Source organism: Pistacia vera, unplaced genomic scaffold, assembly GCF_008641045.1.
Source record: "Pistacia vera cultivar Batoury unplaced genomic scaffold, PisVer_v2 Contig461, whole genome shotgun sequence".
Classification (NCBI taxonomy): domain Eukaryota; kingdom Viridiplantae; phylum Streptophyta; class Magnoliopsida; order Sapindales; family Anacardiaceae; genus Pistacia; species Pistacia vera.
Genome location: NW_022196292.1, coordinates 1 through 63,009, shown reverse-complemented (window position 1 = coordinate 63,009; position 63,009 = coordinate 1). Strand labels below are relative to the sequence as shown.

Here is a 63,009-nt window from a genome sequence, read left to right as displayed (position 1 = left end):
CAAGAAAGAAATTCAACAATTCTTGGGAATTGCCAATTACATGCACAGTTTCATTCCCAACATTTCGTTTCACTTCCACTTTCCCAGATGCTTAAGAAGAATCCTCAAGAGTGGTCTGAAAAGCAGACAAATGCAGTCAAGAGTCTCAAGCGCGCATCCTCCATACACAGCGTTTGAAGATTCCTTCTTCAGGAAACGCATTCTTCAGCGGATGCTAGTGACACCATTGGGGTGCAGTGCTTTTTGAACAAGATGAGGACAAGGTACGACATTTGTGCAGATACCAGAGAGGACAATTCAAACCACACCAGTAGCATTATCATTCACTTTCAAGGAAGTATTAGCAGTAAAAAGTGCCATTGAAAGGTTTGAATTCTTCTTGTTGGACATCATCTTTGTTGAAACGAATATAAAGTCTTTTGATCAAATGCTACGTTTCCACAAGAAAAGGTGGTCGCATCAGCAGTTACTTCGCTGGGCAGAATGGTTAAGTAAATATTCCTTCACCATCCAGCATATCCAAGGTCGCACCAACACCATTGCAGATTATTTATCCAGACCTAAATCGAAGCAAGTTGGTTTCATGAAACCTAGATCCAAACCTCTTCCATGTTTCATGTTCCAACCATTAATCCAGTCTAGTTCTGTTCATCATCCTCTTTACTAAACCATACTCCAGACGTCCCTCCTGAATTCGATGACCTTGTTCGAACTCGTACCATTGATGAAAATGCTACCACCCTCATGTTTTCTTACCAACTTTAATGCATTGAAAAATGTAGTCAATCCATGTATGATATGTTAGGGGTCCATCCAGATTCTCCCTTTTCAAAAATCTTTTGTTTACCTCCAGGTTTGATATCATTTCCAGAAGAATTATATGGTCTTTTGGTTTATGTTACACCAATACCACATTGCCATTCAATTCCCGATCCACATATGTTGAAAATAATTTCGCAATACCAGTCAACTTAACCCCTGAATTACGCTTTTGATGACTTTCTCCGATGGTTCAAAACCCTAGACAAATGGAAATCTGTGTTTGCTCACCAATTACCTGGTACAAAGGTCCTATGTCTATCAAATAGGCATGGTCTATAATGTTTTTTCACAGACATCACTCATTAGTCTGTGGCGTATATTTTTCACAGCATCAAGTCACATCAGATGATGGAGTGATGTCTGTGAAAAGGTGGAAGTGAATTTGTGCAATTGAGTCCTTGGTGATGTAGGAAAATTATGGTTAAATTATGATTCCCGTTGTTTCCCTTTCTTAGTTATTGGGTTTCATTTTAGGAATTTAAGTAGTTTCTTCATTTCGTTGGAGTTTGTTTATATAGGAAGTTTCAATTTAGTTAACACTTATTTATTATATAATTCCTTGTTCTAATGATACATAATATAAGGATTTTCTTATTCTTGTTCTAGTAACATTAGGATTAGTTTAGCATAAATGGGCTTGTTATTCTACAAACAATGATGAATGATTTTTTTTAATAAAATTTCTTGATGATTCCTTTGTGAATTGTTTCGTCGTGAATTCGACATCTTCTCGTGCATTCTGATTCATTGTTCGTGGATTCGAGCCACTTGCTAGAGCATCTCATGCCTATCCAATTTCTATTATGCAAGTGCTTTAAAGCAGTTTTATATTTGATTCAAATCCATTTTAGTGATAATCTTTTGTTTCTTTGGCATCTGAGAAAAATACTAAATACTTGAGAGATATGTGTACATATGAGTCAATGAATGTCAAGCATTTCCGGTTCTTAGATGTTGGTTGGACCTTATCAAGTTCAACATAACTATAACTCTTGCTTTTGGTGCTTCTATTGGTAGAGTGGAGAACAAAAACTGGACGCATTCTTCAAGTACGTATAGTATAAATTATTTAGCCTATTTTCCCAATTATGATGAGTAGAATCAATAACATGGAATTTATGTTCTCACTGTATCACTTGTTCATCAGCCTATACTTTGCCTAGCATGAACTTTTTTTCCTTTCAAAAAAAAAAATAACAATGAAGTTTTAATTAAACAAAAAGTGGTCTTCCTTATGAGGAGGGCCTAGCTCTTCCAAGTATGCTAAATAGTATAAACAGTATAATCTTCAAGGCTTAGGTAGAGTGACAAGTATGTTTGATATTTAAAAATACAGGACAAAAAGATGAAGAATCACGTAGGACAGTTTGATTCTTGTAGTTATTGGAGAATCCAGTGGACAATTTGGTAGGGCAGTTGAAGGAATTTGAGTGCGAATTAGCACGTAGGCTTATTAGAGCCACTGTTAGCCTTATTGGAACCGCTGTTTGGTTTCTATCTTGACATTGAAAGAGGTTTTGTCTATCTGGGTAATATTATGTTTGGTGTCTCGTTCTCTATTTTCTGTTGCTTGATAGATATTGTAATGTTTGAAAGTGAGTTCTAGGGTATTGCAAAGGAAATCATATTACCAAGATCGAGTCTTTGAGGAGACTTGTGTGTTTTGGCAGTTTCGGCGGTGAAGAAAGACTAAAAAGTAGTTGGAATTTCAGTTTGATTTCACGACAAATTGGTGTGTCACAAGAAAAGTGTTGGGGCAAGTTCAGTTTCTCAACTGCTTGAGTGATTGCAAAGCCCTCTTTTTAATATTTCAAGCTCACAATTAGGCCAAAACATTTCCTCTTTTGGCATGACTATACTTCATGAGTGCTGCTGCAGGAAAGTTCTCTTCTTTTAGAGCTTTCCAATTTTGCAGGTTGATCGGGTTTATCTTAGTTCTAATGAGTGATTGCAACTTTGATCATGAAAGAAAAGGACATTTATTATACGCAAAGAAGGACTCCCAGATGCCGATAAGCTCTGATAGTTTTTGCATGCAAACGAAAGAGAAAAACAGAAAACGAAGAGAAAACTCAAGACTGCAATAATGCTCTGTTTTTTATTCAAAAAACAAGGGTAAAATATATACACGCCAACGTTACGGTTTCAACTAAAACAATTCAAAATTCAAATTTAAACTAACTCACCCTACTAATACACATACAGCAAGTGAGAAACTACACTTAAACAAACTTAATACACCTAAACAAGTCACTGAACAAATCAAACACAGTGACCAAAAAAAACTGCTTCTGCATGAATTACGGAGATCAACAGGCTGTAAACTTCGTTCAAAAAATCTGCCACTTCTGCATTTCCAGCATGAATCACTTTTCAACACTCCTCCTTGATGTCATTGTGGGAAACACCAAGTTTGAACTGAAGATATTCAAACTTGGTTTTGGACAACGGCTTAGTCAGAATATCAGGACCTGTTTCTTCTCCGGCAGTGTATCAACTCAACTTCATGATCTTGCACAGCTTCTCTTACTGCATGGTATTTTATTTAATATGTTTGGTACGGCCATGATTAATGGATTTTTGCATAGAAATTATAGACAAATTGTCACAGAAAATTACCATAGGCTGTCTCTGAGTTTGGTTAGATCATTCAAAATCTTTCTGAGCCAAATGGCTTGGTTCACGACAGCAGCAGCAGAGATATTCGCTTCTCTATGACTGAGCTACCGTTGCTTGCCTTTTGGATAGCCAACACACAGCACCAGTATTTAAGAAAAATACAAGCGGGATGTACTCTTCATGTCATCTATTGATCCAGCCCAGTCACTGGCCGAATATCCCACAAGTTGAAAACTTTCAGATTTCCTGAACCACACACCAAGTCCAGGATTACCTTTAATATATGAGCACCCTCTTAGCTGCCCTAAAAATGATACATGGATTAGTCATAAAACTGGAGAGGAGATTGTAGCATACATTAAGTCAGGCCTGGTTGTGTTAGATACAGCAAACAACCTATTAAGCTTATGTACAAACTCTCATCCACCCTGACAGCCCCGTCTCTTTGCTCAATTTCTGAGTAGCAACCAAGGTGTATTGACTGGCTTGCATTTATCCATGCCAAACCGTTTAAGAACCTCCACAGCATACCTCCTCTGTATGACAAATATCCCATTGAAGTTTGATTAATTCCATACCAGAAAATAAGACATTATCCTGAGATCTGTCATTTCAAACTCACAATTCATTGCTTCCTTAAATTCATCCACCTTACTTGGACTACTGCCGATGATGAGAAGGTCATCAACATACACGAAACAATGATCAATTCACCTCTACATTTCTTACATATAGTGTTGTTCATTGGGACTTCTCAAGTAACCCAAGCCACTCAAGTATTCATTGATCTGTGTACCAGGTCTAGGAGCCTGTTTTAAGCCATACAAGGCCTTCATCAAAGATACACTTTATCTCCTGACTTGAACTTGGTACCCATCGGTGCCTAACATAGATCTCTTCATTGAGCCATCCATTTAAAAATGCAAACTTGACATCCAGTGGATATTTTCCAGGAATTGAGCCGAAAGACAAGTAACAACCTGATTGTGTCAACGCTTGCTACCAATGCGAATGTATCATGAAAGCAATTCCTATCGTTGAGCAAACCCCTGACAACCAACCTTGCTTGCTTATGTACTGAACCATCAGGACTATATTCTTCTTGAAGATCCACTTGACTTGAATCACATTTCTATCCCTTGGTGTCCACAAGCTTCCAGGTCTGATTTTTTCTATCATTGCCAAATTCTCCTGCATAGCAACTCTCCAAACTTCAGATTTTGCTGCTTCAGTGAAGTTAGTTGGTTCAAGTGTGGCCAATTACACCTCTCATAAACCTCAGCCAATGAACGGGTACCTCTAACCGGGAGCTCTTCTTCAGTTTCCCTTGCATCTTCTTCAGCAGCTTCATCAACAACCACATCAATCTGCCGTGGACTTTCTTCTTTATTAACTTTGTTTCTTCCCAATTCCAAACACCTTTCTCATCAACCCTTATATCTCTAGCGACATGTATCTTTTGGTTTCTGGAATACACTCTACAAGCCTTGGAATTATTACTATATCCAATGAAGATGCCTATAGTGCTTTGTCATCCAGCTCTTCCTCTAGTAGTTGGAACAATCATAACAGGTGTTGCCAAAGACCTTAAATGATCCACAGCAGGTTTGATCCCATACCAAGCTTCATAGGGAGTTTGGTTGATCAAGGCTTTTGTGGGAAGCCTATTTAATAAATAAACTGCAGTGTTCACAGCCTACCCAAAAACTTTTAAGTAGTTTCTTCTCAGCAACATGCATTTCCTATCTCCACAACGGTTCTATTCCTCCTCTCACTTACTCCATTCTGCTGTGGAGTATAAGGACGTTGAATTGGTGCTTGATTCCTGCCTCTATGCAGATTGTTTCAAACTCTTTGATGTGTACTCACTCCATTGTCACTCCTCACCTTTTGATACTCAAACCAGTTTGGTTTTCAACCAACTGCTTAAACCTTCCAAAAACTCCAGCTACTTCATTTTTTTGCTTCAAGAATACACCCAACACATTTAGTTTTATCGTCAATGAACAATCAAAATAACAACTCCCATTCAAGGAAGGCATTTGCATAGGGCAAATACGTCTGTGTGAATGAGTTGGAGTTTTTCTGAAGCCTCCTAGCTTGGTTCATGGGAAGGATGGTGCTCAGCTTGCCAAGATGACATGCATGACATCAGGTGTTAACTTCATCCATTTCAGGCAGGTTCAGAACCATCTGTTGGTCTGAGCTTGCTTGAGACCGTGATAGTGATAATGGCCAAAACGTTTGTGCCATATTTCAGACTTATCAGTTAGCACTATGAGCTCTGAATTCTGAATTTTTCCAGTCAATGGGAAAGCTTTTCCCATCATTCTAACTCTCATGAGTTCACTACCCTATATCTAATATTACAAGATTGATCCTGAAAATGTAGGACATATTCTCTCTAACATTGTCCTACACTAAGTAAACTTTGATTTAACGGAAACTAAAGCACATAAGAAATCAGTTATTACCTGATTGAGTTTGCACAGCCACACACCTCTCCCTTTAACATCCACCAATTCTCCATTCCTTATCTTGACTTTGGATTGAAATGCCATGTCCAAGCGATGAAGCTTTGCAAATTTGGGTCATATGACTTGTGCATCCACTGTCAATCAACCAGGTTTCATTGCATAAGAGTCAGACCCGCGGATGCCACAAATAACTGCTCAGCTTCCTGCCCTTGCAGCAAATTTTCAACAATCTGTGCTTCTGCTGAGAGGATTCCCTTTATTTTACAAAACTTTCTCTATATGGCCAAATGTTTTCAAGCTCTACACTGAATTCCTGGTCTGAACCAACACCGTTTTTCTGAGTGTCCCTTCTTCTTACAGTGGGAACATGGTGGATACTCTCTTTATCCCACCATGTTTATTCCACGGCATAACTTCTTTTTCCCTTCTTTCTCTTGCATTTCTTTTATTTCCAGCATGCACAGACTTTCCTATGTGTTGCAACCATAGCACCTTCACTGCGTCTCAACCTTAAAAGCCTCCTTTGTTCTTGAGCTTGTAAAGAATGGACCAGCTCAGTTAGAGTTATTTGAGGCAGGTCTTTAGAATCCTCAAGAGAGGAGATTAGCCTCAAACCTTTCAGGTAGGCGTACTAACACTTTCTCCACAATTCTTATCCGTCATCCACCCCAAGCCATCTGATTTTATAAAACACTCATTAATCTATCAACATACTCCCTTACCTTCTCAGTTTCTTGCATTTTCGCAACTCAAATTCTCTTCTCAGGTTCAACACCTGCATGCCCCGTTGTATCACTACGTATACTCTTCTCTCAACTTATCCATGCTTCTTTGGTGTTTTCATACGCCATGATCCTGTGAATACAAGGGTCAGTTACTGCTGGATGAATGTGAGAGAGAGCTCTTGGTGCTTTGGCAGCCTTCTTCATGCATCCTGATTTGATTCAGGGTGGGATTTGGTCCCAATGGAGGCAGTTGACGGTTCTCTTCCACGTACTGCCACAGACCTGTCCACGAAGGAATGCTTCATCTTGATGCCTACATTGGTATTGATCGCCATTAAAGACTGGAGGGTGTGAGAGAGACTGGAGGTTGTGCCATTGAAACTGAATATTTTGAGTTTAACAAAAAGAGTAACGAAACTGGGGTTGAAAGTGCGAAGAAAGAGGATTAATTATCAGGCTCTCTAAGATCACTTAAAGCTTTGATACCAATTGATAGTTTTTGCATGCAAACGAAAGAGAAAAAACAGAAAACGAAAGAGAAACTCAAGATGCAATAATGCTCTGTTTTTATTCAAAAACAGGGGTAAAAATATAACACGCCAACGTACTGTTTCAACTAAAACAATTCAAAATTCAAATTTAAACTAACTCCACCTACTAAACATGTACAAGCAAGTGAGAAACTACATTAACCAAACTTAAACACCTAAACAAGTCACTGAACAAATCAAACACAGTGACCAAAAAAAACTGCTTGCATGAAACGAGAGATCAACAGGCATTAAACTTCGTTCAAAAAATCTGCACCTTTCTGCATTTCCAACATGATATCACTTTTCAACACTTTCAAACTATATTAGTAGTCATTAATAGCTTATAGTACCCAGCCAAGAGAAGCATATGACATTCTATCAATTTAATTGGTAATACTTAACCTCACTTTATCCCACCCAACCCAAACTGAAAAAGATTCAAACAAGATACTAGTTTCCAGTTTTTATGATAATTGAGGATAAGCAGCATGACAAACATGACTCATTCTTTGGATTTTACTCAATGGTTAGGAATCAGGGGAGAAGAAATCAAAATCCATGGTGGATTTTGGAGATGAAGATACAAAACAGATGCTTTGCGTTGATGGGGCAGCAATTGAAAAACCAATCACTTTGAAGCCAGGTGAAGAATAGACAGGGCGGTTGGAACTTTCTGTAGTCCCTCAAGTGATCAAGGGTCCTATTGCAAGTTCCTCGAAGATTAAACACAAATGATACGAATAAATTACTCGAAATCTGGCATTGATGTTGGTATAATTTCAGTATTTTGATGAGAAACAAATAAGAGACCATTAATCTGATAAATTACTGTCATGATGACAAAAAGATAGTTCCTGTAAGGGAAGTGGAGATAACTGTTTTATTGTATCTCCTTTGTAACAAAACTTCAAATGTATACGCATTATTTTTGGTTTAATTCATCCATGATAAAAGTGATTGCACATGTTGAAGCAGGACCTGTTTTTTCTCTTTTTTTTTTTTTTTTTTCAGTAAATCCTTTTTAATAAACTGATAGGTCTAACTCATTATATAGAAGAGGAATCTCATATTCCTCAGACCACCGTCAACAAATCATGCAGAACTGAAAAAAAAATAAAAAAATAAATAATAATAATGGACAGGAAAGCTACTCTTTTATCAGAGCCAGGTTTCGATCCTGGGACCTGTGGGTTATGGGCCCACCACGCTTCCGCTGCGCACTCTGATTTGTTGTTAGTTTGTGCATCAGCAATATATCGAACCGACAGTTTTGCAAGGTTGGTTGTATTAAGTATATAGTTCAATTTAGAATCATCACATGCAGAACATAATTATCATAGTTGTTGGGTCTATGATTAAATTGAATTGAATTGATTCTTTCATTATTAACTTGGTAATAAAATCATAGCAGGAAGTAAATTTTATGCCAAAACCACATTGAATCAATCCCTTCCTGACCACACAAAAATTTGTCTTGGAAATCAAACCATTACAAACCTCTACACTAAATAACCCAAAAAAGGAAGAAAAATTATATTCCATAAATACAACATAATATATCCAAAATTGACCAAATGTTGAGGATAATGTCCATGTCAATGCTATATCAATATTCCCCATCTAAAATGGAAGAGACCAAATTTGATAATTCAAATGACAATAATAGTTGTTGAGCTAATGGTAGAACTAATGGGAGACACTTGCATATGATATTCTACCTAATTGGTCTGCTCCCATAGATGTCAAATTGCTCAAACTTATCCTTATACCTCCTGAACAAACAAATTTCATCAGTCACCGACATTCAAGTACTTGCAACACTTTGGTAGGGTTTTAAGAAAAACCACTAAAGGAAAGTAGGTGTACAAAAACTGGACATAGGTTTTTTGACACTTGTCATAATATCAGCTAATGGCTTCCCTTCCATTAGCTACTACTTGTCCATATCTTTTCAATCTTCGACCAATCTTCTTAGACAGCAAGGTCCACTGCCTTTAAGTCAATTTTGTATAGAGCCATCAAAGTGAAAATGTTAGTTAAAAGTTGGTTGAGCATGATTTGGACTTTGCATTATAGCTTCGAGGCTTAGAATTTATAAAACATTCATCGACCTTAATCAAGTTATCAAACCTCCTTTAATTCAAGGATCAAATATTCTAAAGACCATTATTTTCCCTTTTTTCAAAGATTGTAAGTTTCAAATAAAGTGGGGAACTTCTGGATTTTTAAGAGGTTTCAATTTTGAATTAGGGTTTGCAAAGTAGAGTGAGAAAGTTTTGGATGATAAAAAAAGAAAAGAAAAAACATAAGCTGTTACATATAATGTTTGTATTTGTATTGCAAAAGGTTGACAACGGGAGAGGACAAAAGGTTGTTTGCTAGCATATCCAATCCAACGGCCTAACTCTCTCACTGAAATTTCAAACCCCAGAATTAACGGCCACAGATAGCCCATCACAGGTAGATTCCTGAGAAAACAAAACCAAGCCCCACCACTGCTTTGTAGGCATCGTAAAGTAACAACCGAACAGAATAAAAGCGATCCAAAAAAGCCCACGACCATAACTATATAAGTCTATGAGCCCATGTTCAATTTTACATAGAATTTAATGATAGCCCCCACATGTCAATCTCAGGATCATGCCCCGTCACACAACAATCTCACTCTAATCCCAACACTACCACTAGTTACGTGGTTTTCCCGTTCCCTACTTGCTACTCTCTTGCTAAAGCCTAGCTTTTTTCAGTTACTGTAAACCAAGAAAAATAGCCGTTAATTGGCGTTAATTATTGAGTGAAAATAAAGAAGGGATACCCATCACATTATTTTCAATTGTTTGGTTAGGTACTGAAAGTTTTCCTGAGAAATTATTAGTGTTTTCTTGCTTTTTTGAGCACTTTTTGAACGAGAACTATTTAAGTTGGATGCCGTTTTACTTTTTTAGGCAGAGAAATCATAACTTGTACGTGTTCACATCTCTTTTTGAGTGACTATTTTGTTCACATTTTAGTATATTGAGTTGGGTTTTTTTCGTTTTTCTGAATTGAAGCAGTGGTGAAGCCTTGAAGAAAGCAAAAGGAGTGTTTGTTTTTGTTCAGATCTGGTGCACAGTGAGTGGTTAATTAATATTTTACTAGTTAATTCTTGGCTTCACCGCTTCAAATTTCAACTAAAATGTTTAAGAAACAACTACAAATAACCAAAAAGAAGCTCGATTTCAGGTTTTGCTTTTATAATAATTTAAATTTGTGAGGACACTTTTTGACTAAAAATATTCAAAGCCTGCAAGCTCTTTTTTTAATGTAAAAATGTACAGTCTCACCTCAATTTTAATCGACAATGATCTAGGAATCTGCTTTTCTCTTTTCCTTACATTCTGTTTTCTCTTTTTTTTTTGTTTAGTTATTTCAAATTTGTTTTTTATTTTTATTATTATTTAATTATTTGCTTTTGTCTCTATTTCTTCAGCTTAAACCCACAAATGTGTTGTGAACGCCTGAAACTGGCAAAAACAGCTCGTTTTTAGCTTGTTATCAGAGAGCAGGTGAAGAAAAATGGAAGCTTTATACATTTTCACTTGGATTTTGCATCTGGTTTTGATTGTCTCTCAAGTAAGTTCAGAGCCATTTGAAGATAAGCAGGCTCTGCTAGATTTTGTTAACAATTTGCCACACTTTCGTTCGCTAAACTGGAACGAGAGCTCTCCAGTGTGTAATAACTGGACCGGAGTGAAATGTAGCGGAGATGGATCGCGTATATTAGCCGTTAGATTGCCTGGTGTTGGATTTAGCGGTCAGATTCCACCTAACACCATCAGTCGTTTATCAGCTTTGAAGATTTTGAGTCTCAGATCGAATATTATTAGTGGGTATTTCCCTTCTGATTTTGTTAACTTGAGAAGCTTGTGTTATCTTTATCTACAGTTTAATAATTTCTCTGGTCCATTGCCGGATTTTTCCGTTTGGAAGAATCTCACCATTGTTAATTTGTCTAACAATGGGTTTAATGGAACCATTCCTCATTCATTGTTGAATTTGACTCAACTTCAAGCTTTATATCTTGCAAACAATTCGTTATCTGGTGAAATTCCTGATCTTAAATTGCCCAGCTTGCAGCAGCTGAATTTGTCTAACAACAATCTCAGTGGTTCTATCCCAGAATCACTTAAAAAGTTCCCAACTTCTGTCTTTGGTGGGAACAACATTACTTTTGATGAAAGTTCAGCTCCTAGAGCTTCACCTGATGTTGCACCGTCCAGTGAATCTAATTTGAGGCCTAAGAATGGCAGGAGAATTGGTGAAACTGCTTTGTTAGGAATTATAATCGCAGCTGCTGTTTTAGGGCTTTTGGCATTTGTGTTTCTGATAATTGCTTGTCGTGTAAGAAGAAAGAGGGAGGATGGATTTGTGGGCACATTACAAAAGAGAGAAATGTCACCAGAGAAAATGGTTTCCAGGAATCAAGATGCAAGTAATAGGCTATTTTTCTTTGAGGGTTGTAATTATGCATTTGATTTGGAGGATTTGTTGAGGGCTTCTGCTGAGGTTTTGGGGAAGGGAACCTTTGGCATGGCTTATAAAGCGATTCTGGAGGATGCAACCACAGTGGTAGTGAAGAGATTGAAAGAAGTTAATGTTGGGAAACGAGATTTCGAGCAGCAGATGGAGATTGTTGGAAATATTAGGCATGAGAATGTGGTTGAGCTGAAGGCCTATTACTATTCCAAAGATGAGAAGCTGATGGTGTATGATTATTTCAGTCAGGGAAGCGTCTCTTCTATGCTACATGGTATGCCACTCTGCTCAATCTCTGCCTTTTCTATATGATGCATAATTAGTTTCAGTTCTATTTTTCCTCTTCTTTTCAAGTCCTTGAAAAAGTACAATTTTTAGCTGATAGTTGTAATTTGGTCCTGGAAGCTAAATTCACATAGATGACCAAAATGTGGTATCATTTCCGCAAAAGAAGGTTTTACTGGAGTTTGCTTATAGCTGTGATCTTCTATGTGAACACATTTGATTCCTTAACTGTGGATAAATTAACTAGAAGTGGTGTTGGTTTAATTTTGCATAATATGTTGCAGTTATGTATAATATATAATGTGCTAATTCCAGACTTGTCCATAGTTCTAGCGAAAGGAAAAGTAGCTATATCTCTTTTGACTGGCGTATGGTCTTAAGTTGATTGAAGCATGATTTTCTTGGCTCTGCTTGACTTTGGCATATGTTTAAGTTTTCATAGAAAAAATTAAATGAAGTTCAATACTTTTTTACTATGACAGATATTAGAATTTACTTCCTAATGAGGCTTTAGTTGATACCTGTGCAGCTTTCAAAATGTTTAAATTTAAATGCTTGCTACTGAATTGTGGTACTAACCTTGGTATTGGGTGTTTAAAGTGCAAAGATTGGGCCCGAGTGTGAATGCTAACCCTTTCCTACAACCTCTTATTAGTTGGTTTTGTATGTTCAGTTCTAGACACTTACAACAATGTATTTGTTGAAAGTGAGAGTTAAAAGAGTTGCAAATAGGGTTCTAAAAAATGATAGCTGGATTTGTGAAGTTACTGTTTTTAAGTGCTATTTTACTAGTTTCTAACATTTGTATGATGTAATTCAATTTATTTATCAACAACAGTATCTGTGATATTTGAATTAGTAGTTGTTTGATGGTGAGACATTCAAACTTGGTTCCTTATATTCCCAATAAAGTAAAAGGTTCATCTTTATTTTTCAGGCTACATTCTACATGTGTGTGTGTGTGTGTGTGTGTGTGTTATTATTTGTTTTGTCAAAAGAGATACAGACTATTGAAAGCCTTTAACCAACCATATAACTATTGCTATGGGAAACATGACCAAGCAAGTATAGACTCACTTTGCTGACTTTAAGATGAACTCTTGAACTAGGTCTGCGACTCAATCTAACTGCACTTCTCCTTCTGCAAACCTTCATGAGTTACAATTAGTCCTTTAATTCCATATTTTCAAGTTGCAATGCAAACATTATTTCGATGAAAGAGAAAGAGTTCTCTGATGCGGAATGTCAATTTTACTTTGATTTCTCATCTAGAAATGTAATACCCTGCTCTTCTGTACCTCATATATAAGTTATAACCCTATTTTTCTTCCCTGACATCTTTACCTATGGACAAACTATGCAATGGTTGCTTAGTCTTTTAACTCCATAATCTCTAACCTTATAGTTTGGATTTCTAAAAATGATCAAACACTGTTGAGTTTATTCATCCTCTAATACTTCTATAAATTTTCAGGTAAGAGAGGAGAAGGTAAGATCCCTCTAGATTGGGATACTCGAATAAGAATAGCTATAGGTACAGCAAGAGGCATTGCCCGTATCCACGCAGAAACTGGTGGTAAGCTTGTACATGGCAACATCAAGTCCTCAAACATCTTTCTCAACTCCCAACAGTATGGTTGTGTGTCTGATCTTGGTCTGACAACTATTACAAACTCACTAGCCCCAGTTATTTCCCGTGCTGCCGGTTATCGAGCCCCTGAAGTGACAGATACTCGTAAAGCAGCACAGCCTTCTGATGTCTACAGCTTTGGTGTAGTGTTGCTAGAGCTCCTCACAGGAAAATCCCCAATACATACTACTGGTGGAGATGAACTTGTCCATTTGGTCAGATGGGTTCATTCTGTAGTTAGGGAGGAGTGGACAGCAGAAGTGTTCGATGTAGAGCTGTTGAGGTATCCTAATATAGAGGAAGAGATGGTTGAGATGTTACAGATAGCGCTAGCTTGTGTGGTAAGGATGCCTGATCAAAGACCAAAAATGCCAGAAGTCGTCAAAATGATAGAAAATGTGAGGCGGATTGATGCTGAGAATCGGCCTTCTTCTGAAAACAAATCTGAAAGTTCAACACCACCTCCACCGGTTGTTGCTGAGAACTAACTCTAATTCTAGAGTGAGTGAGTGAACCATTAGACTATCTTTTCTTTTCTTTTCTTTTCTTTTCTTTTTTAATTTTTTGCCAGTTCTGGTGGTATATTTTCATTTCATTGATGGTGTATTGTCATTTCAATTCATCTTAAATTATTGTTTTGCCCATTTCATTGAACAAATTCTGATAGATCTTTTAGCAACCTGATCCAAGGTAGAGTTAGTTCAAGTTATGGACAGACATAATCTTATATTATAATTTATAAACATTAGTTTAAGCATTGGTTACACATTAAATTTATGATCCTCAAATTGTAATAAAGAGAATGCATCTTATCATATCATTATCTTCTAATAGAGAAAAAGCTAGCCAATGCCAGCCTTGGATTGCAGGGGCCCCCAACAGGCCCACCAACTTTATTGGGTCATTATTGTAATTTTGTCTAAAATCCAAAATTTATTTAGTTAGAATATTTGTATCTTTTTTTAAATTCGGATTCCCTTATAATACTGGTAGCTTTTTTTTTTCATAACTGGGTGTCAACAGACTCAACACCAGTTTATGCAGTCCGATTTAATAGTGGTGGTGGTTAGTTAGATAACGACAATTATTTAGGGTTTAAAAATATAATTATTTCATAAAAGCAACAAAAAGGGGTTTCTATAATTATATTAATTTTTAATAGTAAATAATTGAATGATGACAAGAAGTCAAAGATAATTACTGGATGATGGCTGCCTTAATTATAACTGAAATATAAATAAATATTTATTTTAAAAGAGGGAATCTAATGATGAGAAATGTCACGTGCCCCACCACAGTCCACTCTCCGAAAAATTAGTTAGTCAAGCACGTCATAGATGACCACTCTTCTACCAAAGTAAAAATATAAAGGGCGCGTTTGGTTGGGGGGTTTGTTAGGATAATCAGGTTAAACTATCTAATATTATTTGATTATTATGTTTAATTATTAAGTAATATAAGATTTTGATAATCTTTAAATATTAATAGTGATTATTGATAATAATATTGAAAATAATTTAATTATTAATTCTTATATCAATTATTGTTTAATTCTAGAGTGAGTGAGTGAACCATTAGACTATCTTCTCTTTTTCTTTTTTAATTTTTTGCCAGTTCTAGTAGTATATTTTCATTGATGGTGTATTGTCATTTCAATTCATCTTAAATTATTGTTTAAACGACTTTTTCTCACCCAAGGTTTGCCTTAATTCCCACCCGAAAAGTTTTAAAATACCACATTTTTACTCAAAGTTTATATCCCGTTATTACCCAAAGTCGATTCTAACAGTAAAAATTATCTTCGTCACAATCATTTGAACTTGCGGTCTCCTCTCTACAAAAATCATCTCACTCTTGCATCTGATTTTTCATTGATTGTCGGGCATCGTGAAACTAGGGTTTCCTATTCTTAGCTGATTTTGTTAGCAAATATTCAATCAATTACCACCATTCAATCCATCGACCTCCACTTTACAAAACCCCTTTCACCTTGACTCCTAGTAACTCACCGAACATTGGTTAAGAAAGTAAGGAGTATTTTAGGTATTAGCAAGATATGAACTTTGGGTGAAAAAGTGATATTTTGAAACTTTTTGGGTGGAAAAACTAAAAAGTCGTTTACTCAAAATATAATTTAAAAAAAAAAAAATATTACCGTAATTAACTACTTCTTAATAAGATATAATCCATATCTTAATCAACTTTTTCTCTTTCTAATTACACACCGTGGAAATTAAACAAATGATGATGATTTGATTTAATTAACTTCAATTATCATGTGTTGGTGTGGGGCCCACATAAAAAGATATCGGTAGCAAATTACATTACAGTACAGCACCAGCTCGTGATTTGAATTATTTGAATTTATTATTTATATAAACGAAAATTTTCTATTTTAGTGTAAGACTCTCCGTTTTTTCTTCTCTGAAAATCTAATAACAATAACAAGGAGGGTCTCTCTCAGGTACACTCTCTTCTCGTCTCTACAATTCTTTTCTTTTTTATTTTGTATTAATTTTTTCTGTTTTATGATTATTTCCTGTGTTCTGTATCGAAGCCAAGGCTGATCTAGGGTTTGTTTTGAATTTTTTAAAAATTAAAAAACAATAATAACAACATCAACAACACCAACAACAACAGAGAGAAAAGGTTATGGCGTCGAAGCGGATCTTGAAGGAGCTGAAGGATCTCCAGAAAGATCCTCCTACCTCTTGCAGCGCTGGTTTGTTCTCAAACTTTCTTCTTTTGAGTTGTGGTTTTCTTGATCTCGTCGTTTTTTGTTTCCGATTTGTTAAGTATTTTTTCTGATCTTGTGATGTTTCGTGTATCTGTAGATTTTATGAGCTGTTTTAAAAGATTTATGTAACCTTGTGTGTATGTCACAATTTTTTAGAGAAAAAATGGTGTTTTAAGATATTATCTGTTGCAGATAAAGAAGAATTGTTGATATGCTGTAATTTTTTTATGTGAGAGTTGAATTTTTTTACTTTTACAGTTAGGTCTTTTTGTTTTGTTTGAAGGATTGTGTTATGCGTGTAGAGATTATTAGAATTTACGAGCTTCGAACTCTGACTCGTAGCTACAAGAAAGACGAAATTGAGGTTCAATTACATTTTGTATGGATATACTTTTTGTATAAACTCCAGTCATTGTTTGGCTGCTAGATTGAGGATACAGATGGAAACGGAATGGTTTTATTTTCCTAAATGTGGCATGTAGAAAACAAAAGAAATCATAAAATCCGATATCAATTCTTCTGCTGTTTTACTATATGATACAAAAATATTTGCCATCATATTTTTTTTTTCCTTGACACTTTATGTTTAGAAAAAGGCAAAAATTGAAATCAAAAGTGTCCTCTTTCAACTTCCTTGTGTGCAATAGCTTAGGCAGTCTGATTTTCTTTTGTTTCTTTTTTGTGTATATCTGCAGGCCCTGTTGCTGAAGACATGTTCCATTGGCAAGCAACAATTATGGGTCCTCCTGATAGTCCATACGCTGGGGGAGTGTTTCTAGTCACAATTCATTTTCCTCCAGACTATCCATTTAAGCCACCTAAGGTAATTATTACACATTGATTGTTGGAATCACAAATTTGTAATTAGTTTTCTTTGTTGCTTGTGCTATGTTGTGTAACTTCCTTGTGAAGGGTGAAGCTCTCTACTTTTTGTTTTTATCATTTTAGCCTGTTTTTAGTGTCAACTTGCAGATGGGTGTTCCAATCCATCCATCATAGTTTTAGATCTCAACATGTAATTAGCATCAAAATTTGAAGCCTTGATAGTTGATGTCAATAAGGTACATTCACTTGCTTTTTGAGCTAGAAAAGGAGTAAATTGACGTGAAGTCCTACTGTAGCTCAGCAAGTGTGTTATACATGATATCCCGCTAAAGTTTGGTAGTTTTCATTTAGAAATTCAGAGCATCACTTCATGTTATAATTGAGTATTACTATTCATGTTTTCGTTTCAGTTTCCAAAGGTGGTTCTCATTAGATGGGTATTTGGTTTGTCTTGCGGCAGTTGCTAGTTAGTTTACTAAATGGAATATACATATATTTAATCTTCTTTTGGAGTCTAGATTTACTTCTAATCTAATGTGCTTTGGAGTTAGAACCAAATGATTGATTGTGTGAGGCTACCATTTATTGTATAGCCGGGTCTGGCATTTCATTACGATGGTTTCTTTTTTATCAGCTTATGATTTAAATTTTGAAACTTGTTTGCTTTTAGAAGATGATTAATGTATTTCATGAGACCAGGATCCTCTGTCACCCTTAAGCTGTTGACCTTTCTTTCTTATAAGTTTTTTCTCATTGCTAACTGTACTGGAACTTCACTGTTATGTATTACTCACTGTGTGAAATTTCAGTACTTCTAACAAAAAGACCAAAAACAATTCAAGGTCAAGGAAAAATAGCTTCGACTCTGGGTTCAACAACAATATACCATAGACCATTCTTGAGGATTTGGGCTTTACTTGTCATGACACATATATGCTTTCAAACAGACATTTCCCACTACCAAAATATCCATCTCCCTTTATGTACTCTTTGAAACTGAAATTTCCCTCAACCAAAATGGCCATCTCCAAAATGTGCCCCACTTTTTGAGAAGGTACCTCAGGCTTCCTCAATAGGTGAGAGCTAATGAAAATTGCAGTTCTTTTTCAACTAACTCTCTCTTGCCTGTTTTATGTGATAAATTGAGCAGGTTGCATTCAGGACAAAGGTCTTTCATCCTAATATCAACAGCAATGGTAGCATTTGCCTTGATATATTAAAGGAGCAATGGAGCCCTGCCCTCACCATATCCAAGGTAATTAACTCCTGTTTGCTTTGAAAGTTTATGTTTGTCCTACCAACAAAATTGTAATATACAAAACACATAACTTTTAAATTACCTATGATCAATAGACCTGAATCGAAGTTTAGTTTCGGCTAGTAAATGATTCTTATTTGTTTACTTGTAGGTGTTGCTTTCGATTTGCTCACTGTTAACTGACCCAAATCCTGATGACCCGTTGGTGCCGGAGATTGCCCATATGTACAAGACTGACCGGAGCAAGTATGAGACAACTGCTAGGAGCTGGACCCAGAAGTACGCGATGGGCTAGTTTGGTGCTGGTGTGTGTAATGGGAGGGCTTCTTTCCCTAAAGGCTTTGGTCTTTAAACTATTATGATGTATGAATGAAGAAGTTTGACATGTCTCCCTCTTGTACGTGGGACCATAAGAAAGAGTTGTGAATTCAGTCCTCCTAAAAACACATTTACTGCTTTTAATTGTTTGTATGGAAATTATCTTTCATACTTGAATGTATGCTATTCTCAAAATCCTGCTCTCTTTCCTCCCCCATTTATATAGTTTTCTAATTAAGAAGCTTCTTCGAAACCTTACGCACATTTTTTTACCATGTAATGAGTGGGATCTAATTCTTAAACTACCTGTTAAATTTGCAGCCCCACATCACCCAATTCGCTCATAACACGCAAAAGTAGCTGTAAGGCTCTGTACAAAACTAGCAATCTATGGTTGTACTGTGTTGACTCTAGACATTTTCGTGGCCTAGTAGTATCATTTCATGCCTGAAAGCTTGAGATGAAAAAAATAAATAAATAAAGAAAAAGAAAATTCTTGACCCCCTGTAGCTCTTTGAAAGCCCCTTATTTCAATTTTACAAAAATTAATGATATATTTTAAATTCAAAACTTCAAAAAGGATAATCAAAACACAAAGTTACAAACTACGAATGGAGGAATCACTCCCGAGTAATTGAGTGGTTGGACACTTGGACAAGAACTTTTAAGTGTATTACTCAAGAGGTTTTGAATTCGAGTCACCTCAGTTGCTAATAATGTTGGCCACTAGAGGGTATATCCGGTCCTTAACTTCAAGGTCCCATGGATACTCTCAGTTATGAAAAAAAAAAAAAACCAAACTAGGACGAAGAAAAACTCTTATTGGGATATGAGAGTTACAGCTAAATCACCAACATAGCTGCTGTAAGACACGCTGTAAGTCAAATTTAATCTTCAATGTTACCAATGATTCACAAGTCTGAAGGCAGCCCGATGACCCAAATGAATAAATATTGAGATCACAATCTCTATTCTATTCATTCAAGCTCGTCAATGTCTTGCTTAGCCACGACGTTAATATATTTATGAAGTATATAATCATCAATAAGAAGGAAGCCAAAGACACTTCTTCTTTGTTGACCTATCCTGAGACCTTAATACCCAGTTGAATGTTGGAAAAAATAATCTTTGAATTTATCATTTGATCCTGAGACCTTAATACCCAGTTGAATGTTGGAAAAAATAATCTTTGAATTTATCATTTGATTGTATGAATATATAGTTATAGACCATCTTGTTTCTACTATATATTAAACGGAACCCTTATAAAGATTGAAGATGTGTGTTTCAACCAAATAAAATTACATATAAAAGCAATTAGTTTTTAAAATAAATTTTACATAAAAATAGGGTTTATAAAGAGATTAATAGGTTTAAATAACACACTCGAAAATGAAATTCAAGTCTTTCAATAGATATTCCTAGCCCAACCCAGCCCACTTGATGACTAGCTGTAGACAATTGCCACAGGCCCATTCTTGCATCTAAATAAATGTAACAACCACAAATAAGTAGAACTCATCCTTAAAAATCAACTTATAAGGGGAGGGAGCCCATATGATTATTAACCCACGTGCGAAACTACGTGAGACTCAATTTAGGATCGTTACAATAAACATATGTTGGTCATAGTCCCTGTCACTCTTACTCTTAATTTTCTTTGAGTTGATATATCATCTAAGAGGAAAAATAGAGTGGATTTTATGTACAACCGTTTGGTTTGTGTCCGGATGACAAGACCTTAGATTATCCAAATCTTGTATTTGAGTCTCACTAAGTAGTCAATTATCATATTTGTAACTAATTTAGCCATTACACTTATAAGGTGTTAAATAAATTTTAAAGATTAATTAAGGTACACGCAAGCTAATTGGAATACCCTGATCATCACAAAAAAAATAAAAAAATAAATAAAAAAAATTTATCACATGATAAAAATTGTCCATTTTTGGTTATTTACACCCATTCTATCATGTGATTTGTGATTTGAACAAAGATGACAATATATTAGCAATTCTCTTATGCATATACTGATTTATTTTCATTTTATTTTAAAATGTTGACCAGGGATACATAGGTGTGTTTGTTTTAGTATTTTAGATAGTATTTTTGATATTTTTAGAGTTGGGTGGGAATAACGAGATAGGATTTGAAAATTAACAAAACACCCTCATAGATTTGTTGATTTACAAACACTCATAGATTTGTTAATTTACAAACACCCATGTAATAAAAATTAAAAATTAAAAATTACAAAAACACCCCCATCCACCCATTAGATACTAGCAGCCAGCCACCACTGTCGGAGGATCGTTAGAGTCGCCGTATCGATGCATGACTGACTGGATTTGGCCGGTCGTGCTTCGAGATGGCCTTTTCTAGCCAGATCCACGATGGATCTAGCCATAAAAGGTCAGATCTTACCATGTTTGGTCATCAACGACGACCAAAGATATGGCTGTCATTGACAACCAACTACGGCCAAATATCTGATCGAAAAATGATAGATCGGTGCACTACCGACAAGATCCAGCTAGTAGTGCACTATTATATCTTATTTTGGCCATCTTCTGATGGTAATGGTTAAAATCTGGCAAACATGGATAGGTGGGGGTATTTTTATTAATTTTTAAACTTTTTTTTTTGGTATTTTGTTAAATTAATAAATTTAAGGGTACTAAAAGTAATTGAATAAAAATATAATGGTATTTTCATAATAATGTACAAACAGTTATTTTTCAATGATAGAAAATAGGAAACCAATCACATGTTTCTTACTAGTTTTGAAGGTTCTGAAAACAAAAGTAAAATGACCCCGCATAAAACAAAAAGACATTAAAGTTATTTGGATTGTCTAAAATTTTTTATCGGAAATCAAGAATTGAAGGGGACCAATTGAGTTCTTATTAGAAAAATAGCAGTACAAAAAAAAAGCTTGAAAAACAATGGTGGACCAATCATAGGCCCCATATCGGTTTTCCCCAGCCGCCTACATTACTCATTTTCTCGTTTCTCTCTTCTCAGTTCTCATTGTTGGGAATATTAATTTAAACAATTTATTTTTAACCAACCACAAAAAGATTTCACTTTTCTTTTGAGCTGAGAAAATTAAATTAAATAAAAGGTTTTTATTGGCTTCGTTGATCATCCAATCAACCCAGAAAGCAAACACTGATAGCAACAACTCAATCTGACAGATTTGAACCTCATTATCTAAATTTATTACCAAACCAAGTGTTAATTAATTAAACAAACCCATTTTTTCTCTTTCTCCTGCAGAAATAACCCTGCAGAAATCATCCAAAATGTGTCCAACATTTTCTTTCCATTAGGCCTGAAAATAAATAGCACAGCACACTGTTTTTCTTTCAGTTCATGAATAATCACAGTCAAACATCTACTGGCGATTCATTAATTAATTATATAATATTAATTCATGGTCAAGAAGAAGAACCGTACCCTGTTTGTTTCAGAGGAAAATATTATATAATTGGGGTTTTTGTTGTTTCCCATAAGAGAAAATCAAATGAATAAAGCTGAGTTGTATCCGAGTAGTAAGTTTGAAGAAGAAATATAATTTAAATTATCTTTCTGCTACGGGGAACCGTGTGCTATGTCCTTTTATGTCTAACAACGTTGCATTTGGAGTGTATTTAAAGTATACATCTTTTGACACTTTACACAGAGATTTTGTTAATTAAAAATTGCACGTGTAAACCCTTAACCCATGATTAAACATGGAGTCGTGCATACAAGTTGGAAAGGAGTCCCCAGAAAATCTGGGTTTATGATTTTAATCTTCCATTAATTGAATCTAATCAAACTCTTTATTAATCTCTCTTTGTCTCTTAATGAAGACAAACTGTGACAATTACAAGCTCACCTCCACTCAGTGGATAACGTGACCATTGTCGAGAGAGAGAGTCGATTAAACTCAATTTAATCATTTTATTAATTTATTTCTCTTAATTAACTTAAACTGCAGGTATAATGTGCATTAAAAAAAAGGTGAAAACGTGGTGAAATAGGGTAATTAAAAATCACAACTTATTGTGTACAAAATAAGGAAAAGAAGCATTAATGGTGGGTAGAAAAAAAAAGGCATTAAATAGAGACCCATAAAAGCTCTGATCAACATAAATTCTAAACGGGATTTTTTGGTCGCCATAATGTGGGCTATCTAAAACCCTCAATTTCAGGCCCTTTGAGTTACTTTTCAAGTACAACCCACCATTTTTTTTGCACACAAAAACCACTTTTCCTTTTTCTTTTAAAAAAGACTATTTCCACGAAGTTTCAGCTTCAACCAAACAGACATTGATAAACGGAAGCCACGTCACCGTCACATTAAACCACCCACCTACACCTGTCGGTTCTTACCGCTCGAAAAGCGTGACCGGCGCCCGTTACGGACTGACTGTTTGAATTGAACGGTGGTGGTGTTTCTAAATGGGACCCACCCAGTCTCTCAGCGGTCACTCACTTTTCTACGACCACGAATTCCGAGACAGTACCCGTACAGTTTTCTTTTAATTATGATTCAAATTAAACAACCCTCTTAATTATTTTTCTAATCTCTCTTGACCACACATCATAATATCAGCCATAAAATTCAAAAATAATATCTCTTATAATAACTAGAGTATTTAATAAAATACAAACTATTGCATCAGCAGTGATGACACAAGCATTAATTATTAGTTTAAAATTATTATTTTTGGTAAAACACAAACAATGTTCCATAAACAATATGATTAAGCAATAATAAAAGAAAACTGAAAAAACGAAGTACGTATGGGTCACAGTGCCAGTTGACTTACTTAGCATCAAACCCATATAGAAGCATATGGTTACAAAAAAGTAATAACAACAATGATCGAATTTGTGGGCTCAAAGTTCTTCTTCTAGGAGACGATGCTCATTTTGACTTAAACAAAATGTTTAAACCCAAAACCCCACCCCACTATTTGCATTAAGAAAATGATAGAAATTTCGTAGTTAGACACCCTAAATTATTTAATTAAATTTAAATTCGGCCAAGACCTCTTTGGGACTTTGTCGGTTCTCATGTATTTTTATGCATGTTATTATATCTTTGTTCTCATACGACTCGTTATTAAGTGGGACTTACTTAATCCCAGAAACTAACATACACTTATTTCTTGTCTCTTTTACTTTCTTAAATCTTTTTTTTTTTTTTTTTTTAGTAATCAGAATATCCGGATTAGTTTGTGTGCACTTCAACTAATTTTCGAGATCCATTGAACACCATATAAGGGCAAAAGATCATATAAATCACAATATTATTATAGTAGGTGACCATGAAGTTTAAACCCAATAACTCAAGGAATTGAGCAAACATCCTTGACTGTCAGATCAATTCCTTGGGGTTTTCTTAATTAATCTTTTCTAAGTACATCTCCCTAATCTCTATTAATTGTAGCATTAGTATAATTAGGCAAGTCAGCATCGTGGGGTTTTGTTAAGAGATTAATTTGGGTGAAGGGAGCTCAATGAGCGTTCAACTTTTGTTAATGGTTACAAAATGTGCATGTAGCTATCACTTTTTATTAGTAATAAAGAGAAGATGAATATCTGGCTAACCACTAATCGTCGACAAATAATCCAAATTCAATGTGGAACAAAACGGCAAATGATTGGCCAATTCTCCTTTCCACTATTAGTCAGAACTTTATATCTATCTATCTACCTGTGACAATGAGAACCCACCCACCCACCCAACAATCATTCATTCATTCACTCACGCCTATAATTAAACACATTATATGACCTTTGATTTTTTGGATTATTACCAAATATATACACCATAAGATAGTAATATGTGTTTTATGGTTATTATTTCAAAAGTTAACAACTTTTTCTCACCTAAATAATGGTTTAATAACAATTTCTCATCCACAAACTTTTAAAATATCACTTTATTACCTAAATTTATATTCCAGCGACAAACAGAGAGCAAACTCGTTCCAAGTTGTTGAAGCTTTTGAAGAGGGGAGGCCGCTGAGTCTTTTGACGGTGAAAGGTTGGATTTTGACGATTAGAATTGATCGAAATTTGACTTGGGAGGGGTAGCTGCTCAAATCTTAATTGCTTGATTGTTGAAGATTGACGAGATCAACGGGAGTAGAGTTTTAGTGAGTGATGACCGGAGAAGAAAAAGGTGATGATGTGGGATCGCAACGATACTAGAATCGGAAACGAAATATAAATTTGGATAGTAAAGTGGTATGCTAAAAGTTTGTGGGTGAGAAGGTGCCATTAAACCATTTTTGGGTGGGAAAAAGTAGTTTACTCTTATTTTAATTTAAAAAACGGTTAGTTTTAAGTTTAGTAATCACTAATCAACCCACTACCCGTCACAAACGCCATGGAAAAATATAAATTTTGTTTTTATTAAGTATTTAATTACAATAATAAAAAAAAAAAATTGGAACAAGTACAAGAAAAGGTAGCAAGTTGCACTAATTTAAATTATCGTTCTGCTACGGGAACCGTGTGCTATGTCCTTTATGTCTAACAACGTTGCATTTGGAGTGTATTTAAGTATACATCTTTTGACACTTTACACAGAGATTTTGTTAATTAAAAATTGCACGTGTAAACCCTTAGCCCATGATTAAACAGGAGTCGTGCACAAGTTGGAAAGGAGTCCCCAGAAAATCTGGGTTTTGATTTTAATTTCATTGAATCTAATCAAACTCTTATTAATCTCTCTTTGTCTCTTAATGAAGACAAACTGTGACAATTACAAGCTCTCACTCCACTCAGTGGATAACGTGGCCATTGTCGAGAGAGTCGATTAAACTCAATTTAATCATTTTATTAATTTATTTCTCTTAATTAACTTAAACTGCAGGTATAATGTGCATTAAAAAAAGGTGAAAACGTGGTGAAATAGGGTAATTATATAATCATCAATAAGAAGGAAGCCAAAGACACTTCTTCTTTGTTGACCTATCCTGAGACCTTAATACCCAGTTGAATGTTGTAAAAATAATCTTTGAATTTATCATTTGATTGTATGAATATATAGTTATAGACCATCTTGTTTCTACTATATATTAAACGGAACCCTTATAAAGATTGAAGATGTGTGTTTCAACCAAATAAAATTACATATAAAAGCAATTAGTTTTTAAAATAAATTTTACATAAAAATAGGGTTTATAAAGAGATTAATAGGTTTAAGTAACACACTCTAAAATGAAATCCAAGTCTTTAAATAGATATTCCTAGCCCAACCCAGCCCACTCGACGACTAGCTGTAGCCAATTGCCACAGGCCCATTCTTGCATATAAACAAATGTAACAACCACAAATAAGTAGAACTCATCCTTAAAAATCAACTTATAAGGGGAGGGAGCCCATGTGATTATTAACCCAAGTGCGAAAGCCATATTTTAGTGACGTGAGACTCGATTTAGAATCGTAAGTTCGTAACAATAAACATACGTTGGTCATAATCCCTGTCACTCTTAATTTTCTTTGAGTTGATATATGATCTAAGAGGAAAAATACAGTGGATTTTATGTACAAATGGACGATAATAAAATTTATCTCATAAACAGCTGGGTTTGTGGCCGGTTAGCAAGACCTTAGGTTATCCAAATCTTGTGTTTGAGTCTTACCAAGTGGCCAATTATCACATTTATAACTAATCTGGTCATTACACTTCTAAGGTGTTCAATAGACTACAAAGATTAATTAAGGTACACGCAGGCTAACTGAAATACCCCGGTCATCACAAAAAAAAAAAAAAAAAAATTCCATTTTTTGTCATTTTTTGTTATTTACACCCATTCTATCACTTGATTTGTGATTTGAACAAAGATGACAATATATTAGCAATTCTCTTATGCATATATTGATTTATTTTTATTTTAAAATGTTGACTAGCGATACATAGGTGTGCTTGTTTTAGTATTTTGGATAGTATTTTTTATATTTTTAGAGTTAGGTGGGAATAACGAGGTAGGATTTGAAAATTAGTAAAACACCCACCTAGATTTGTTAATTAGTGTTTTGTTAATTTACAAATACCCATGTAATAAAAATTTAAAAATTACAAAAACACCCTCATCCACTCATTAAATACCAGTAGCCGGCCACCACTGTCGGAGGGTGGCCGAAGTCACCGTATTGGCACACGACCGACTAGATCTGGCCGGTCGTGTACCGAGATAGCATTTTCTAGCTAGATCCATAGTGGATCTAGCAGAAAATGCCAGATCTGGCCATGTTTGGTCATCAACGACAGCCAAAGATATGGTCATCGTTGACAACCAGCTATAGCCAAAGATCTGATTGGAAAATGATAGATCGGTATACTACCAGCAAGATCCAATCGATAGTGCGTCATTATATCTGATTATGGCCACCTTCTGACGGTGGTGGTCGAAATCTGGTAAATATGGATAGGTGAAGGTGTTTTGTTAATTTTTAAACTTTTTTTAAAGGTGTTTACTTAAATTAATAAATTTAAGGGGACTAAAAATAATTAAATAAAAATATAATAGTATTTTCTTAGTAATAAAATAAACAGTTATTTTGAGGCCACTGTTAAAAATAGGATAGGAAATAGTAAACCAATCACATGTTTCTTACTGGTTTTAAAGGTTCTAAAAACAAAATGAAAAATGACCCCGCATAAAACAAAAAGACATTAAAGTTATTTGGATTGTCTAAAAATTTTTATCGGAAATCAAGAATTGAAGGGGACCAATTGAGTTCTTATTAGAAAAATATCAGTGCAAAAAAAAAGCTTGAAAAACAATGGTGGACCAATCATAGGCCCCATATCGGTTTTCCCCAGCCGCCTACATTACTCATTTTCTCGTTTCTCTCTTCTCAGTTCTCATTGTTGGGAATATTAATTTAAACAATTTATTTTTAACCAACCACAAAAAGATTTCACTTTTCTTTTGAGCTGAGAAAATTAAATTAAATAAAAGGTTTTTATTGGCTTCGTTGATCATCCAATCAACCCAGAAAGCAAACACTGATAGCAACAACTCAATCTGACAGATTTGAACCTCATTATCTAAATTTATTACCAAACCAAGTGTTAATTAATTAAACAAACCCATTTTTTCTCTTTCTCCTGCAGAAATAACCCTGCAGAAATCATCCAAAATGTGTCCAACATTTTCTTTCCATTAGGCCTGAAAATAAATAGCACAGCACACTGTTTTTCTTTCAGTTCATGAATAATCACAGTCAAACATCTACTGGCGATTCATTAATTAATTATATAATATTAATTCATGGTCAAGAAGAAGAACCGTACCCTGTTTGTTTCAGAGGAAAATATTATATAATTGGGGTTTTTGTTGTTTCCCATAAGAGAAAATCAAATGAATAAAGCTGAGTTGTATCCGAGTAGTAAGTTTGAAGAAGAAATATAATTTAAATTATCTTTCTGCTACGGGGAACCGTGTGCTATGTCCTTTTATGTCTAACAACGTTGCATTTGGAGTGTATTTAAAGTATACATCTTTTGACACTTTACACAGAGATTTTGTTAATTAAAAATTGCACGTGTAAACCCTTAACCCATGATTAAACATGGAGTCGTGCATACAAGTTGGAAAGGAGTCCCCAGAAAATCTGGGTTTATGATTTTAATCTTCCATTAATTGAATCTAATCAAACTCTTTATTAATCTCTCTTTGTCTCTTAATGAAGACAAACTGTGACAATTACAAGCTCACCTCCACTCAGTGGATAACGTGACCATTGTCGAGAGAGAGAGTCGATTAAACTCAATTTAATCATTTTATTAATTTATTTCTCTTAATTAACTTAAACTGCAGGTATAATGTGCATTAAAAAAAAGGTGAAAACGTGGTGAAATAGGGTAATTAAAAATCACAACTTATTGTGTACAAAATAAGGAAAAGAAGCATTAATGGTGGGTAGAAAAAAAAAGGCATTAAATAGAGACCCATAAAAGCTCTGATCAACATAAATTCTAAACGGGATTTTTTGGTCGCCATAATGTGGGCTATCTAAAACCCTCAATTTCAGGCCCTTTGAGTTACTTTTCAAGTACAACCCACCATTTTTTTTGCACACAAAAACCACTTTTCCTTTTTCTTTTAAAAAAGACTATTTCCACGAAGTTTCAGCTTCAACCAAACAGACATTGATAAACGGAAGCCACGTCACCGTCACATTAAACCACCCACCTACACCTGTCGGTTCTTACCGCTCGAAAAGCGTGACCGGCGCCCGTTACGGACTGACTGTTTGAATTGAACGGTGGTGGTGTTTCTAAATGGGACCCACCCAGTCTCTCAGCGGTCACTCACTTTTCTACGACCACGAATTCCGAGACAGTACCCGTACAGTTTTCTTTTAATTATGATTCAAATTAAACAACCCTCTTAATTATTTTTCTAATCTCTCTTGACCACACATCATAATATCAGCCATAAAATTCAAAAATAATATCTCTTATAATAACTAGAGTATTTAATAAAATACAAACTATTGCATCAGCAGTGATGACACAAGCATTAATTATTAGTTTAAAATTATTATTTTTGGTAAAACACAAACAATGTTCCATAAACAATATGATTAAGCAATAATAAAAGAAAACTGAAAAAACGAAGTACGTATGGGTCACAGTGCCAGTTGACTTACTTAGCATCAAACCCATATAGAAGCATATGGTTACAAAAAAGTAATAACAACAATGATCGAATTTGTGGGCTCAAAGTTCTTCTTCTAGGAGACGATGCTCATTTTGACTTAAACAAAATGTTTAAACCCAAAACCCCACCCCACTATTTGCATTAAGAAAATGATAGAAATTTCGTAGTTAGACACCCTAAATTATTTAATTAAATTTAAATTCGGCCAAGACCTCTTTGGGACTTTGTCGGTTCTCATGTATTTTTATGCATGTTATTATATCTTTGTTCTCATACGACTCGTTATTAAGTGGGACTTACTTAATCCCAGAAACTAACATACACTTATTTCTTGTCTCTTTTACTTTCTTAAATCTTTTTTTTTTTTTTTTTTTAGTAATCAGAATATCCGGATTAGTTTGTGTGCACTTCAACTAATTTTCGAGATCCATTGAACACCATATAAGGGCAAAAGATCATATAAATCACAATATTATTATAGTAGGTGACCATGAAGTTTAAACCCAATAACTCAAGGAATTGAGCAAACATCCTTGACTGTCAGATCAATTCCTTGGGGTTTTCTTAATTAATCTTTTCTAAGTACATCTCCCTAATCTCTATTAATTGTAGCATTAGTATAATTAGGCAAGTCAGCATCGTGGGGTTTTGTTAAGAGATTAATTTGGGTGAAGGGAGCTCAATGAGTGTTCAACTTTTGTTAATGGTTACAAAATGTGCATGTAGCTATCACTTTTTATTAGTAATAAAGAGAAGATGAATATCTGGCTAACCACTAATTGTCGACAAATAATCCAAATTCAATGTGGAACAAAACGGCAAATGATTGGCCAATTCTCCTTACTATTACTAGTCAGAATTTTATATCTATCTATCTATCTACCTGTGACAATGGGAACCCACCCACCCACCCAACAATCATTCATGCATTGACACCTATAAATAAACACATTATATGACCTTTGATTTTTTGGATTATTCCTAAATATATACACCATAAGATAGTAATATGCCTTTTATGGTTATTATTTCAAGAGTTAACAACTTTTTCCCACCTAAATAATGGTTAATAACACTTTCTTATGGACAAACTTTTAAAATATCATTTTACTATCCAAATTTATATTCCAACGATAAACAGAGAGCAAACTCGTTCCAGGTTATTGAAGTTTTTGAAGAGGAAAGGCCGATGAGTCTTTTGGTGGTGAAAGGTTGGATTTTGACGATTAGAATTGATCAAAATTTGACTTGGAAGGGGTGGATGCTCAAATCTTAATTGTTCGATTGTCGGCGATTGACAAGGTCAATAAGAGTAGAGTTTGAGAGGTTTTAGTGAGTGATAACCGGGGAAGAGAATGGTAGTGATGTGGGATCGCAACGATACCAGAATCGAAAATATAATATAAATTTGGATAGTAAAGTGGTATTCTAAAAGTTTGTGGGTGAAAATGTATCATTCAAACCATTATTTGGGTGGAAAAAAGTCATTTACTCTTATTTTAATTTAAAAAACGGTTAGTTTTAAGTTTAGTAATCACTAATCAACCCACTACCCGTCACAAACGCCATGGAAAAATATAAATTTTGTTTTTATTAAGTATTTAATTACAATAATAAAAAAAAAAAATTGGAACAAGTACAAGAAAAGGTAGCAAGTTGCACCATAACCCACTAACCCAGTTATGTTTTGTTGTCAAATAGCATATGCAATGAAGGCTGAAGCAAAGCCATGTTTGTTGCCTTGTTGGCATATAAAATCAGTCCAAGAAGAAAATTATATTACCATAATTAATTATACTTAAATAAGAGTGGAGGAAACCAACAAGCTGGACGGCTTCTTTGTTTGACACGTCGTTCAAGGAGTTTTGGGCTTTAGCCCAATTACTTTCCGGCCCATCAAATATTAGCCCAGATAAGAATGAAATTACTTTGGTGCCCTCAATGTGTATAACCTTAAATTCGTATTGGAAATAGTAGAGACATAAATAGTAAAAACAAAATTAGGTAACAAAAGCTGTATTTATAATAATGACTAATGAGGGAGCATAATAAATGGAGAAATGGAAAGGAGAATATAGTGAAAGGAGTTTATTGATACTAGTGGGATTTTAGGTGTATGAAATATACGGTTGTTTTGTTCTGGCTCTCATAATCAGAATCCTAGGTAACGCTGTTACTGTAGCCATATATTGTCATACATTAACCATAAACACCTAACGAATTTATGTTATATAACAACTGAAATTCTAATTACTGACTATATTTTATTTTAAATATTTGTATAATAAAAACTTGACAGAAGAAGAATGGGGTGTTGTGTTGATGGTTGAAGTAATAAAATGTGATATAAATTAAAAACAACGGCCCCTTATAGTATAAAGTCAAAGATAATAACTTCATGTAACTATGGATCACGTGATGTAATTAAAACCGAGATACGNGGGAGGGTATTTGTAAGTTTTAAGGGTTTTTTTACCATTTTAAAAACTTTTGGGGGGTCATAAATTTTACAGTGTACCCAAAACCGGAACCAGAACTGTTGTTACAGGTTTTGGTTCTGGGTACCTAGGAACCAGAACCGTCGGTTCTAGTTTTAGTTCCAAATTTCAAGGAACCATCGGTGTCGGTGCCGGTTTCGGTTCTGGTTCCTTCAAAAAGTGTATGATACCCGGAACCGAACACCCCTAGTATTTATAATAATGACTAATGAGGGAGCATAATAAATGGAGAAATGGAGAGGAGAATATGGTGAAATGAGTTTATTAATACTAGTGGGATTTTAGGTGTATGAAATATACGGTTGTTTTGTTCTGGCTCTTATCATCAGAATCCTAGGTAACGCCGTTTAACTGTAGCCGTATATTGTCATACATTAATCATAAACACCTAACGAATTTATGTTATATAACAACTGAAATTCTAATTACTGACCATATTTTATTTTAAATATTTGTATAATAAAAACTTGACAGAAGAAGAATGGGGTGTCGTGTTGATGGTTGAAGTAATAAAATGTGATATAAATTAAAAACAACGGCCCCTTATAGTATAAAGTCAAAGATAATAACTTCATGTAACTATGGATCACGTGATGTAATTAAAACCGAGATACGAAGACATCTTTTATGATCTGATTGAAGTCAGTCATCAAATCGGACTGCTGTAATTTAGTCTTAGTAACCAACGGCGCTATTGTACCGAAACAAAAACTTGTTTGTACAAAACACAAAACGTTGTAGGTGGACAAAACAAAAAAGTAAAAACAGGAGGCATGGTTAGGAATTAAAAACGTTTAGTTATAAATGGGCTCCAAGTCCTAGGTAGGTTGCCTGCCTCCCATGTTAGCCCCAGCTGTAAAATAACAGAAAGATAAGGTGAAATGGTAAAATCTTCGCCAGGCCAGCATGGAGTGTACTGTAACGGGCCTTTCCAATTGGTGAAAAATGACTCATTCGCCCTTGGAAGGAAATTTAATGACTGTTAATTAGTTGGTAATTAACTGTCATTGATTGGGGTAATTAACTGTCATTGATTGGGGTAATTAACTCCTTGAGTATCAGAGATTAATATTCTTTAGTCAAAGGTACACTGAACCAAGTGTCCGGTCTCACGTGACCTGAATCCCTACTTTCAAGAAGAAATCTTTTGCCGAGTCAGCTCTAGTCCACACTTGCCATTGGATCTCCTCTTTTTTGGGCCCACTTCTGCCACGCGTCATATCAATCATTTCCGCCTTATGCGGCGCCTCGTAAAATATCTCCTTAAGTCGCCGGAATCCGGTAATCTCCGGTACCTTAGTTAATTTTTTGACCTTTTTATGCAACTCTTGTTTAAAAAATTTAAAAATAAAAAAATTTGTAATACAAAGAGCACTGAAGAAAAAGAAATTTAAAATTTATATTATTAAATGGCACCTAAACCGGTTTAACAGACTACGAGTATTTGGGATCCTATAAAATAGCTAGTTTTGGTTCCCACCTCCACTGTGCTTCTTCTTCTCCTTTATCATTCTCTCTTATCTCTTCGTCACTCGGTACTGCTACTACTCAAAACTCTCTCTTCTTTGTTCCACCGTATCTTTCCTATCCGTACAACTATTCTTTGTTGGGTTTATTGCTCTCTGCCTCTGGGCTTACCCATTTTCTCCTTTTTAGCGTGTAACTTTCTTTGAAATTTCTCGTCCTTTAATAACTTTTTTTTCCCCCTTATAAGTTAGTATTCAATTCAATAATGCTAGATTTCTCTCCGTTTCAAGCTTCTCTTTAACGTCTGCTCTCTTCATCAGCTTTCTTTTTAGCCATCTTTATTCTCCTCGTGTCTTGCCTCAAAGGAATCTCTCACTCCTTTTTTCCACTCTATTTCTGTGTTTCACGCCTTCTCCCCCGCACGCTCACTTCACTTTCAATGCGAATCTGAAAAATCATCCATGGATCAAAGTATTATCCCTTCAATCAAATACTCTGAACACCTTAACCACACCAAACTTCTCACTGCTTCCTCAACAACATCACCGCCAGAAATGAAGCCCCGAGTTGTACGGATTTCAGTCACTGATGGTGACGCCACTGACTCCTCTAGTGACGAAGAGTGCGAACTTTACACGCGACCTCGGGTCAAGAAGTTTGTCAACGAGATTACAATAGAGTCTTGTTCCAACGAAAACGATGCCGTTTGGAGAAGTAAGTCAAGGATTGCAAGAAAAAAATCATCTGGAAAAGTTGGAGTTCAGGCGAATCTTAAGCCGGCGGCGAAGCAACTGGTTGGTAAGAAGTTTAGAGGTGTACGACAGAGACCTTGGGGAAAATGGGCGGCTGAGATTAGAGATCCTCTGCGACGTGTACGGTTGTGGTTAGGTACTTATGATACTGCCGAGGAGGCAGCCATGGTTTATGACAACGCGGCCATTCAGCTACGTGGACCTGATGCCCTTACCAACTTCACTACTCCTCCGACGAAATTTCCGCCACAAAATAAGCAGGCAGTTAGCTCCGGCTATAACTCCGGTGAAGAGTCTCACAACAACATTAACAATCTTGACTCTCCTGTCTCAGTCCTCCGTTGTCCCTCTCCTTCCAACGAAGAAGCCGAGTCGCAAACGAGCAAAGAAACACGAGATGTCGCGAGTGAAGCACGAGATATGCGAGAAGAATCGTGTGTGTCGGAAAGTTTCTCCGAGTTCTCAGATTATTCAACGTTCGATACGTTGTTCAGTAACGATGTTTTCGATTTTAATAGCTCCGTGCCTGATTTATTTGACGAGGACAGTGTAAAAGCTGGGATTTACAAGTTTGATTTCGATGATATGTTTTTGGACTCGGATCCGGATTTCGGGTTCGGACTTCCGAGTTGGCGTGCGGATGACCATTTTCAAGATATCGGTGACTTATTCGCGTCGGATCCTCTTATTGCTGCTATCTAAAGTTCTGTGTAAAACCAAGTCTGGCCATCGTGAATGCCGGTTTTTCGGCAAGTTTTGTTGTCGGCGGGAATGAAAATATCGGATGTCTTTTTGTTTTTCGTTTTTTTTTTTTTTCAATTTTGTTTTGTATTTTGTTATTTTATAAAATATTACTGTGGACTCCGTCAAAGTAACGGTGACGGACGAGTTTGGCTAAGTGTTGTTCGGTCTTTTCTTTTAATCTTTTGCACTTTTTTGGTCCATTATCACATTATGTGGAGCACGTGTTACTGCACGTGACGGGAAATATGCTAAATAAATGTAGAAAAAAAAAAAAAAACACACACGTACGCATTTACAGGTGCTGCTTTACCTTCAAATTAAAAACTTGCTTTTGCTTTCTTGACTACATAATACTCATTATACTGTTTAAAACTCTTTGACCAGGATAGGATGGATTAGCACCACATTAGTTTGATATCAACTCAACACTATAAATGATAAAACCAAAAATTTCAATACAAATCTTATCTAATAATTTTTTGTTTTGGTAGCCGTGGGTGTTTGAACCAATTTGCATACACTTTGAGTCTTTGACAAATCCTTTGTGGTTTTAAAATTAACGATCGAATAAACCCTCTAGTAACTAGAAGCATCGATTTGAATGTGATACATTGATAGATGACTAGATGGTTGGTGAAAGAGACGATAATTTTATAGCAAAGCTATGAAAAAGAGGTGTGGTGTGTTTTTTTATGAAAGAAAAGGTTACCAGAAGCATCCGATTCCATTTAACTTTATAGCTTAATCTCCTTTACACAAGGAAGAAGCTTCAGCTACAATCAAGACACAACAGTAATTACAGACTACTTGTTCTTTTTTCATCTCTGAGAAGGGTTATTATTTGAATTTGCTCAGGATTTTGATTTGCCACGTGTTAGTGGGATTTGGCTGTCGAATGCATGCGAATTCTGTTATTGCCGTTTTGAAGAAGAGCAGATATGATGCAGTGTGCAGGGCCTGAAATCTGAATCCCTTGATATGGATAAGTCAGGAAATTGATTTTTGGTTCTCCACGTTTCATTACCCTACACGCACAAGTGTCTTTTGAAGATTAAAAAAAGGCCATTGTTTTTCCTTCATTTGATATTAAGCTTAAAAGTGGTGGTAGTCCCTCATTAATCCAACCACCAGAAACAGAAAGCTTCCCTTTAAAGTTGTAAATATATTTAACTTTTTCTAAGTGTTAGAATAAGAAAGATTGATTTTGCCAATAAATGATGTGTCCTGGAACTGGATCCACCCTTCAAAAATATCCAAACTTCAGTCATGGCTAAAATTAGTCCAACACAACAATCTCAAAAGATTTTTGAATTGAAACATCAGTTTTAAGAATTACAATAAAAGAAAAGAAAAGAAAAAGATGATGATGATTATGATGATTATGTTTGAGAGGACAGTTTTGTTTGGAATGCACAGAAACAGAATCATGATAAGACGAAAAGAGGTCGTTCAGGCATTTCTAATTAAGGTGAGGATGCTGCTGCCATTTGGGTTTGGGTCCCTTCTCATGTGCTTGTCTGTTGGTGAAACCTCTAACACTTCAACTTGTTAATCAATAAATTTACTGAAATCTCGTTTCTATAAAATTCAGAATCTACTCATTTTCTTGTATGATCTTCACACACACACACACTCGATAAAATAATCCGCACGCAGAGACCCGATTGGTGGCGCTTATTGGTATCAAATGTGTTTTCGGGAGGCAAAATAAGAGAAATCGATATGGAGCTCTCTGCCTGGCCACTAATCAAATTGGACATTTCCAGTCCAGGGATTATTACCTTCGAGAAATGAAACAAAACTAATGGTTCAACTTCCAAGAGTTTGATCAAAAGTGGTCCCATGATTAGCTGGATGATGATCGCACAGCTGCAGCCATATTTGTTGCCTTCACTGCACCACTGCAACACCAGAAAAATTTTCCATGGCTCATACCAGGTAAGCTTCATATAAAAGCCAAAGTATATTACCTTATTACCTGAACCAAAAGCCAAGATTTTATTAAATAAAATTTGGCATATATCCTAAAATAGTTACAGTACACTGTCTTTATACCTGACATCAACCAGTACCAGCCTAGCCTGGTTAATGTCCATGACAAACATACCATTCAAACCCCCTTCTGTCCTTTTCTTTGTTTTGTGACCATTTCCTATGTAATCTTCTTTTTTTTTTTTTTTTTTTTTTGCAATTATTCATTATTCTGGGCAAAACATTTTCTGGTTCTATTGTCACATACTATTTACACGAACCACTCTTGGTGATAAACTTAAAGCTTGTTGATGTGGCTGTAGCTACAGTAGGATTAAAGGCTAATAGATATGTCCCTTTCTCTGCTACATTTTGCCAATAGGTCTTCAGGCTGAGAACCAACCTACTTACCAAGCTAACCCTGCAACTGGGATTTTCCAAATCTTCTTAACACAACAAATTGATTAAAAAATGACAGTTTTTAACTCAGTCATTCATCCCCAATTCGAATCTGTGGCCCCCCAAAGTCATATGCATTGTATGATTTCGTAAATAAAAAAATCCCAACAACCCATCACCCAAACTCTTCAATGTAACTTGTTTTTGACCTATATTTTGTACAGGGTTTCTGATATTAATAAACCCAAATCGGAAATTTGGATGTCTACAGTAGAAATTGTACATTAAATTTCTTCAGTTATATTGTACAATATGTTTCTATTGTTGTGAGGTTTGAGGTTTTGTTATGCTTTAGCTTGGTGGGTTGAGCTGATTTTGGTTTGGTCTTACAAAATTCAAAGTAGCGGGACGTCACGGCAAAGCAGCCACAGAAGCAGTTTCTACAGGCTTGGTTGCGGCACTAAACTCCAAAATTTGAAGATTCGTTCAACTAAAAAACAAATAATCCAGAAGATCTTCTTTGTGATTCTCCCGCTACAGCAAGAGACAATAATAGCCGTACACGTAATGTCAGGTTAACGGTATTCCATCACCTTGTCCATTGCAAGTGTGCCACTTGTCACTCTGGTCCCCGGGTCCCCCACAACTCCCAGCTCATCAATCACTGTTTACCTGGGGTACGGCCGTGATTCGTGGTCCCGCTTCTTATATGCTGATGTGGATTCTGTACCTTCCATTTTCGATAAGAGTTAAAAAAAAAAACAAAAAACACACTCTCTTTCTTTAACTGGACACCTGAATCCACACTCCGGCCCATGAAGGAATGGGCTTTTCGGCCTAAGAATTGAATTTGTCTATTTACGATTAACTCAGATGTATATAAATGTGCTAGGTGCAACATTGATAACCCATGGCTATACCAACACTCACATAAAAATTGACTTGTTCAATGATCTGGTGAATACTTATTCTTGATGCTGTGATTCTCACCAACGAAAAGTTTGTAGAACCCATGATGAAATATTCGTAAGGGATTGTATGAAATTTGTGATCGGATGCGGGATCAACGGATGAATCAAAAGCACAAACAAAAAAAGATTTTTAAAATGGTTCGAATGCTTGGCACAAATCCTATGTCCACTGTTTCTATGTTTTTCTGCATATAAACGTGGCTTGCACAAAATATGAACGAGACATCCTAAAAATTTCCCCAATTTGGGTGAAAAGTCAACTTATATATTGTTATAATAACAAACTTGTAAGTAAGAATAACCTAAAATGAAATGACACATAACGTGAATCTATGCTTCGGGGATTGACCGTACAACATTTGTATTTATTTACAAATTCATTAAAATAGTCAAATGAATCACTATTTACTATCACAAGTTCATCTTTTATATATATATTTCAGATTTTTGTTTGTGTGATTTTATAATAAACTTGTAAACATAATAATTGGATGGTATAAATAATATGAAATAAGGTGGAGGAGATTTGAGAGTGAGGGTGGTCACGTGAAGTGTGTATGGAAAATAAAGAGAAAAAGATGTAGTGTTTCCTTTTCAGGGGCCTAGCTTCCTTGTTGGGGGATGATTTGATGGATATAATACGGACCATAAATGGTGATTCATGCATTAAGGGTGGCAAAGCAGGCAAGTAGGCCCATTCCTTGTTTGTCAATATCACCTACCGACAGCTTTGAGATCTTAGTTTTTGTTCATTCCTAAATATTATGTAGATTTCTTTCATTGTATATTCGTATCTAATTGATTTTTATTTATTTTATTTTGGGGTCATTATCTCATGATCTTTGATGTAGAAATTAATACTATGCCCACCACTCCACTACTCTTCACACGCACTTCTTGTGGTGTGGGGTTTCACTTTCACTTACTACTTAACAACTTCCCATGCTCTGAATGTGTTTGAATCTCAAATTCTTCTAATAATATTGGTTAAGATATTTTCTGGTTTTTTTCACCAACTCCTTCCCCTTTATGAAATAAAACACTGGTATATTCTAGATCATGTCAATTAAAGGCTTTCAGTTTCGCTCTCCTCTGGTCATTTTATCCTAAATGTGGGCTTTTTGTCCATTACTTATGGGTCGATAACACATTTTATTTTGGGCCATAAGCTTGGGCTCATAAAAATTTTTAAGTTGAATTAAGGCCCAATATTAAAAAGCAATTGAATTTGTCCGTTTTGTCAGGAGAAAGTTGGGCGTGTTTGGTTCAGTATTCTATTAATTTTTTTAGTCAGATTTTTAAAATACGCATTTAACACATTATTCAAAGAATCAAATTTTGAAAATTTGATTCCTACTAATCTGATTTAGTCGGCACTACAGTTAATTTTTTTTTTTTTTTTTTTTTTCTCTCCTTTAGTTGATGTACGGCTTCCACCTTCATATACCATGACTTCCACCTTCTTTTTCATAGATCAAAACCAGCGGCGGCCGCCCTCTTCCACATTTCTTCTTCAAAAATTACAACAGAAACCGTCATCCTCTTCCATGTTACAACCACCATAACACCCTCCTCCACCTGCATTTAAAAACACCACCCAAAAACACCTTCTTCCGCCACTTAAGACTTAAGAAACACCACCATCTTTTGGTTTCCTCTGACAAACTGAGGCCAGTAGGTACGACCATGATCACCCCCTCTCCCCCCACAAAGAATTCTATCTAAATCCTTTATAAAAAAAAAACATACCAAACAATTTTTCTATAATTTATTCAACTTTAATATTCTATCCTAAATACTTTACCAAACATCAAATTATATTCTCGTAACAATAACCTAACTAAATACTCTACCAAACGCATTTTTTTTCAAATCATATTCTCAAAATAATAACACAATTCAACTTTACAATAATATTAAAAAATACTACTCAAAATAACTAAACAAACGCATTCCAAATTTTTAATTTTTTAGCGTCCACCTAATTGATGAGCATCCCTTATTACTAAATACATCTCTTTTATAATTAAAAAAAGATAAAAATTTCTTTAAAACCCATTTAATATAAAAAATAGCCCTCTAAGCTTAGTTAGATTTATTTTTCCCAATTCTAAACTTAATTAGGTTTTCAGTTTTCCACTTTTTTTCTCAAAATCTCAAATTTAATTAGGTATTTATTTTCTCCTTTCTCCCATGATTTATTGAGAGGCCATGACAGTAGATTGCTATAAGATAGTTGTTCCTGAATTAATAAAGGTGTGTGTAAGTTAGTCCGAATACCCGATTAACAAAAAAAAAAAAAAAAAAAATGTTATGTTTAAATTTGGGCATGCATTGGGTTGATTTCGAGTTGGCAGTGACCAATTAGTTATCAATTTCTCATCTTATCTCTTTCCGAGTAATGTTACAGTCACCAATAATAGTGTACTGAATTTGTGCATCGAATGACGTGACAAAATCCTGACCGTTGATAAATATTAAATTAAAATTAATCAATAGTCAGGATTTTATCACGTTATTCGGTGCACTACCGTCGATGACTGTATTATTTTCCATCTCTTTCATGCCTTCATCTCCAAGTGAGATACAATACTCCCTACCACCGTTGCAAGCAGAATTGCTACCTTTGTGTAGACCCATTAACTGACAAGTGATTTCAGTCTCTTCTTGACTGAATTTCACCGGAGTTGATATTAATGACAACAGAGAAAACACTGAACGTTCTCATTCATTGGATAAGTTTAATCCTAGGCATAGTTCATTAATGGGGTGTACATATAAATTGTGTGGGGTTTATATAACATCACTCTCGTTTTTTCTTTGAATAGTCCAATAGCACAAGACACTGAAGACGCACCAGTCCTTTAATTAAATTACAAAGGTTAATTAAACGGATGGTACTAATCGGTATACAGTAAAAGCAACTGAACAAATACGTGGTGTTTACTTGGAGAAAAGGAAACAGCGGGCGCAGAACAGAACCAATCCAACAATTTAAGCCGCGGTTTTACAAAGGCGGGAGAAATTTCTATATTTCCCGCAATATTTTCCTCAGAGCCAAACACTCCACTCCCGTAAACCTTGGACTATTATTCTATCTTGTTTTACAGCTTTGAACCTAAAAAAGTAAAACCCTAGTTTTGGTAATTGACCCAAACTCTTAAATTAGCCATGGAGAATACAAGCGATAAGCCGGAGTGCGCACAAGAGTCGCTGGATCTTCTCAATTGCGTTACACAATCGCCGTTCGATCAAGAAAAATGTCTTCAACTCATGCAAGCTTTAAGAGAGTGCGTCCTTCGCAAGGTATATATTTGATCGGATCCACTGATTTATGGTTATAATTTAGCTGAAATTTCGAAATTCTTTCATGTTCGAGTTCTGAAATTGAATCAGATGTTATTAGCATAATAATCTGGCTGTTTTTGAACCTGTTTTTAATGTTAATGGTTTGGTTTTTACAAGTAAAAAACGTTTTGTTTCATGGTAAACGGAATGTGTAAATGAAATGCTTAGAACTTGAAATGTTTCAAAAACTTCAAATAATTATGAGTTTTTAAGTGTTCATTGTGCTTGATAGATTCAGTTTTCCTGCAAAGGATTAGTTTTTGAGTTAGTGAAACTGCTTGTTTAGATAACCAATTGTTAAAATTTCTGTCCCAGCCAGAACAAAAACATTAAGGAAATACAGCTTTGTAATCTTGGGGTTCTTGCTTTATGTTTTAATCAGAAATTTTGGAATTCTTGACTTCTCGGTGTTTAGAACAGATCATTTTAACTTCCAGGGCATTTTCCTTTCTCTTTGAGGATTATATCAATTCATCAAAGGCATTTATGATTACCGTTCCTTTCTGCTTCTCACCCACATATAATAGGTGGATCCCATTGAATATTAAGCTTGCTTTAATGAACATAGCCTTTTATTTAAGTTTACCCTTAAGACTGTTATTGGGTTCAGAATAATGAAGATACTGCCATGATCCAGAGCCTTTCATGATTTTAGATTGTGAAAATGAAATGCTTATGCATCAAAGCAGTGTAAATCATAAATGGAGATGAACCTAATTGATCTATAAATCAAAATGCATGTTATCACATTGAAACAAATAATACTTGATTAATGTGGAATCCAGCAATTTAGCCTCACTATCTCAGACACTGTTCTCCATGAGACTGGTAATTGGTTCCACCTTGATGATAGAAACTTGAACATGCCGTTTTCATAATTCTTTATTCTTGTTCATCTCAATGACCTTTGTTTATGGTTCTTCATATGAACTTTACGCATTTATGTCTGTTCTGCTGTTCTTTTGTGCTTTTTCGTTGCGGAATATATTTTAACCTTCTCTTTTATTTTCTCCACAGAAAGTGAAGAAGTTTTCATTAGCTGACCAAGGTCAGCAGGAATCAGGCCCGACTAGCAAGAAAGCTTGAGAATTTTAGTACTGTTAGGATTCTTAATTTGAAGAAACCTTTTTTACTTATTTTTGTCCCTTTTCTTTCCGTTTTGATGGGGAATTCTATTAAGATATGATAGATCACCAAATATTTTGAATCTGCATATCCATGAAGAATTTTTGAAGTTGAAAAAGGAATTATTATCATTCAGTCCTGTTTTAAATTTTATTGGCAGGATTCATAAGTGACTAATTTGTTTCTAACATTTGAATGTTCATTTTGTAATAGTCTAGTATTACATGGAAATGGAATAACAGAAATGGCACCGTCTCGTCTTGATATTAGCTGAAGTAATATGTGCCTAAATAAGCTATGCCTTAACAAAAGCAAACCTATTCATTTATAATATTGTGGGGGTGGCAAAGTAGAGCCGTTTGTCTTTCCTTTTCACAAGACAGTTGTGGAGATGAGTGGTATTAGTTACAATAGGCTTCTGGAAGTGGAATGTGAAAGCTTATTGAGGTGGAAACTGCTTATCATGTTTTATTATATGCTTGATTCCTTTGGTTATTGGCTTACTGTTAGTTGCTTTCTGTGTTCGCCATTTCATTGTCTAGAGCAATGCAATCACAGTGCTGTCTAACATTATCAATGCCCAACAACAATTCGTCAAAGTGCATGAAAACTACATACAAACAAGCCCCAATATCTCAGACCAATCAAACATACGAATCATCCAACAAATTATATCGCACTTTCATGCCTTAAACGAACACCTCCATATCCTAACTCCAAATCCCCCGACAATTGCAAAAAATTACAAGCTTTTAATAAAAGTCAGCGGCGTGAATGAGATAGGTGAGCACCAGCGCCACCAACATCAGCACATATGCAATCCCTTGGTCGATAGATGTCCCTGAAACCATTAAAAACCAAACCCAATTCAATGCCAAAGTAGAGCCCACCCTACAAGACTTTGAAAACAAATCTTATAATCTGCATGTTTCTTCACTTTCCGTGGACGTCTTTGAAGACAAATAAAACCAAATCCTAATATATGTTCACCATTAATTCTGACATTCGTTCATTATATAACGGTCAAGCATTTGAATTTAAGTTTTAACGTTCTCCATAACTTGCTTTCCAACAAACACATCATGTTCAATCACACAAAGCTATTACTAAAATTTCATAACCCAAATCAAATCCGAATATCAGAAACCAAACATGAGAAAAGAAAAAAAGAAGAATCTTAACGATGAATGAGACAATATCAATTAATCATTTGGGATCTGCAAAAAAAATACTTAAATCTAAGCCAGTATACATAAAAAAAAAAAATTAATGAGCAAAAAGAACTAACCGTCACTGGTGGGGGCAGGAGCGGGCCCGGAAGCCTGAGCATAAGTAGCAGGCAAGAAAATAGCAAAAATGAGAGCAGCAGCAACAGCCACAACTACAAATGAAACCCTAGTAACCGCCATTTCTCTCTTTATTCAAATTTCAAAAACTCGGATCTCTCTCTGCGAAGCCTCTCCCAAACTTCTGTTAAAATAAGCGGCTCAGGGATCAGGAGAGCCGCGCAGAGAGAGAAAACGACAAATTTAACAAAACAGGCGAGAAAAAAGAATAAAGGCTCTCTATCTAAAGAGAACCTAAAGAGAGAGAGTGGGAATAACGATGATGCTATGGCGTTGAAGAGTCGGGCTTAAGATTGTTTTATTTATAGTATGTGTATTGTCTGGAAGTAAAATAACTGGTGAAGCCGGTAACCAGGAGACGGGTGAGAATGTGGGGTCAGGCCGCCTGTTGCGGATTGAACATCAAAGTTAAAAGGCTGAAAGGCCATGTGAGCTCACTTTTTCTGGATTCCCGCCAGTCTGTGATCACAGTTGGCGCCATATGCTCTGATTCTGATTCGCCCACGTTCTCTGCCAGCTTCGCCCTTTTTTTTTTTAATTACTATTTCTTTATCTCCTCCCTTAACTTATACAGTCCTTTTTTTACCTTCTGTTTCTAGTAATTTCATAACGTAAAACAACAGAAAACAAATAATTTTAATTAAAGGAAAATTGTTTTTAACAAACAAAATTTTAATTAAATTTTGTATTTATTTATAAACAAAATATTATATAATTTATTTATTTAATATTATATTATGGGTGTCACATTGTTGAGCTGTAAACCTATAAGTTAATGAATATGTAATTTTGAATTAATTAATAACTACTTATTCCATGTCTATTTTTATATTGTTATATTAATATTAGTTTATGGTTTAAAAAAGTAGTGGGTTTAGAGCATTTCAAAATGTCTTTTTATATGACCTAAAATTTTTATTATAAAGAGTTTATTTATTAAAATAAGAGTTTAACAGACTTTTTATCTTTAAAATATAAATTAAAGAGTGAGTTTGACTCTCCACATTTAGAGAGTCAAATTTCACTTTTTATCCTAATTTTAATTAATAAACTATAAGTTCCTATGTATTTTATTTATTAATTCTTTCTCCTATTAAGTTTCTTTTTTAAAAATAAAGAGCATCTTGATTAAATTTAAAGAGTCTATTGAATTTGAATAAAAATTATATTATTTATATTTTAAAATTAATGAATATACTTTTTATTTATACAAAATAAAGAACACAGTTAAAAATAATTTGGATTTGGATGATTGATGGGTTAAGCTGGATTGGGTTGAAATTGATCCCATTTTTGTGCCTTAAATTCCTCATTTTTTTAAATCCGGCTTATGATGGGAAATAGGATTAAGGCAGTGCAACAACAAACTTTACATAGTAACATATCCCTTTGGGCTTTGTCCTAATTCCGTCGTGTTGTTGTTTGTGGTAGATGAGTGAAATGGTAATTTTGATCTTATAAGAAAGTGTTTCGCAAACCTAAATACAGTGTGACAAGGTTAGAGCAAAAGGGTATCTATGATAAATATTTTAAACTTTGAGGGTCAATTTGATAACACAAAAGGGTATTTATGATACAGTTTCAAACTTTGAAGGGATGTTTGGTTCAAGGAATGTTGGATTACTGGAAAGTTCGATTACCTTGAAGATTACTAGGAATCTTTAGGAAATTGTGTTTGGTTAATTGGTGGATATGTTATATTAATATATTTGGTTGAGAGAAATAAATTGGTAGGTATATTATTTAAATTAATGATTTGTCTTCTAATTAAATATTATTTTTTAATATTGATTATTATAGCCCCCTACATTTAAAAATTTAGCAAAAACAACTCTATAATAAAAGTTTGAAAAATCAACAAAACACCCTCACCAACCCAACCACTATCGGCCACCGACAACCACCACAGGCCGCCGGCAACCTAACGACGCACGGAAGGCAAGAAATGGCCTTCGTGCACCATCTAGCCATTTCCGACCAGAGATTTGATCGGAAATGACCAGACGTGACAATCTGGCTGTCGACGACCAGATCTAATTTGGCTGGAAATGGCCATATTGGCGCACAACGACCATTTTCGGCCTTCTGTGCACTGTTCTGGTTGCTGGCCGCGGCAGCGGTTGCCAATGGCAGGTGGGTGGGGGTGGTGGCTTGGGTGGGCTGTAATTTGTTTTGAATTTAAGTGTAATTTTGTCCAAAAAATTAATTAATTGGGGTGAAATAGTAAAATCCATAGTCATGTAAATAAATTTAAAAATAAGGACATTATTGTCTTAAAATTTTATTAATAAGGGATAAAATTGTAATAAAAAAAGATAACCTTGATAATCTTAGAATACCTAAGAAAATATGGGTAATCAGATTACATCTAATATTACCAATAGTAACCACTATTGGTATTTGAAGATTACCGGTATCTTATATTACTCAACAACCAAACATGGTAATCAAGTAATAGAAGATGACTTAACCCCAGTAATCCCACATAACCCCCAATCAAACGCCCCCCTCGGAGCAGTCTATAATAAAAAAAATATGAAATCTTTTGTCCTAACGATAAATTTGAAAAACTTTAAGGATGGTTCATGACAATGTAACTTAGTAATTCAGCTAAGATTATTGAACTGTCTTCAGTTTGAAACAACAACCAGTCTCAACTTGGCCAAGAATCATTTTGTTTTTGAAGATTCCCAGCTCAATAACAGCTCTTCAATTTTTACAACTAAAAGATAAAAAATGAACAGAAAATTTTCAAGTGAAAAAAGAAAAAGAAAAAGATTAAATCGTTTAGTTTTTCAGCACGTCAGAAAATTATTTATTTAAGAGTCCCATGAATGTTTTGTGGTAGGTTTTTTCCAGACTGATTTAGAGTATTTGACAAATTTGCCGAAGGGTTGGCCGAGAAAACCAATTTCTGGATCATTTTTCTCAAATCTGGAATGGAGATTTGTCTAGTTACATCAATCTTTCTCTGGGAAGATAAGATTCATCGTGTTCCCAAATAGGATCATCTCGACATTTGGAACATTGACAGTCAAGGTCGAGGGGGTTATAACCTATAACTAGATCACATAAATGATACGCTAGAGCACCAGAAGGTTTGAATAAACTATGGGAAGTCCAGGTTCTCAAGCCACTGTAGCAGGTGACTCAAGGTCACAAGAGTGATCATGAATTGAATCCTACAGAAACTCAAAGGTGGAGCACTGGGACTACTGGAAACTTAAATCTGATGGTGATTATTCCGTCCCCATTACCGTGCATAGTTGAGTCTGTATAAACTACTGAAATTTCTATATAGCAAATAAAATATGCATTATTGAAGGCTTTGTCATGAAGCGGCGTCGATAATTGAAATTCTAGATATTAGTGATAAAAAATAAGTAGATTATCAATAATAAAGCTGTCATATCATTCTTTGCATAATCATTAACCCAACGAACGGTACCTAAAGCTACAAGACAATGTCAAATTTATTGATTCTAATTGAAATCAAACTTGGCAACGTAAGCTGAACCTGAATCAGTACCCATTTCCAACTAGATAAGTTAGCAGCAGCAATAAGTTTCCAGTACCTGCTATAAATACATGATGAAAAACGAGTTTTTGTTGGTGCAAAATTTATGGCTATGCCCACGAATGATAAGTGGATATATATTGTCTGGATTATGTTGTTGTAACTTGTCTCATTTCGTAATGTTCATCTTCATGCCCTGGATAAGACGTCACTTGTTATTTTCATATTTAATGAAAGATGACCTTGGCTACTATCTTGAAAACTACCGCACAGGCACTGATTAAATTCTTCGTATTTAATGTTTGTGTCATGAACTATTTATATTACGTGTCAACTGCAACTATATCATGATCATATTTAAACGCAATATAAATTCATTTATTTATCCGTATATATATTATTGATGCTTAATTTTGGATGCCAAAGACTCGCACGTGTAAAATATTAAAAGAGTCTTAGAAATTACACGTGATGGATCAATGAAATTGGAATATGGTGCTGAGATTATATATATTGTAGAAAACATAAATAATAGACTGATAAGAGAGGTTTTTATAGTGGTTCGGATGCTTAAAGCAAATCCTACATCCATTGTTACTTTATATTCTTTGGCTATTTCTATGATATTGCCCCTAAGACATATAAAGATGGATAAATACTTTGTTTACAGAGAGAAATAATGAAGCTCAAATCTATGTCTAACTCTCATATGCCCAGGCCCACTTTTTTGTGAAGAGAAGTGTCAATTTATACACCTCTGAGGTCAATGTAATAAGCGTTTTGCAAGTTGCCTTGACACATGGACAACTCTTATCCGTTATTCTCTTAAAATGAGATAGGGTTGGTATAAGATATCTTTGAGGCGGTATGGGCTTGACAAGAAGTACAATTTATCTTTTAGGCACTTATTGAGTTGACATCATCGTGACTTTTTAAGTATAACAGAACCCCCCCAGTTTTTGGAGTGCGTAATCGCGCTTCAAAAACTCAAGTATTTGATCTGAATGGTTGTCGCACTGCAAGCTGCAATAGTGCAGTCTCGAACTGAAGAGCTCAAACTATGCCTGGCGCGATCGGGTGTTGAGAGATAGGATTGCGATCTGAAAGCTTGGAGTGATCCGAAGTCGAGCGCGATCTGATAGCTGACATGAAATGTCCAATAGATGAATTCTTGGAGGGAGCTAGCGTCAGAAACCCAAACGCATGATTTAGACGCTTTAAACAGATAAGCCAACTTAAAACAACCATAACTTTTGATCCAGGAGGAGTTTTGGAGCCCATAAGATATCCACGGAAAGCTTGTTCCAAGCTTTACATCGTGGCAACATGGGAAACCTGATTGGGGCCATTTTCGGGGCCAAAATCCACTGTTTCAGCATGTTTCGGGGCTATTTTAAGTTTTATACGCGTTTTTTCTGATGCAGCTGGTCGCAATCTGAGAACTGAGAATTGAGAATTGATCACGATCTGAAAGTTGAGAACACAACCTGAGGCTATTTGCAATATCAGAGCTAAGAGCTGATTACGATTTGAGAGCTAGGAGCTGATCTAGATTTGATAGGAGTTCGACCTGAGAGTTTGAGGCATGCGATTTGAACGATCTAATGCACACAATCTTAAGTAAACGAGCGAGCTTATGAGCTCAATCAGAGACCATAAGGAGCTCGATCAGAGAGTATAAAGAGCTCGATCTGAGATCATAAGGAGCTCGATCAGAGAGAATAAAGAGCTCGATCTGAGATCATAACGAGCTTGGTCAGAGAGCATAACAAGCTCGATTAGAGATCATGACGAGCTCGATCAGAGAGCATAACGAGCTCGATCTGAGATTATAAGGAGCTCGATCGGAGATCATCAAGAACTCGATCAGAGAGCATAACGAGCTTGATCTGAGAACTCGAGAGCTCTTTACGATCTAAGAGCTTAAGGAGTTCAATCAGAAAACAGGAGTTCGATAAGAAAGCGCAGAGCTTGATCTGAGAACAAGAGATCGATGATCTAAGCGTGCGATCAGTGATCTGGGCACGCGATCTGAAGCTAAAGATCAGCGATCTGAAGCTTAAGATCAAGACAATCTGAGCGTGCGATCAGCGATCTGGCCACGCGATATGAAGTTGAAGATCAAGATGATCTGAGCATGCGATCTAGCCATGCGATCTAAAGCTGAAGATCAAGACGATCTGAGCGTGCGATCAGCGATCTGGCCACGCGATCGAAGAGCTAAAGATCAGTGATCTGAAGCTGAAGATCAGTGATCTGAGCATGCAATTAGCGATCTGGCCATGCGATTGGAGAACTTTGACGTGTGCGATCTACAATCTAGCCATGCGATCGACGTGCTATCTACGATCTGGCCATGAGATCAGAGAACTCTGACGCGTGCGATCTACGATTTGACCATGCCATCAGGGAACTTGGACGCATATTTGAGACCTGCATGGGCCACTAAACTGTTGATGTTTGATTTTGGACACCAACGACTCGCACGTGCAAAGTGCTAAGAGTGTCTTAGAAATTATACGTGATGGATCCATGAGATTGGAATATGGTGCTGAGATTATATATGTTGTAGAAAACATGAATAATAGACTGACAAGAGAGGTTTTTATAGTGGTTCGGATGCTTAAAGCAAATCCGACATCCACTATTATTTTATATTTTTTTGGCTATTTATATGATATTGCTCGTAAGGCATACGAAGATGGAGAAATACTTTGTTTACAGAAAAAAATAATGAAGCTCAAATCTATGTCTAGCTCTCATATGCCCAACCCCCATTTTCCGTGAAGAGAAGTGCCAATTTATACACCTCTGAGGTTAATGTAATAAGTGTTTTGCAAGTTACCTTGACACATGGATAACTCTCATCCGTTCTTCTCTTAAAATGAGATAGGGTTGATATAAGATATCTTTGAGGCGGTATGGACTTGACAGAAAGTACAATTTGTCCTTTAGGCACTTATTGAGCTGATATCATCGTGACTTTTTAGGCATAACATATGCATTTATATATACACATAGCATGGGTTGGATATTTATACATATTTACATTTTGATACCAACCCAGAATGGCACTCAAAACAGCAGAGAAATTTGCGGTAATTTTAATTGTGTTGATTATACTTGGTTAGGCCAAAGGAAGGCTCCCATGGCAAACTTCCTTTTCTGGGTGACATCTCCCATAATGGGAAGCCCGTACTCATTCAAAAGACAGTATAGTTTCCACTCAGGCATCGTTTCATAGTCGCTTTTTTTGGACCTTGGATAGTGCAATGGCATCTGAAAGCTGCTGCAACAAGATGAGTTGGTCGCTTGCATTTGATTTTGCTGACCATTGGTCCTCAATCCAGGCATATTTTGGGCACCACCGTTGGGAGAACTAGCTCCATTCATCTTTATTAATTTCGTACCTTAATTACTCTTCTATAGTTTAAGAAAATAAATCACTCAACTCAGCCTTTTATAGACGGTACCTGGAAAACTGGGCAAAACAAAGAAATATGTAGAAGATATTGATAGATATTTTTGTTAATTTTTATTAGCTTTAACATGGCTCCAATGGTAGCAACGTGGCTATGTATATATATTGGGAATTACTTGCTACTTAAGAGTTCTGGTTTGAAATTAATTGATTTGAGCTCTATCTCATAGATGATTGATGATATCTTCCATTAGATATTTTTATAATGATAAAGTACTTCATTATTTTGCATAAATTCAACTAATTTCCATTCATGTTTAGCCACTGGTTTATCAAACTGATCCATATTGAGATATAAAGGCCCCCCGACAAGTTGTATGCATGCATCATTTACATGAAATAATTGAATATAAAGATAATATACTTTATTCACAGACCAAACTTTCTCACCAAAACCAAAACAAGGAAAAAAATAAGAAAATTGGGAGTTTTTATTTCTTGAACAAAACCAACAGTCCAAGGCAGAACCTCCCTTCAGAAAGATGATGAAGCAATATATGGTATGCAATGATTGATGTATGGATTTCGAAATATTGACAGGCTAAAATCATAACTAATAATTTCCTGTCTGTGCTTGTTTGCTGGGTTCATGTCACCATAAACCAAGTTCAGGATTCATGAACCGAAAGCTTTTACCTTCTGGCATCTTGTTCCGTCAACTGATCAAGCTCCACAATTGCTTTTGATTTTTTATTTTTGCAATCTCTGGCTAAATATTCTCATATAACTGTTCTGCAGGCTTTGCATACGAGTAGTAATTAAAAAAATGAATGGTAGAAGTTGCTACATACAACAGAAGTTGGGATTTTATTTCTTCATCATATATAATTACAGGATGAACATTAGAGTACTGTAAGGTTTAGATATGGAAACTAAAGCATTATCAATAAAAAGCTACTCCGGGCTTATCTATAACGCTACTACTTATATGTTACAATAAGATATATATAAATAGATTTAGAAATTCTATTCGTTCTCAGAAGGCCAAACAAAGGCTCCCATGGCAAACTTCCTCTTCTGGTTGACATCTCCAACAATAGGCAGTCCATACTCTTTGAAAAGACAATCCAGCTTCCACTCAGGCATGTTCTCGTAGTCTTTCTTCTTGTACCTCGGATAGTGAAGTGGCATCTGAAAGCAAGTACTGCAATTACCTGACTTTCCCACTTGGTGTTGGCTTCCAGTTTGCCTTAATCCAGGCATAGAATAAGCAGCGTTGGCTCCAGTACTCATCTCTTGATCACCTTGATTAAACACAGAGTGTTCATTTCAAGCAGGTAAGGGTACCCTTTTATAGACATCCAAGAGAGGAAGAGAGAATACTCGAGCATGTCCTAGAGGGTGGAACGATACAAACATATATCTAGAGTGCATTAACACCCTGAAAGCTATGTATTTTCTCTGCTGATGCTGATGGTTTTCTCCGTTTTAGGATAAGAGTCACCAGACATTTATTTGTCTTACTCGCAATGAATGCTTAATGAAGCGATATATGGTTAGAATTCTCTCATGAGTTGCAATTGCATTATTGACAAGCAATTTCTAGATCTTTCCAGCTCAAGGGATCAAATCCAGCTAATTTGCATATGTTAAGGTCTACATCCAATTTCTCCTATTTTTTTTTTGTTTAAACGACGAAATGTTTAGGCTAGTTTGCAGGTACTTTAACTAATCATTTGAAACCTTTAAACTATTAGTTGGGTAAGAGCTCCCTTAACCATTCTTATTAACAGTTGCAAGGATTTAAACTCAGGAGATTATATTAGATACTCCTCTTATTCTTTTATTATCAAGGAGATTCAAATTTGGAAGATCATGTTAGATTATTCTTTGTGTTTTTACCATCAAATCACTCAATAATTGTTAATTTTGCTATTCATTATACCAGGGACAAAGATATGTGCTACTGCTAGCTCTCTTAGTCGATTATGTTATATGTATCAAGACATGGCCAAGTTACGTTTAAGAATTGCGTGTTTTGCCAACCATTTAGCCAGAAATGTATAATAGTTTTAGCTACCTAAACAGTTCGTTGTCAAATTGGTTTTGGGATGAAGTTCTAAACATTTACTTCAATTAGTTTCCAAAGCCACCACAGATGTGCTCAAGAAAGAGTCAAAAACACCGGCTAATTAAATGTAGATAGTGGATTTAATTTATTACTTGTCTAAATCTAACTATTCAATTTGTTTTCAAAATACTTCTATTCAATCTTAATAAAAGAATAATGCCACATTAACAATCTTCTCTCACAAACTTTTTTTCACAATCTTAACATGACAGCTCGTAATTGATTAGCTTACAATTAATTAATGGAATCCATTATAAACTGATTAATTGCAAACTGCCACATCCAGATTGTGAGAAAAAGTTTATAAGAAAGGGTTGTTGGTGTAGTATTATCCCTAATGAAATCGTGACTGCAGATTTCTTGAAGAATTTCTGCAACTTCTCAGTGTCTAATCAGTTTTTTCTAGCAAGCCAACGAGCAATATTCTGTCAACAGTGAACGAAGAATTTCCAGGTCTACGGCCGACTTTCAAGTTTCAAGGGCTGTGGCACTATGATTACCTCAGAAAATTTGGTGCGACTTGCTTTCGTGGTCGCCCCTTAATTATTCCCGAAGACGTGTCCGATTTCCATACAATTTTTGTCACTCACAGTACACATTACATGGAAAACTTCGAAACGCTCCTGCATAATCACAATACTGCTGACATTAAAATACTCATAATGAATTTTGAAAACCCAAAAAGTAAGGCAGATTGTATAAGCTAATTGTAAATACCATTTGGGAGGTATTGTACATTGAAAATTACGTATATAATTAGTAACTAAAAGATGTTTATAAGACATATTTCAATGGTTTCTTTCATCAGTCTGAAAAGAATTACACAAATAGATTTGATTTTGAACAAGTGATTCAGCAAATATACAAATGCAATTATCCAATTTTGTCGTTTGAATAGTAAGATTAGTCTTTCCCTTCCACAACATTTGCAATATTCTGTCGTTTAAGTAGGCGTAATCACTATCTAGGACAGCAACCACTGATTGCAGAGACGAATCCAGACGCTTAAGGACGGTCCTTACTCCAGCCATGGATGCTCTTCCAAATACAAGTTGGTATCCTCCTCTGTAATGTTTTAATCATTGTACTTCAGCCAATTATACAAATACTGCAACCTTTTTCTCTCCTCGCTTAAGATTTCTCTCATCTCCAAGAAACATTAGGAATCGGTTCTTCGTTCGACAGAAATTTCCCTTAGGTTCTCTGGAGCCGCTTTCACAGAAGGTACATCTACAAGCATGTTTGCAGGGGCAAAATACATGTGCAGTGACATCATACAAATAATAATGCCCAAGAAAAGCTGCAGCATTGCAAGAAAAAGAAAAAAAGAATAAACACCAATTATCAAAACAAATGCTAATGACAGAGGGGGAAGAACTCAAGAATGGCAAAAAGTAAGGGCATTGGGACTTGCCTGCAGTGTAGGCTTAAAACTGAAAAGGTATACAGATAAAAGCATTGTTAGCAGCATTGCCATTGAAGTGGAATAAACCTGAAAGATAAATAAATCAATGTCAAACAAAACAAGAAATTCTAGAGTTGCATGGGCACTTAGAACTGAAGATCTAATGTCAAACAAACAAGTCTAAACTGCTGGAGAGACTTCTTGGCAGTTAAAGTCACTTGTGAGGCCGGCCAAAGGACAGAGCTACAAAATTTTCCTTTGGGGAAAAAAAAAAAAATTTCTTTTTTAGTTTTAGTATAAAACTAAAGCTCAATTCTGAGTTTTAAGTCACCATAGAAATCACTCAACACTGACATTTTCATATCCAGAATTCATATGCTAATGAAAATCATGAATACTCCAAAAGAAAGTAAATGTTACCTTCACAATATTGTCAGCATACTTCATCAACCATGAAACCAGCAATCCAGTGGATCCAAGGTTCAAAACAACCATCCAAGTTGTAATACTATATCCATCAAAAAGGCGTTGCCACCAAGGTCCCTTCTCAAACCCTCCTCTGAAGTCATCCATTAGAAGCCGGAACATATTAAAAATAGAACCAAACCTGAAAGGAGGAAAAATGCCCATATATCACCATTGTAATCAACAAAGTTTTTACAGTGAAGGCATATGATACAATCAATGTATAATCTAAGCACCTATCTCACAATAGGATAATCCTGTATCACCACAAATGTCCCTCAAGAGTTTTAAGAAGCTGCTATAAGGGTAGCTAATAATTATTCATCTCACTATACAAGATTCTAAAAAGAAGGCAAATAGATTTTCACTAGCAAAAAATTATAATATTACAAAAGCACAACAGGCCTACAATTTTTGTAATTACAATAACAAAAGATAGCTAGGTAAAATTTGACATTGTCCACTCATAATGAATCGGGATAGTAACCAATTGATAATATATATAAAAAAAGCAAGACAATGTGGAGATACCTACGTATACAATTCTACATTCTGCCAATACAAGCTATCATTATTCTTCTTCATAAGAAATTCTGTATAAACACCGGCTAATGCTGATAGACAAGCAGATAGGATACCCAACGTATACCCTTGGATTGGTGCTGAAAATAAAGAATCGCATGAAGCTTCTCCACAACCTTTAACCTAGTATAAAACAAAGTACACCTAATCACAAAGTCGTATGAAAAACAATTGCAATTATAATCAGGGATCTGTGGTTAAGTTCATATAGCTACAACAGAAGGAGATAGATGAAACCGAAATTCTTCATAGTGTTTCATACAGCCCCTCTAACAATTTCATATTATATAAATTTTTAACCACAAGACCATGGTAATGTACCGGAACACAGTAGACATAGGCATCAACAAAAAGGCAACACCACATATAGAACTGTTATAAAATATCACCTGGCTTGTGGTTGTTCCAACAGCTAATAGCACAACAGCCATCCACTGGAGATTAGAGAGTTTTCTCCTCAAGAATAGCCTAAATTAAAATTAAAAAAAGGAAGAAGAAGAAGAAGATAAGTCTTATCAATTAAATAAGACAACTCTTAATTAAATTCAATCTAAATAATATTAAAAAAGTCTGAAATCAAAAGAATTACTGATAGAATGAAGCCATAAAAACAAAGGCATTAATATTTTTACAACTTTGAAAAGTCAAAGTATGAACCTGAATAATATGCCAGTTGTGACAATCTTAAGATTACCCATGATCTGATAAGTGGAAGTGTCAACATAAGTCAGTGTAGCAAATTGAACATTATTGTGAATCAGATATATGATTGACGGAATGGGAAATAAGCGGACACTTTTCCAGTCTGTAGTCATCCTTGGAGAAGATGTCCGGATCTCTCTCCAAAGAAGAAAACTAGAAACCACCAACTGCAGGTTAAATGGTAAGAGAAAAAACATAAAAGATATCAGCAACTATTCAGCATAGAAAATATAAATTTTCAGAAAATCATTCATTTCTGCCGTGGTTAATCAATAAGGAAAATGGACAAATATCAACAAGCTAACAAAGTCATTGAATGAAAAATACCTTGAAAAATTCAGCAAGAAATGGAACTGTAGCATAATCATACTTATACCCTCCATTACTTTGAGAGAGAGTAGTCAAAATCCCCTACACAATAAAAAGAAACGTGAATTTCCAAATTTTCAACAGTTTTAGAAAAGAAATCAAGTTCAGATCTAGAAATCAATGCTGCCAACTTCAATCAAAACATTATAATGAGAAAGAAGCCCTTACGACTCCTCCCTATCAATAACCATCAAAGTCACTCAAGAAAATGAGTTGAACGAAATCCGTACAAAGGACTATGACTTTTCGTTTAGGGAAAAAAAAAAAAACAAAAGCCCAACAATGAATGCAGCGCACAATCTTATCACTGAGTTCTCAGAAAAGCTTACTGTAAAGAGGCAGATTAATGAATGGAAGAAAACTTGATGAGGCAATAAAGTAAAAGAAATAGTTTATGTTTACAATAATACATATGTAATAGATTGCAAAACATTTTCCGAAGTGTCATTTATTAAAATATTATACTATAACTAGGATTGAGTTTCATACAATAATAAGAAAGAATTACTTTTATCCTTTTTGCCCTCTTTTAGCATGCAAGTTAAAGAAGTTCAAAAATTTAGTACAATCGATAAAATTTAGATTAATCTCCAATTTTCTTCTTCTCTAGTGTTTTATTTCTTGTAGATTTCTATTAAAGAAGTTGAAAAACATGAAATGCTCAGGCCCAAACTCACACAAAGCAAATGTACAACTAACAGTATACATGTTTCGTTTCACACCTTAATTACTTAAGAATTTCAGCCACATTTTCAGGAAACAAAGTTCAACCACAACTCTTACAATCAACAACAACATTCAGGTAAATCTTGCAAAAGCTAATTGAATTCACCACAAAATATCAAATCAAACATAATTCCAATTAATCAAATCACTGTCAATTAACAAGTTAGCTCAGCTGTATCATAATAATTAGTGACAGTGATATCAAAGACAGAGACTTAACAGCGGCATTGACAAATTTAATTTTCTTTCAGATCAAGCAAACACATTCAGTATCCATATCTTGTAATTCTCGGATTTAAACTTGAAAGCAAAGGAAAAAAACAGCAGAAAATGAAAGAGATCCAACGCGTATGTTAACGTGAAAAGATTGTTATAGAAGAAAGCAGTTGTTAGAATCAGACCTGAGAACTAGTGAGAATAGTGAGAAGTGTCGCGACGAAGTACCACTGCATCGTGTTTCACAGTTAGGCTTTCATTTGATTGATTTCACTCGCTTAGCTTCCGGAGTCAGGTCACTGATGGTGTGCTATGGATTTAAATTTATGATCTGTAACTTCGAATAATGGGCCTGAAAGTCGGGTTGGGCCATTTCAGCCTGGGTCACATGAATATGGGTTCGATCCAATCATAAATTGGGCTTTAATTTTAGTAATTTTCGTTGACCAAACCGAACCTTCTTATATTAAACAACTAATCAGTTAAGATTTGGTTTATGTTGATTAATTAAGTTAATATTGATTAATTAAGTTAATCAGTTAATGTAAACGTAATACCAAACTCCATTTCTCTTCAGTTTATGGGTATTAAGTATTAACACCGTCAGCGTCACACATTTGCCGTCCAGCCAAAAGCATAAAACATTTTTAACCCAAATAATACTGATGCTGCCACGTGTTACTACTTGGTCTATTGCTAAGCCGGCAAAGCATTATCATTTATCACCTTAGAATTAAGCGACGTCGTTTGTCATTTCAATTAGAGCCTAACGTCAACGGTATTTCAAAACAGTGTTATTAATTAAATTAATTATATTAAAAAGAGTAAACGACACATTCCCACCCAAGGTTTGACGAAATCTTAAGTTGGTGCCTCTAGTTACATTTATTCCAGATTCTCATCCTTAAAGTGACGAAAAAGTGTTTGATATAATGATAAATGGATAAATGGGTCATTTTGCATGGATGGCGCACGTTAGTAGATTGCCGCCTCTAACAGTCTTTCGGCACACGTTAATAGACGATGTCCTCGACGTTTTTCACCCTTTTTCCAGTGATTCTTCCACCCACAATCACCCTTGTCACCCCCATTTGAACCATCATCCTCTCCTTTACAAAACTTTACCCTTGACAACCCCTTATCACTCACCGATCGTTGGCCGTGGCAACCACGACATGCGACTAGTTTTTGTCGATTTTCGACTATTTTGAACGGTGAAAACCCCAATCACCACCACCATTTGACTCCTCGCATCCTCCCCTACAAAACCCCTAACCTTGCTAGCCACTACAACTTATCGTTTATTGTCCACCACTTCTCCAAAAAGCGGCCAATGAACACGAACTCTCGACCGGCGAACGGTGACTAAACGGTTGCTAGGGATATAGGGATTTTATAAAGTTGGAGATGCTAGTTGCAGTGGTGGTGTCCAATTGGATTTTCGCCACCGGAATCCAACGAAACCCTAAGTTTAATGACGCTGGCGATTAGAGGGGCCAATGAATCAGGAACCAGAGGGATTTTGGACGACAGACTATGGGGAATGTGATGGAGGTGACCAGGGGGTTCGATATCATCGGAACAGTCTAGATCGGGAAAAAATCGAGAGGGTGTGCAGTGATCGAGAGTGTTATTGAGATAATTTGAAAATAAAATGGTAAGTTATAATTCTATTAATTTAGGGGTTAAAACGTAATGTATTAATTTAGGGTTAAGGATATTATGATAATTGCACCTTCTATACCCTAATAATTGCTATCAGTATTATTTTAAGGATGAGAATCTGGAATAAATATAATTAAAGGTATCAACTTGAGATTTCATCAAACCTTGGTGGGAATATGTTGTTTACTCTATTAAAAACGAAAATATGTCGTTTACTCTATTAAAAACGGAAAAAAGGACGAAACCCGCGGGAACATATTTATATGTTACGCCAAGGAAACCGGACTAGTTCAACGGCCATGGCTGAATCTAATTTCAGTTTCTTAATTTATTCTTGTTCAATTGACCAAAGCTGACGGAAAACATAATAAGAAAAATGGTTTCTTCGTCTGTTGAACATCTTCAGAAAACAACGCACTCATTAAAAGTCAGTTACAGAGAATATAACCATCAGGTGTCCTTCTGCTTTTGGTCCAAGTTAATTTCTTTGTTCCATATTCCAATTCTTCATTTGGCGTTAACAGGTTATTGATTTTTCTGTTCTTTTTCCCTTTTCAATCTTGATGGTTCGTTGTTTCTTTTTCTTTGATACGAAACAGAGGTGGGTTGTTCTTGTTCATTGACCAGATTTATCTATTTGTTAAATGAAACAAATATTAACTTCTCTTTGTTTCGTTACATCTGGATGAAAAAATACTGTATGTTGATGCTATGAACTTGTGATTGTTGTTGCAAAGACAGAGATTTATCCGATGTTATACCAGATAGTTCTGTTGTCTTGCTATTGTTATTGATGATCTATCAATTTGTTTTAGATCTTTGATCGAACAATCAATTGAAGGCAAGCTCCAAGGCCAGTTCAAGTACAAGAAGAACCATCAGAGGTAAGGTGCAGATAGATTGAAGATTAAAGATTTGAATTTGGTATTGTATATTGAGGATTTGGCAGCACCTGGTGAGGTTTCAGGGTATCCCTATCGATAATTAATCTTTCCAGGGCCTCGTATGGAGCAATTTAGGCAGGTTGGCGAGGTTATGGGAAGTTTGAATGCTATCATGGTGCTGAAAGAAGACATCCGAATCAATCAACGGCAGTGTTGTTTACTTCTAGACATCTTCAATTTAGCCTTGTCTACAGTTGCAGAGGGAATCAAGCTTTTCTTGAAATCAGAAGAGAAGAACACCAAGTGGAAAGCTCTTGAACAGCCCTTGAGAGAGCTTCATAAGGTGATCAAAGAAGGAGAACTCTATGTTAGGCAATGCTTGGATAATAAAGATTGGTGGGGTAAAGCCATTGCTCTTCATCAGAATAAAGATTGTGTTGAATTTCATATTCACAATTTGCTTTGCTATTTCCCGGCTGTGATTGAGGCCATCGAAACAGCTGGTGAAATCTCAGGACTTGATCCTGATGAAATGCAAAGGAGGAGAGTAGCACTTGCAAGAAAATATGACAGGGAATGGAATGACCCTAAACTTTTCCAGTTGAAATTTGGGAAGGAATATTTGATCCCCCGAGAAATTTGCAATCGTTTTGAAAGTGCTTGGAAAGAAGATAGATGGCTTCTTATTGAAGAACTCAAGGAGAAGAGAAGTTTGGGATCTGTTGTTCTGACAAAGAATGAGCAGCGGCTTGTAGATATGTTACTCAAGAAACTAAATGGACCAGAGCCTGCTAATGGGCAACTCTTTCCTACTTCAACTTTGTTAGGAGGGAAGGATTACCAAGTAAGGAGAAGATTAGGTGGAGGAGGCCAGTACAAGGAAATTATATGGTTGGGGGATAATTTTGCTGTTAGGCATTTCTATGGTGAGATTGATGAATCATTAAATTCCGAGATTGCTAATCTTCTTTCCCTGTCCCATCCCAACATTGTGCAGTATCTTTGTGGCTTTTCTGATGATGAGAAGAAAGAATTCTTTCTTGTTATGGAGTTGCTAAGCAAGGATCTATCTCTCTACATGAGGGAAACTTTTGGCTCAAAGAGGCGGAGTTCGTTCTCTCTTCCTATTGTGGTTGATCTTATGCTTCAAATTGCAAGAGGTATGGAATTTCTTCATTCACAAAGGATTTATCATGGAGAATTAAACCCTTCAAATATTTTCCTCAAACCAAGGACTTCAACCGAAGGTTATTTTCATGTAAAAGTTTCTGGTTTTGGATTGTCGTCTGTTAAAAGTTATGCATCTCGACACTCACTCCCACCACCACTGCCGCCGCCAAATCAACATGCACCAGACCCTTGTATTTGGTTCGCCCCAGAAGTTCTGGCCGCACAAGAAGAGGGAAGTACCTCTACTTCCAAGTATTCAGAGAAGGCAGATGTTTACAGTTTTGGGATGCTTTTTTTTGAGCTTTTAACCGGGAAAGTTCCTTTTGAAGATGGACATCTTCAAGGAGACAAGATGACAAGAAATATAAGAGCAGGAGAGAGGCCTCTCTTCCCATCAGGTTATCCAAAATATATCGTCAACTTAACCAAAAAATGTTGGCACCCAACTCCTTCTCAGCGCCCAAGTTTCTCATCCATATGTCGAATTTTACGTTACATCAAGAAGTCCCTCGTGATGAACCCGGAACATGCTCAGTCTGAGTTTCAATCGCCACTTGCAGATTATTATGATATCGAGGCAGGCTTTCTAAGGAAGTTTGTGTTAGAGAGGAGTTATGATGAAACATCTGTCACACAAATCCCATTTCAATTGTTTTCCTATAGAATATTAGAGAAAGAGAAGGCTATTTTGAACAATAAAGATAAGCATTTAGAACTAGGTAGTGATGCAGCCTCAATGTACAAGGATGAGTCTGCTTCTGTAGATGGAATTATGTTAGCAAATGAAACAAGGTCTATGTGTTCTGATATGAAGTCAGTCTCTTTTGATATGAGATCAGTTTTTACAGAGATTCCGGGTAAAAAAGTTTCTCAATTTGATACGAGGTCAGTTCATTCCGAGGCTCCAATGAAGAAAATTTCTAGTTCTGAATTTATGTCACTTTCTTCTGAGGTTCCCGACGAGAAAATGTCTAATCCTGCTTCAAGATGGATAAAAACCACGGCTTCGTTAGAAAATCTTCCTAGTCCTGATTCCAAGTTAGCTGGTTCCAGGACTACAGAAAGGACGATTTCTGGTTTTGAAACGAAGTCATGTTCTTCCGACACTCGAGACAAGAAAAATTCAATTTCTGAGACAAAGTCAGCGTGTTCCAAGAACTCTGAAAGTCAAGTTAAAGCGGCCACGAAAGCCACAAATGTAAAGGTTGAAAAATGTGCAGGTGAGTTCTCTTCTTAAACTCAGATATGCTTTCTAAATACATTCTTGAAAGCTTTTAAACTAAATTATGTTAATTTGATGGCACAGGCACTGGGGCACCAAAACCACGACCAGCAAGACCGAATGCAAAAGCACGAACACAAAAACAATCACCAGCAACGCAGACGACGCAGTCACCAAGACCGTCACCATCACCAACACAATCACCGAGATCAACAACATCAACAACAACAACACGATCACTGAGATCAACAACAACAACAACACCACGATCAACGAGGTCACCATTTAAAGCAGGCGGGCGCAGTTTCAAGATTGGCCAAGAGGTTAAGAGTCCTTTAAGCACAAGGATACGAAGATCACAGGCTAATTCCTCGAATTCTGACGCATCATAATTCTTGTTCACCTCAACCGGTGAGAAGAGTACTTGGCCTTCCACGAAAATTTTGTATACACTGTAGAATTTTCACTACTTATGTTATCAGATCATGGC

General features: G+C 35.6%; 6 protein-coding genes and 1 non-coding gene across 12 annotated transcripts; 4 read left to right on the top strand and 3 right to left on the bottom strand.

Moving 5' to 3' along the window:
* Positions 1-8,332: 8,332 nt before the first annotated feature.
* TRNAM-CAU lies at positions 8,333-8,403 on the bottom strand. Its single transcript has one exon. It is a non-coding gene; the product is annotated as a tRNA-Met (tRNA).
* A 1,531-nt stretch (positions 8,404-9,934) lies between these two features.
* Positions 9,935-14,365, top strand: LOC116145311 (probable inactive receptor kinase At4g23740). 5 transcript variants are annotated; one of them, XM_031430754.1, is made up of 4 exons: positions 10,031-10,139; positions 10,230-10,287; positions 10,646-11,965; positions 13,451-14,365. In XM_031430754.1, exons 3-4 carry the CDS (start codon positions 10,732-10,734, stop codon positions 14,092-14,094), a joined length of 1,878 nt encoding a protein of 625 aa, XP_031286614.1. In that variant the 5' UTR covers positions 10,031-10,139; positions 10,230-10,287; positions 10,646-10,731; the 3' UTR covers positions 14,095-14,365. The 5 variants fall into 5 exon arrangements, with proteins under 5 accessions (XP_031286617.1, XP_031286614.1, XP_031286615.1 ...); XM_031430755.1 differs by having other exon boundaries at positions 10,227-10,287; XM_031430757.1 differs by lacking the exons at positions 10,031-10,139; positions 10,230-10,287 and adding an exon at positions 9,935-10,021.
* A 1,579-nt stretch (positions 14,366-15,944) lies between these two features.
* On the top strand, positions 15,945-18,939 carry LOC116145324 (ubiquitin-conjugating enzyme E2-17 kDa). Of its 2 annotated transcripts, none has more exons than XM_031430765.1 (5): positions 15,945-16,070; positions 16,247-16,328; positions 17,039-17,166; positions 18,319-18,423; positions 18,578-18,939. In XM_031430765.1, exons 2-5 carry the CDS (start codon positions 16,259-16,261, stop codon positions 18,719-18,721), a joined length of 447 nt encoding a protein of 148 aa, XP_031286625.1. In that variant the 5' UTR covers positions 15,945-16,070; positions 16,247-16,258; the 3' UTR covers positions 18,722-18,939. The 2 variants fall into 2 exon arrangements, with proteins under 2 accessions (XP_031286625.1, XP_031286626.1); XM_031430766.1 differs by having other exon boundaries at positions 15,991-16,070; positions 16,164-16,328.
* A 14,448-nt stretch (positions 18,940-33,387) lies between these two features.
* On the top strand, positions 33,388-35,038 carry LOC116145351 (ethylene-responsive transcription factor CRF2). The gene has a single exon (XM_031430804.1). The coding sequence runs from the start codon at positions 33,850-33,852 to the stop codon at positions 34,840-34,842; it is 993 nt and encodes a 330-aa protein (XP_031286664.1). The 5' UTR covers positions 33,388-33,849; the 3' UTR covers positions 34,843-35,038.
* Positions 35,039-43,410: 8,372 nt separating this feature from the next.
* LOC116145466 (arabinogalactan protein 41-like) lies at positions 43,411-44,337 on the bottom strand. Its single transcript, XM_031430920.1, has 2 exons — positions 43,987-44,337; positions 43,411-43,539 (listed from the first exon to the last, which is right to left on the bottom strand). Exons 1-2 carry the CDS (start codon positions 44,105-44,107, stop codon positions 43,451-43,453), a joined length of 210 nt encoding a protein of 69 aa, XP_031286780.1. The 5' UTR covers positions 44,108-44,337; the 3' UTR covers positions 43,411-43,450.
* Positions 44,338-54,039: 9,702 nt separating this feature from the next.
* Positions 54,040-57,867, bottom strand: LOC116145378 (CMP-sialic acid transporter 1-like). Its single transcript, XM_031430832.1, has 8 exons — positions 57,764-57,867; positions 56,595-56,678; positions 56,223-56,434; positions 55,955-56,033; positions 55,519-55,688; positions 54,939-55,125; positions 54,528-54,605; positions 54,040-54,413 (listed from the first exon to the last, which is right to left on the bottom strand). Exons 1-8 carry the CDS (start codon positions 57,812-57,814, stop codon positions 54,273-54,275), a joined length of 1,002 nt encoding a protein of 333 aa, XP_031286692.1. The 5' UTR covers positions 57,815-57,867; the 3' UTR covers positions 54,040-54,272.
* Positions 57,868-60,096: 2,229 nt separating this feature from the next.
* On the top strand, positions 60,097-62,911 carry LOC116145332 (mitogen-activated protein kinase kinase kinase 13-like). Its single transcript, XM_031430778.1, has 2 exons — positions 60,097-62,517; positions 62,604-62,911. The coding sequence occupies exons 1-2, from the start codon at positions 60,249-60,251 to the stop codon at positions 62,909-62,911; spliced, it is 2,577 nt and encodes an 858-aa protein (XP_031286638.1). The 5' UTR covers positions 60,097-60,248.
* The last annotated feature ends 98 nt before the right edge of the window (positions 62,912-63,009 follow it).

Bases quoted from the DNA above. Each gene is read 5' to 3' on its own strand.
- LOC116145332 (XM_031430778.1), top strand. From the start codon at position 60,249: ATGGAGCAATTTAGGCAGGTTGGCGAGGTTATGGGAAGTTTGAATGCT. The intron at 62,518-62,603 runs GTGAGTTCTCTT...TTGATGGCACAG, and splicing joins AAAGGTTGAAAAATGTGCAG to GCACTGGGGCACCAAAACCA.
- LOC116145311 (XM_031430757.1), top strand. From the start codon at position 10,732: ATGGAAGCTTTATACATTTTCACTTGGATTTTGCATCTGGTTTTGATT. The intron at 11,966-13,450 runs GTATGCCACTCT...ATAAATTTTCAG, and splicing joins CGTCTCTTCTATGCTACATG to GTAAGAGAGGAGAAGGTAAG.
- LOC116145378 (XM_031430832.1), bottom strand. From the start codon at position 57,814: ATGCAGTGGTACTTCGTCGCGACACTTCTCACTATTCTCACTAGTTCT. The intron at 56,679-57,763 runs GTCTGATTCTAA...TTTATTGTGTAG, and splicing joins CTATTCTCACTAGTTCTCAG to GGGATTTTGACTACTCTCTC. The intron at 54,414-54,527 runs GCAAGTCCCAAT...GCAATGCTGCAG, and splicing joins GTTTTAAGCCTACACTGCAG to CTTTTCTTGGGCATTATTAT.
- LOC116145351 (XM_031430804.1), top strand. From the start codon at position 33,850: ATGGATCAAAGTATTATCCCTTCAATCAAATACTCTGAACACCTTAAC.
- LOC116145466 (XM_031430920.1), bottom strand. From the start codon at position 44,107: ATGGCGGTTACTAGGGTTTCATTTGTAGTTGTGGCTGTTGCTGCTGCT. The intron at 43,540-43,986 runs GTTAGTTCTTTT...TAATGGTTTCAG, and splicing joins TCCTGCCCCCACCAGTGACG to GGACATCTATCGACCAAGGG.
- LOC116145324 (XM_031430765.1), top strand. From the start codon at position 16,259: ATGGCGTCGAAGCGGATCTTGAAGGAGCTGAAGGATCTCCAGAAAGAT. The intron at 16,329-17,038 runs GTTTGTTCTCAA...GTATATCTGCAG, and splicing joins TCCTACCTCTTGCAGCGCTG to GCCCTGTTGCTGAAGACATG. The intron at 18,424-18,577 runs GTAATTAACTCC...GTTTACTTGTAG, and splicing joins CTGCCCTCACCATATCCAAG to GTGTTGCTTTCGATTTGCTC.